The sequence below is a fragment of the Limanda limanda genome, chromosome 8 (genome assembly GCF_963576545.1).
Source record: "Limanda limanda chromosome 8, fLimLim1.1, whole genome shotgun sequence".
Classification (NCBI taxonomy): domain Eukaryota; kingdom Metazoa; phylum Chordata; class Actinopteri; order Pleuronectiformes; family Pleuronectidae; genus Limanda; species Limanda limanda.
This window is the reverse complement of record NC_083643.1, coordinates 25,967,428-26,036,054: the sequence shown is the minus strand read 5'-3', so window position 1 is coordinate 26,036,054 and position 68,627 is coordinate 25,967,428. Positions and strand designations below refer to the sequence as shown.

General features: G+C 39.9%; 2 protein-coding genes across 2 annotated transcripts; one reads left to right on the top strand and one right to left on the bottom strand.

Moving 5' to 3' along the window:
• Positions 1 to 10,570: 10,570 nt before the first annotated feature.
• Positions 10,571 to 29,090, bottom strand: LOC133009749 (4-galactosyl-N-acetylglucosaminide 3-alpha-L-fucosyltransferase 9-like). Its single transcript, XM_061077283.1, has 3 exons — positions 28,980 to 29,090; positions 28,763 to 28,852; positions 10,571 to 11,668 (listed from the first exon to the last, which is right to left on the bottom strand). The coding sequence occupies exons 1-3, from the start codon at positions 29,088 to 29,090 to the stop codon at positions 10,571 to 10,573; spliced, it is 1,299 nt and encodes a 432-aa protein (XP_060933266.1).
• A 4-nt stretch (positions 29,091 to 29,094) lies between these two features.
• LOC133009748 (chemokine-like protein TAFA-5) lies at positions 29,095 to 67,367 on the top strand. Its single transcript, XM_061077282.1, has 4 exons — positions 29,095 to 29,185; positions 56,726 to 56,875; positions 67,110 to 67,237; positions 67,308 to 67,367. Exons 1-4 carry the CDS (start codon positions 29,095 to 29,097, stop codon positions 67,365 to 67,367), a joined length of 429 nt encoding a protein of 142 aa, XP_060933265.1.
• Positions 67,368 to 68,627: the final 1,260 nt, after the last annotated feature.

Sequence of the window (68,627 nt, the reverse complement as noted above, 5' to 3'; positions counted from 1 at the left end):
GCTTGAAATCCCAAAGGTAACAGAGGTGATCAATGATCAATAACGCCTGCGAAGACCGGGCTGCGGGTTCTTAATTAAAGCTCAGGACAAACCTGAGCATTAGCTGAAACCCACAAACACAAAGCACATGTAATGATTGTTTGCAGAGATTCTGCAGTGCATCTCTTTCGGACCCTGAGGGACTCGACTCTAATCCCAGTCTGCTCCTTGTCTAGTGTGTCTCAGCTGACTTTCAAGACTGAAAAAGGGACAGAGCTGGAAGCATGTAATAATATTGATTTATGTTTGAAAAGATTTTGGCAATTAGCCTCCATTTGAGTTAGGTGTCTTCATTAGGTGTTGGCTCAAATGAAGACAGGAGATAGGACAGCTTTACCCAGAGACTAGACTGTGGTGGTGGTGGAGAAAAGCCAGCAGGTGGTAGATGGAAACTCTCAGCTCCTATTGAGACCTGGTATTAACATCCATCCTGAGAGATCTGATCCCAAGTGGTGAGCTCTAGGTTCCTCTAGTCACATCTTACATTAAAATACCTCCTGATATGTCTCTTGTGAACACTTGTCATCTCTCTGCTCTATATCCAAATAATAACGTACATCATTTCTGTTTGCAAAGACCAAATCATGTTATTTTTAGCCAGTGTGACAGTGTGGCCTGTGTGTGTGTGTGTGTGTGTGTGTGTGTGTGTGTGTGTGTGTGTGTGTGTGTGTGTGTGTGTGTGTGTGTGTGTGTGTGTGTGTGTGTGTGTGTGTGTGTGTGTGTATGTGGGAAGGTATAGTAGAGAAAGGGAGAGAGTGGGGCCTGGAGATGCTGAGTGACCCAATGCAAGTAGATTTAAAAGATTTTACTTGTTAGGATAAAAGAAAATCAATGTGTACTTAATGCATCTTGGGTGTGTTCACTCCTGTATATACAGCTGCTCACTCCGGATGGATGTGCATAACAGGTCTGAGCCAGTTTGAACTAGGTCTCAGATGAGTTACTTTAAGTCAATTGTAAATAGTCTCTATTGTACTGATCACCTCTCGAAGAGCTTAATACAGTTTTGCCATCCACACACACATTCACAGTGCATCTATGTGCAGCATCTTCTCTTCCACACATTTATCCCTAACAATTGCGTCTTAAAACCTGTTTTTCCACAGTATGCAGAATAGGGAGACTGGGATCGAAACGCCAACCCTTTGAATAATGGACGACTCTCTCTATCTCCTGAGCCACAGCCACCCTTAAAACACTCCAGCACCTACTTCACCCACCAAATCTCTGAAGCTCAAAATAAATATTCAATATGTTGTCATTAAAAATTGCTTGTGTCCTTAAATGTAATTCTACGCTTCTACAATTCCTCATAAAATGTTTGCCCTCGTCTGCTTCTTGTTTGTTTGTGTGTTAGTTTGATTGTAGGCAAGATTTCACAAAAATAACTTACCGGTGGGATTAGGAGGTAAGTGGAAGAAGATGTGAGAAGTGAGATAAAGCTTTTTTCAGCCTTTTCTTTGACCTCTCACAGAATAGTATATTGATCTTGATAAATAAATATGGCATGTTTAGGGGACTTATATTTATGTGTGTATTTTGATGCTGCTCCAGCTAAAAATCTGGATCTAGTGAATTTAAAAGTCCTTGGTGGAGGTATGTTCTCCACTGTGTTCCATTTTAGTTCTGATTAGGATCTATGAAAATCCGGCTGCTTAGTCACGCCCACAAGCTGACACATGATTGGGTTCTCAGGTTTCTGACATGTTTTTCTTTTTTGTTTTACTGCACTGTTAAGGTGGAAATACTTAGCCATAATGTTCACCACTTATTCCTCTCAAAATATGCTTTTTATGACATAATAGTCATAAGGTAGTCATGTAAAAATGTTTTTACCGCAGGAGGACATTTAAGGCTGATATATGCTTCTCCGTTTTACTGACACGGACAGAAAAGGACAGGGAAACGCCCTCTCCAAGCGCCTCGGAGAGCTTTTCGTGCACCTCTGATTTTTCTAACTATCCGTGGTTATTTCGGAGAGCCTGGGGACAGCCCTTGGTTGTGATTGGTCCGCTAACGACAGCGCACAAACCCGCTGTCACGACTTTAATTCCACTTCTATCATGACAATGTTTCTCAAACACCGTCAGGTTAGAAGCAAACACTGGGCAGTAGTTAGTATCGGGAGTCTCTGCTGACTGTGTGTGGGAGCTGGGGGGAAGCTAGCTGCCTCCGTGTAGCTTCAAGCTGTGGGATTAGCAATGCAGTTCGGAAACAAAACCAGGGAACCGCTGCACTAAGAAACGATAACATCAGCATTTTGACCCGCTGGGTGTCACTTTATTTAGTTCTGTTAGTTGCCATCTTTCAGTGTGTGTGAGGGAATCCGGCAGCAGGAAAATGAACACACGTGGACTTCTTCTCAAACATAGGGGTGGGCTTCTCTAAGCTCGTCTTCCGTTGCGCCACCTACTGTTTGGCGGTGAATTGTTTTCAAACGTACAGTCGTAGGAGAAGCAAAAATCAAAAAGAGTCCCTGGGATCCGTGCGTCCCCCCGCGCGCAACGGACACGGAGAAGCATAATGGAGCCTTTAGGGTAAGATGGTGGTGGTGGGATTCTCAATAGCAGGTTTGAAAGACAGCACAATAACACGGACAGAAAGATAATTGGTCAAGTATAGTTTTCTTGAATTTGTGGGGAGTCAAAGTTTTACTTAAAGCCTCATAAGCTGTGTAGTTAGGTGAAAACAGCTTTCTTATTAAACAAAACATAGGTCTTACAATGGGTGGATGTTGTTTAGATCCATGAATTTATGTTAAACCTAACCCAGCAGATTATCTTGGGTTCAAGTTCTGACTGCATTCCTGATAACTCCAGCTCTATTTGGGGTCTTTGGGCTGGAAAATTGTCAATATTTCACAGTTTTCTTGAGCATAAAGGAATATGGTTTCACACTGTTCCCCAGTGTAAAGTTCTCTGAAGCGTTCAAAGGGCAAAAAAAATGCCATCTGTGCCATCTTCACCTCGTGTGGCTCCTAATTTCTAAACCCCTCTGAGTTCCTCAACTGCTCACAATCCCTGCTTTGTCTTCTTTTCTTCAGTTTTCTAGTTTTTTAGATACTTTTATGCAATATATCAGAACTTTGGTTCCCATGCTTTTTCTCTTAAGTGATATTACCGATATACAATCTATTCTATATTTTATGACTGCTCTTTGCACTTAAATTATGATTATATATATTTATTCTCTTGTTTTTAACTCTCTGAAAAACTTATTTTTCTTGTAATATATATATATATATGTAAATCTACATTAAGAGACCACTGCAACGGATATGACCATTAGGAGTAATTTCACCTCTATAAAGTGATTGTGTGTTTATGAGATTGATTCTATTGGACAGCCATGTACATCAATTTAAACTCCCTCCCCTTCTGAAACAGAAAGGTTTGTCTCTCTTTAATTAAAAGTCAGACTGATTGTTTTTTGTGAGGGTGCTCGACTCCCTCTCTCTCCTGTCAACCTTACATTTTTCAGCAAACTCTTGGCCAGAAGGTGGAAGGAGGTTGGGAAGAGGAATGTTTTGGCGGAAAGCGTTGGGAATCCATTTTCCTTGGCCTGTCGCTGCAGTGGTGGTGAGGGTGGTGGCTGTGCCAGTGACAGACAGCGGTGGGGGGGAGATTAGGAGCCGATATCCTGCCTCCTCACCCGTCGCTGATAACACACAGCAGGATAATGACTCTGCTATTTCTGCTGCTGCTGCTGAAACGATGACCGCTGTTATCTAATTGCTGGAAGCTGCTGTTTAGAGCTCCAGGAGCATGGCAGACCCATCAGTCAGTATCAGTGATGGATTTATGGAGTTCCTGCTGGTAGACATCAGTGTCGGTGCTGTTGGAGTCTGACACATCGTACACAGGAGCGTCTGTCAGTTGTAGAGCTTATTGGTTTATTTGGAACTATGTGAAATTACTGATACTGTCCTCTTTTATGCTAACACAGCCAATTTCAGTCATTTTAAAACAGGCTCATGTTGGATACTAATGGATCCTATCTAAAACATCAGTATCTGTATCTGTCATTTTACCTGTATCTGTTACAGTATCTGTCATTCATCTGAATTTTGAAAGTGCTCTGTGACTCTGCTTGTGTCCGAGGCTACTGAGCATTAAATATGCATTAACTTTCTTTGGGATATAACGAGGCAGCAGAACATCTTTAAACACAACATGTGACATCAACCTCAGTTGCTTACTCATAGATCCAACAGACACAACAACAGAGTCATGTTTATGACCAAGTGATGACCTAGCACAATATTTACTCTGCTTTCAGCTGATCACGGGTTTGTGTTCACAACACATCAACACCTGTGTCGAGTCTTCCCACCAACCTTGTTTTTCTACGACGTTGTGTAATTGACGATGCCACCGGGGTCTCACCATAACAGCCAGAGGCAAGTTGGTTGCTTTTGAGGATCTTTATTTCTTGCACTGCAAACATAAACTCAACAAAACTTAACGTATTAAAGTGTCCGGAAGTTACTGTTGTCGTCCCGGCTTTCCAGCTCAACTCGGCTCTCATTGGTGTCTTACATCAGTTCTCTGCCATTTGTGTCTCACTCCGTGTGTCTCTGTGTCTCCTCTGTGGCAGCTCTGCTGCTGCCTTTTGCACCAGAGGATCAGTTACTTATGGGGCACCCAAGTGCCCCATATTAACAAACAGCCACTGGTATTAAAAGTTAGCGTAAAGAACTTTTTCTCTCTCTCTCTCTCTTAATTATTCAAACACTATGCAAAAACATATTGCATGCAGGAGTTGTTCCGCGACGCAATGGCAGCCAGTGTGGCCCTGACCTGCTAATCCAGACTTTTTATGAGCCTGAAGGAGAAACTCCAGAGAATGACCACAGATATGAACTCAAACATTTGTGTTCTCACCTACAGCCTCTCTGGATAATATCAAGTCTGAAAGCAGCTTTAATCTAACACAATACTACTTGTATTGCTCTTCTTTGCACTCGTGGAGCAGAAATATGCTTGTGAGGATGGTTTTCATACACAAGTTTTTTGACGTTTTAGATAACATATGTATCGTGTTGAATCTCTAAGCATTAATGGTTTGTCCATAAAAAACGCAGATAGAATTACACATGACATCAATCACCACATCAACAGCTGGTTTTCACCTTACACAACATTGCTTCCATGTCCAGTCTTTCCTCCTCCTCATCGTCTCATCTCTGACATAAAATAGGGTCTTTCTGCTCCCTCACTGTTCTGCTAACATGTTGTACCCCGGCGCAGGGTTCACCCTCTGGCTCCTCAGCTGTTCAGGAGTCGGTTCTGCTGGGTCGTAGCAGGCCGTTGGCGCCTTCATGTGACTGTGTTTAGTGGTGCTGGAGTTATTAAAGACCGGAGCTATTTAAGTCTTTAGCAGCAGATGTGCACTCCTCCTAATATCTGCTCATTAAAGTCACTCCATTCTATTTCTGAAAGAAAACATTTTTCATTCTTTTAATATTTCGTCTGTAATCTGAATTACTCAGTTATTAATGGATTAAAAAATAAGTCCGCTCAAATCTTCATTTTACCAATCCTTCCTCTTCCTCTTTTTGTTCTTGGTCTCCTCTACTGTTTTCCTTCCTCCTCCTCCATTGTAATAAAAACATAATTGGTTGTAATGCAGGTTTTTTTACTTAAATTATTTGAATCAAGACAAAAAATAGAGCCAACTGTTAGCTTCAGTAACACCAAACCATCTCATCATGTCTTGATATTGAAAGCTTTGGATCTCCAAATTGATCATGTATCTATTTAGTTTTTTCAGTTTAAACCTTATTTTTAATTCTGTTATAATCATATGACAAAACACATTTAATTGTTTACAATTTAACAAAACATGTTGGTTGCCCCCTTGTGGCTGGCCACAGTTAAGGTCATTGACCTCAACTCCTCTGCGTTAGCAGATGGGACATGGACCAAAAGTCAGGGTATAAAAAGTTTTTTTGTTTTTTCATTTAAAATAGTTCTTATCACTGATATTTGTTTGAGTGCAATTTTTTTTGGCAAGATGTGTTTAATTAGTTAAACAGGGTGAAACAACTTTATTGACACCTGAGACTGATGTGCCAATGGCTCCAAAATGATCAAGATGTCAGTGTTCATTTGAGTTGATATTATTGCTTTGTTGGACACGAGTCGTCCATCGCTATATAAAGTCTATGAATCCATTAAAAAAGCTGGTCGGGACTGTGGATGAAAACAATGTGAGCAGATGTTATTCTCACCTCTGCTACAGATCTCATTATTTTTCTGACCAAGTTTCAGTCTATCTGAGTAACATTGGTTCACCATCTTCCACTGTTTCAGGTTAGCGTCAAATACAATGATTTGATGTATTAGTCCTAACAGACCTTGTCCTGATAGCTCACCTGACACTGTTTCAGCACAGATGTTGGTTAAACTCCAAATTTAATTAATATAATACTAATATTCTTTTCTCTTTAAAATCCACATACACATCAATCTGAAGCTACAGCGACTGTGGTCCACACACAGCTCATATTGATTCTGTAGTCTGACCACAGAGGAGCAGAGAACAGCAGCAGGAAACACAAGGGTTGTGTTCAGGAAATAACTTTCAGTTTGTCTCCCGGCGCCACAGTGTCAGTCTGCTCATGAAATTACTGATGTCAGGAGGAGTGGGACTTCATTTTGGTTTCAACTTCTAAAGAAAATCGGACTAAATTAAACAAGAAATTAGGGAACACATATTAACCAGTACCCAGTAACTTATTAGCATGCATATTATTAGCATATTGGCTCTTTATTAGTCATTATAAAGCACTTATTAATGCCTTATTCTGCATGACCTTATTCTACAACTACTAGGCCATTAACTAACAGTTTTCACCCAATACCACCGAAGAGTAGTGCAGTTTTGCATTTTATGCAATCATGATTACAGTTTTTCAGTGGTGTGATGACAGAGATGAGACACAACAAATTGTTCTGAAGAGTGAAAGTGAATGGAAGGAGTGTGTTAATAGAAATATTCCTCTAACTATCTAAATTAAATAAATCCAACTCCTCTTTACGTAACAATGACAGTTCCAAGACTATACATGTTAGCATCTCTCCAAACTGTCGGGTCTCTCTCATTCTTCTGTGTGAAGCTTGTTCAACACGAGGAGCTTCGATCTGTCATAACTCACTATCCTGACACATAAACACCTCCACAGTTTGTGATCACGTTTTATAACGTTGCTCTGAACATTTAGTTTGATGAGCTTCTTTAAGACATGCACTGAACTCCAGAAAACCTCTGGACTTTATTAGGAGTAGGTGTTTGTGTGAACGCAAGTATCTGAGTGAGAGCCTCAACAGTTTCTGCAGTTTCCGAAAAACTTTCACAGGAGCCGATGTGAGAGCACAGCAGGAGATCCTCCGCAGGATTCACTGCAGGCGGGTGGGTGTGTTGATGATGTTTCTAACATGCTACATATACAAAACTGAAAGACAAACAATAACAAATCAAATATGTCAGAATGAAAAAGCGGTGCCATAAACATAGACGACATCGCCAAGTTTTTGGTGATAATGGGCTGTAAGCAAAAACACAAGATCTGTGCTGCGGAATTAATATGTTACATCCTGCCTCTGCCTGCTGCACCACTCCTCACCTGTACAGATTGTTTCGTACACGTCTGAGATGAGAATTTCCTTATGTGTTGTTCATGTGTGAAAGGTACTATGTTCAGACTATATTCTCTGGAGTTCCTTATGTCTGAAAACAGCTAAGACCGAACATTAATTATGTCTTTAACTAAGAAATCAAGGGGACAGATTATTTTAGCTGTGTCAGTCACCTAACTTTAATACATTCAGTCTGTAAAATGCTTTTGTGTCTTCAAGTGACCACTGACCTTTAAAAGCATAATTAAATCAGTGTCTCCATCAGCTTTCCAATTTGCGGGAGTACTGCAGGATGCAGTAAAAAGTTGGTGTCTCAACTTTGAAATAATAAATAAAGCTCATTTGTAACCTTCCTATGAATTAATTTGTGTAATGAGCCGCTGCTCCGGTTCCTGTGCCGAAGAAATATGAAACTGCAGATGATTAAATTAAAGTGGCGAGTCTCTGATTAACACTGAGCAGGTTCATACTCACACTCAGTTCACTGTTAACACATGATGCTGTGTGTGCACAGAGTCTCTGCTCAGGTCACGAATGCTATGAATCAAATACTGACCTGAGCACTGAATTATTTAGGATCGAACAGAACTTATATCTGTGTCTTTAATTCTCTCTTTTTATTCATCATTTTTTTTCAATAAGTTTCATCAAGCTCTTTTTCTTTTTTTATTCTTGAATCAATAACATCTTGAAATTATTTTTTATAATATTTTATTTTTAAGTTTAAAAAGCAGATCGTGCTCATTCTCGAGTCAGAGCCTTAAACCACTGCAGAAGAAGAGATACAACAACATGATGCAATTAAGCACAGGTCAAACTTTAAACTGTAGACTAATTTTCAAAATTTAACTCAAGCTGCGTTTTATTTTTTTAATCCCTATACAGTGATGTCTTTTTAGTGTGCATGTTCTGATCCATGTGCGATGGCCTGACAGTTAAAACATCATCAGCTTTATCACAGAGGCAGACCGTGGTTCCTCAGATAAATGGGGTTGGGATGGTTTGGTTGGTCAATGGAAAGTAGTTGATAAGAGAATAGGATGAATCAAAGTCTCATGAGAGCAGACGTCTCTTTGCCCCGTTGTTTACTGCTCGTCCCCAGACGAACGAGATGCCGGCGAGCGTCATCATACATCCTGTTGATGAGGTTATCTCCGACGGGAAAATACAGCTGCACAGTGAAGCTATATGTAAACATTTGCACCTGAGAATGACCTCCTGCTGAGAAAGGCACAGTTTACCTGCACCTCAAATTATACGATAGGGAGGGACTTCTCTAATAAACACAGTAACAACTAACCTAGATGTAAATGTGTTTAGACTCTTCATGTAAAAAAAATAACAACTTGCCGTTACTAACAGGCCTGAAACACAAAGGATTGCTCTCCCACATCAAATAATTGCATCTGAAGTTCAAATGAAAGCATCATGAACGATGATGTCATGATAAGAATGGAGAAATGGTTTTCAGCTGTGGAAGGAAAGATCTGATATCAATGAGAGTGTCCCATGGTGCACAACTATAAATCCTATCGTCCTATCAACCCAACTAATCTGGATGTAAATGTTTCAAGACTCGGATGTAAAAACAAATGGAAAAATCCATTATCTATACGCTTATCATTTGAGGGTGAGAGTACAGGAGCTGGAGTGTCTCAATTTAACTAAACCAAAGTAGAAAAAGGGTTTTATGCCTCCGTGCTGGCGACTGTCAGTGGCCGGAGACATTATGTTTTCTGTTTGTGATTTTTTTTTTACTTTTATTTTTAAAAAAACATGACAAATTTCATGACAATACAACAATACATAGGCACAATACAACAAACACTGACTCTTTACCGAAAAGGAGTGTTTAGCCTTAAGTCATCTCCGGCCAGACAACACATTGCATCCTTTTAGCACCATTTTAAAATAAAATCATGCTTAGGTTTTTGACTAAGGAGATAAAAAGGGAGGGGCTTCCTCCCCTGTCCTTCCCTCCACTCTACTCTTTCTGCTGCTGTATATCGACATTTTGGCTTGTCCTACAATCAGGTTGAGCCGCTGCAACTTTGAGGCATTAGCTTTTTTTTTGGCAGACTCCTAAAATGAAGGTAGACTGACACCATGTTTCGCCAAACTGTTTAAAAACAAACGGCATTGCAGTAAAACGACTACAGAGTCTTGTATACTCATAAAAACAGTGAAAAACAGTCTCCACATCCCTACAAAATGGAAACTCATTAGAAACCGAAGGAGTAATAACAGTTTTTGTTTTCGATAGGTCTGATAAAACTCTCCAAACTGGTTTCACTCCACTGTCCACATCCAGTTTCAGTCTCAACACAGTGTCAGCTCGCCTGTTTAGATGGTTTAGTGTTTTTACATATTGTGTATAGATAGTTTTTCCTTTAGCTGTTCCATATAATAAGGGTTCTGAGGCCCCTTGCAGATTTAGAACGAATCCCAGTTCTGGAAATGGATCAGACGCCTCGGGCGTTTCCTCTCCTCTACTATACTTATGCAGCATCTTGACCTCCTCCTCTGTAAGTCTCTCAGCTCACCTGCTCAAGATACTCCTGCTCTGCAGAATGGACTTCAGTCGGGACCAGCTACATCCACCACTTTCCTCAGTGGGGTAGTTCCAGGGGTGTACAGCAGGCCGCTGAGATATCCTGAATATTCCCTCTGGCTTGTGTGGCAAGGGGCAGGAGAGGATAAGAAATGTCTCTGAATGGCAGATGATGACGTGGTTTAGGATTTTAGTTTCAGCGTAACGGTCTGAAGCATCTTTGTCGTCATCTCAACTGGTTCCGCTGGATCCTCGGAACAAATCATAAACAGGCAGCAAGTGAAGACATATTAAACCAGTGTCTGATGGACGAATGAAGCTGGAGTTGTTTTTGTAGTTTTCATAAAAAGTACCACCCATAAAGATCATTGATAACATGGTATTCTTTGTCTTTTGAGATGTGGTCGCAGGCGAGGCAGACAGGTTGAATGAATTCCTTGGATAGTGTCAAAGGATGAGGAGTGACTTTGTAGTACTTTCTCCATTCAAAGTAACTCATGTACGCTTCATGATCCTTGTCCAGGTGCTTCAGAAACTTTGCCAGTCCTTCAGCATCACGGAAATCATTTACGTGAATGAAGGAACCATTGGGAAGGAACTGCTCATAGTTTTCTCTTGGTGGACCCAGAACTACAGGAACCACCCCCGCCAAGAGGGGCCCATTGACCTGCTCTACAAAGTAGTCTTTGTTGCACGAGTTCTCAAATGAGAGATAAAACTTACAAGTCGCAAGGGTTGGGTAATACTTTTCAAATTCTAAAAAGTGCTCTGTAACATCACTACCAAAGACATTGATCCTAATGTGTCGGGACAGCTCTCTGAAATATTTCTCTCTCCAAGCTATTCCAGTAGCTAGGTTTTTGTTACTGATAATCCAACAAACACATTTGTCTTTCTTGGGCAGAACAAATTCCTCCCGTGTGTCTGTTTCCTTGATCGTCACCTCATTCCTCACTGTGATGTCAGCATCTCGTCTGTAGCTCAGTGTTAAGTTAAACAGGTTTTCCAAACCTGGGATCTTTGCCGTATCCACGGGAGATTCCACATTGAACCAAATCCACTTCTGAAAATATGGACGTGGATCCTGAGGCAAGTTCTTCAAATCCCAGGAGATGTCTTTATGGAACAAAATGACTCCCTCTGCTTGGCTGTACAATGACCTGTTATTAGTCAGTATGCAGCTATCAATGTTGAAGTAGGTTTTGCATATTTTAAAATCAAACACTACACCAAAAGGCCAGGTCCACAGCAGGACGATGGGCTTTTCAGATGGCTCTGGGGCTTCAGAAGTTTTTTTCTCAGCCAATGTGTACGTAGGTGGACACGAAGAAGCTGAATGCGAAAAATATAGAAAGAAGACAATAGTAAAGCAGATAAGGCCAAGAACAGCTACCTTTGCCAGGCCCAAAGCTTGAAAGCTAGTGAAATATGCTTTCATCTGTGGAGACAACAAAAGACATTGATATTATCATCCATATCATGATCATTTAATCATACTAGGAACAGACTTCTACCCATATAAACAAAGAACAAATGCCCTGTGTTGCCCTGGTATAACCTACAATAACTCAGCTACTCTAATTTTATTTGTCGTCGTTAATTTGACATGTTAACAGCACAAGAAGCATCTGATATAGCCATCACAAGGTTTTCATTAGCTAATTTACAAAAAATGCAAGCCATTTTTATAATCATGCAACATTTTCAAATAAGCATTTACTCTGATGTTTTAGGAAACAAAAATATGTGGCAAATAAAAAAAATAAGATACATCTTTAAACAGAAAGGCACATGTCCACATTCCCCAGGCATAGATTTATCATTGGATGTGATGACTAGTTATAACTGACCTCATTGTTGGGGATTTTTTGAGCATCCTTACACATTACTGTATATGCCACCTTATATTATGTAAATAATGTATATTGTGTGTTATATCTGTAGAGGAGAATAGTGCCTGACTAATTCCACACATACTCCCTTCTCTCTCTAAGCAGTACCCAAGGTACTTCAACTGCCTATACTGCTACTGCAACTGCTACTACTTCTACTTCTATTTTCTATTCTCCTCTCTGTTTTGAAACAGTCTAACAACACCCTAGATGTATATTGATATCCTTGCTGATGTACCCAGAGTTTATGAGTAACTTAATTTACCATCTTGTCCGATATTTAAATTAATCTCATCAATACCTGATATTCAGACGTGTTAACCGATTTGTAGAAAGTGATCACAAATGAAATCCTATAAAACTCCACATCACAGAACATCAACCAGGCAGGCTATGGCATGTTGTTTTATATTATGGCAGATCCAGTCTTACAATAAATACAATAATGATCATGCTAGGGCTAACAGACTCGGTTGTTTATTTCTGTCCACATCTTCTTCATGGATCATCGCAACAATCATTTAGCATCTAAAGATCTTATACAGAACCACACAATTGAATCACCATCATCTCAGAATAATAATTTTAAAAAGACTGCCGTTCTCACCTTTGTTTAGAGTACCAGGACAGGTGTCCTCTCACTTGAACACTGAACTACAGATGGGACCCACCTCCTTTCCCAACAAGGCAAACCAGTTGTACTTGTTTTGTTCACTGTTTTGCAAGTTTCAGATATGTGCTCACATGTGTGACGGTCTCTGTTTCGCTCTGCTGCTTTCTTTATTCACTTCACTTGAGTCAGGCTTAATAGAAACAGTTGAACTTCATTCTCTGTAACATATAAGGGACAAACAGTCACCCACAGGGAAGGAATCTGCTTCTCTGGTATCACGTGATCGTATAGTGTTAGACTTATTTATACTAAACAACATACCTGTAACATATAAGGGACAAACAGCCACAGTCATCTGCAAAAGAAAGTTGCATATAACTAATCCCTCAGAAGCTCCCGCTGTGGGCCTTCAAAATAAGACACATACATCAAAATAAAAGAAATACATCAAAAACTGTGACTGCAGTTACACGTTGTATTTAACATACAACACATTTACACCGTTACACATGCTTGAAATCCCATATAATGGATGTATTATGATACACAAAACCAAAACCTTAGAACCAAAAAATGAGAGTTTCAGCCTGAACAATAGAATACATACAAAGAACACATCAGCGTGACAATATTTTGTTTCTGTCACAGTGCAGTCTAGTGATGACAGTATTGATTGTACTGAAATGACCGCCCTAGGTAACATTAGGTCAAAAGTCTTAAGTGGTAAAGCAGTGCTGGGATATTGCAATGTACATTTACGTTGTTATTCCACCTAAGTATGATTTCATGCATCTCTAGTCCTACTTTACTACCACTATTCTCGTATCTGGTCAGAACAGTGATGGTAATAGAGGACCATTCTACATCAACATGTTTTCAGCAACCTCCAAAATGTTCTTGTTCAACAGGCTCCAGGGTAGGGGTGAATCAGGGACATTGGGTAATGTGGGACACCTAAGCTTTAGTTTGTTTAATTCCCATTCTAAAAAGATGTTGCCGTAGGTTAGCACGGATATCATGTGACTGAAATCACTTGACTTCATGGGGGTAATGTCACAGAAAGGGGTTGGGCAATGTCAATCAGAAACCCACAATAGGAATTGCATGACCAGGTCAATGACATGGGATTCCGACAAGATCAATGTTAAGGATATAAATCGGTCATGAAAAAAACAATGTTCCTAGTTGTTACTAGAGTCACTCGTTCATTTCAACGGGGGGGGGGGGGGGGCTGCGCAACGGGACTGTTCCATAGGCTCAGTCAAGGAAGCAGAAATGATTCGTTCACTTCCCTACTGGGTCTTCGGGTACGAGTCTTTGGATCATTTATCACGTGACCTGCATTGGCTCAAGGCCGGCGCATGCTTCTGCGTTTTCACGGGAACGGAGACGCAAGAGCCCTTCCGGGCCCCTCACGGCCCTTCCTACGTCCTTACGTGCGTTGGCCAATTTTTCTAACTAGACGGCAAAGCCCCGCAAGCGTCACCCGGCCGCGAGGGCTGTGATTGGTCTGCTGACTACATCATTTCCGGAGTCGCATTTCCGGTTCATGCCCGGAAACCACGGAAGATTTAGAAGAACGAATATGGACCAGATAGAAGAGCACTTGGCAGAAGAGATCCGACACTATGTCCACTAGTATAACCCGTCACTAACCGGCGGATTTTTCCGCCAGAAAAAGGCTCTGCGGAGCCGCCGTGGCGATGTAAATAAATCGCTCTTCTTCGTGCGACACACGACAAGGAAAGACATTAGAAACCAAGAAATAAACACAGTTATTAGTCACAGCTTTACACAATTCAATATAAAGTCTTATACTTTTTGGCTTCACACCAGCATACTCCAAACAGCTGATCTGATTGAAAACTCTTCAAAGCTCAAGCTATTTTCCAAACATGCAGTGCAACATCAAGACCTTTAATGACACATGTTCATGTGGTTCTATATTCAGCTCAACCCAGACACCTTAAACAAGTCATTGAGTTTAAAAGGCTGCTAACACTGATTATACAGTTGCAACAATATTCAAAAAATATTGAAAAAATGACACACCAGCAGTGCTTTGGAACAAAACACCTTACACTGTAGAACAGAGTATTTAGTGGAACTTCCTGTATAACTTAATACAGGAGCCCCATGCTGAGTATCCAGTATAACCCACAGTCTGGTTTGTGTGTGTCTGCTGTGGGAAATGAAACGACAGTTCCGCTGATGTATCACCTCTGTGTTTCCTTTAATTAATGCTCCTCCTGTGCAGTAAAGTGAGTGTAATAATTCCACACAGGCCGCTGTGATCTGCATAATTTGCTGCCCTACCTCTGACTTAAAGCCAGACCATAAATCCAGCTGTGGCCCAAGCTTTAGCGACGCCCGCTGAATAATGTGGCAATTAGAGAGGGCGGGGTCAGGAGGAGAAGGAAGGGGAGAAATGCACCTTAAATCCAATCGTCCCTTCCAAAATCTGTGTGTTACGTTACTCCAGATTTCTAGAGTAAAATGAGGGTCATAAATATTGTGTCGTATTGTACGCCCGCCTCACTGGTGACATTTGTTGGGAATGTACGTAACCTTGAAAAAAAACCTTCAGATACTAAGGCTCAGAAGAAAGTTATTTTGAGATTACAAATTAATTTACATAATATCAAATGCTCTTTCCACAGATTTGATGGGCTCTTTTCTGACCCATACCACATCCTTCCACCAGATTCTGTGGTAATCCATGCATAATCTTGCTAACTAACAAACAAACAACAAACGGAAACATAACCTCCTTGGCGAAGGTAACTATCAGGAAGTATTCGGAAACAAGTTTCGGAGTTTACACATATGTGCCACCGCACTTCTAAAACCTAACTTAAGCTCTTGAGACCTTATCTTCTGATCAAAAATATCCCCAGGGATCATCTGTATGGTTTTGTATTTATAAAAGCTTCATTAAGAGGTACATTTTGTGTGATACATCGTGAGGTGACATCAGTTTAAACATCAAATGTATTTACGTTAGAGAAACAGTGTCTCTAGAGGCTTCAGGAATTATGACAGGAGCAATAGATGTGTAATTCAAGGTCGGCATAAGGAGCAGGTTGGGATGGATTGTTGTAATCATGCCCATGATCTGTCCAATAACCTAACCTTGACAATACACTGTCCTGAACCCAAACCACAATTTCTCCCTGCAACTAACCAAGTTGTTTCTGTGGCTAAACACGCACAAAGCTTTACGAAAACATTTTCATATAAAAACAAGTTTTATTTATTTACAGGGATTTTAACAGCTTTATCTGCTGCTGCTATAAATTGGGGTTAAAGGTAAATGTAAAACTGGGCCACAGGTAACAAATTCATGGGCCTTTTCTTTCCATAAACTGAACAAAAATAACTTGAATGTGATTTGAATTTCTCAGAACAGTGATCAAAAAAACAGTTTCTGCAAAACCTGTGGAGGATGAGGTAGTACTTTAGGGAACTGGCTTCCAGATTGTCAGAGAATTTACTGAAAAACTCACATGTTGGTTTAGCAAATGGTTTGCGGCCAAAATATTTCTGCTTAGCCGTTCAGACCAGTTGTCCTGGAACAGGTTTGCTCACAGCATCTAGACTAAACCTGAAGAAGCAGATCTGGCCTTTTATTCTTCAAATATCTGGAAAAACTCGTAGAGCAGGCCTGACCCAAACATAGCTTAAGACTTTGTCTTTAACTGCATTTTAATGAATTCAATTCATCAATATCATGCACTACACGGTGGCTGTATTGTATTTTGTTCATTTTTGTCTTCTACTTTGTGTTGCCAATTTGTTTATTCTATTGTAATGTCTATTTTTATTCCATGTGTTTGTCTTTGTATCTACTTAATGCATTTTATGATAAAATAATTTAAAGCACTATGTATTACCTACTCTTTTGAAAGGTGCTGTGCAAATACACTTGCCTTGAGGGAAATAATACTTTTTAATTGAATCAAACCCTAAAGATTCATACCTAATTTCTGTATGAATTTTTGTCAGACTTCTGCCAACAATCAAAGCGTGAGAGATAAATAAGAACGAGAAAGAGCTTAAGTTCAGTTCACTCAGATATTCTATACTTTGCCTTTGAGAAACTCTGTGGCTCTGCATAACAATGACAAGACACAGAATGTAAATTTCGGATTGAATTTTGAGGAAATGTGCTCAGTGCTGACCTGAGGCCAGTCTCATTCACTGCATCCCCTCTTTTTATAGCAAAATTAAATTCATCTCTCTCTCTCTGAGCCAGTCGAAGAGCTTGTGCTCACACAGACACTGTTTAAGACCCGGTGTTGTTTTACAGCTGTAATATTTGGTCGTTGAATTCTCTGCTTGTTTTTAAGACGCTTTGTTATAAAAAAAATCTATCACTCATCTTTTCTTCAGGGAAAAGTGGAAATTAATCGTTTTACGCACCATTAAATACTCAGCAAACACGAAACTGTGTAGAAAAGTCAGAAGAATAAAAAGTTTCATTTTAAAGGCTGTTATATTAGTTATAAAGCCATCCATACACACAGGGAATGATTGAATGAATGTGTATTAGGTGTGTAAGTGAACAAACAGAGAGAAGTAAAGAGAGAGAAAAAAAATCACAAATGTGGGGCAACATCCACGTTGAGCTCTGTCAGTTTAGAGTCTCTGCATAGTCTTTTTGTTTGAAATCATATTTCAACTGCACCATGAATTCTAACACCATTTCCAGAAAAATTTGCAAAATAATTAGGGCTGGGCAAGTTAACTAGTTAATTACGAGTGAATAACTCAAGTGATGAGTTAACTCGATTAATTATTTTATCTGGCATTAACTCAGGTTTGATTATTTATTGTTTTATTGTGAAAGTCAGGCTTTTATTTTGTGAAAGTCTGTTGCTGACTGCTGCGGAACCGGAAAAAAGAAAATAATTGGCGGATAAACAACCATGGATAAGGCTACAGAGCTTTTACATGGCCATTTTCATTTTAAAGTTCTTTCAGACGGCGGAGTCGACAGAACCAAAGTTATTTGTAGCCACTGCCGAGGTGAATTTTCTTATCACCGGAGCACTTCCAGTCTAAAATATCACCTAAATGCAAAACACACAGTTGATATCAGCAAATCACTCAACGAAACAGCGAGCGGAGCGAGGCTTTGGCAGACTACGTTAGACGCAGGGAGGAGTATACATTTTTCATAACGAAGAGGATAACATTAATGCCCTGGCAGTGGCATTGAGCTTTAACTTTGTATTTGCTTTGATAACATTGTTAAGTTGAGATTTACACTGAATATTTTATTTAACTGCTACTGTATTAAATGCTGATGTTAAAAGTGTTTGCACAACAAATGTTATGGCACTTTCGTTCATATGGCAGAACATTGAAAATAAAATTGCGCTATACACTACTTTTTAATTCATTATTGGATTTTGCGTATACAAATGCGATTAATCGTGATTAATCAGGGAAATCATGCGATTAATCCGATTAAAACTTTTAATCGTTGCCCAGCCCTAAAAATAATATGCCACTGCTGTTATGTGAATATTAGGAGTTGGTGCATTGAGATAAACAGCTGGTGAAGAAGAAGAGGGCACATTTTCCAATCACACATGTCTAGTAACCTTCCACTAAACTACACAGTTTAAACACTGCTGTTATATCTGTTACTAAGTTTCACAATTTGACCCTGGAACACACAAGGGAGCTTGCTGGGGGTGACTGTGCAGAGCAGGTAACCTTGGGATCCTGGGGGAAGACGATGAGACTCGGTAAGTGAAGAGCAAGCATACAAAAATCAGAAAAAAGTTTTCTGAACAGGACTGGTAAAGTTCAGCTGAATACCAAAAAGGAAGGTGAGGTTAATGCAAGGAGGTGGTGATCAGACTGGAGGCTAAAATAACCTGGAAGTATTTCAATGGCCGCCATAATAAGAGCAGCTTGAATTCTCTGAATAATTAGGAAAGGAGCTTCTTTGCTTTCATAACTTATCTCCTTTATCAGGAAACACTGGACAATTTTTTGTGAAAGGAAAGGAGGAAATGCTTTCCCACAATTCATTGCAGCAGCCACTTTTAGAGTTACAACCGCGTAGCTGCACCTAGACCCAGCCATGCCAATCTAAAAATCAAAGCAGTTTTATCTCGTCACACTGTCTAGAACTGATGTGAATCCTCACATTTGTCTGAGCTCCTGTCTGTCACATTTGACCAGTGAACAACAAGCTGATTGCACTTATAGTTCACAAGATCATCATCAGAACTTAATATAAATATAAAAGTAATTTCATTCACCCAGTAGTGGAATGGAAACAATCATTTTTTCTCCAAGTATATTCCTCCCATTTTTACTGTTTTACGCGGTGGGCCCCTGTCCCGTGGCTCTGACCCTCCAACCGCTCTCAATGACCCTGAACAGTTTGTCTCCTACAATAGAGTTAAGGTGTTTTCCATAACTACACAGTTCAACACAACAACAAGACTAATTTCTTTAGTTTTTACAAAGACGAAAAGTAAATCTGTCCCAGCCTGTCTGTGCTCAGCTACTCTCTCTGCGTTAGCTTTGCCTGATGTCAAATTAGTGAACCATTTCCATAAGAACTTTATCACTTACCTAAATAACGATTAAGCAAGCTAAAGCAAATAATAGACCTATTTAGATTATAGAAATAATACTAAATTATGATCTAAAAAGGACCAAATGTTTTTATATGAAAGACTTCATTTTTCATGTAACCAAGCATTCTGTAAGAAATATAAACATCTTCAAATTTCGTAATATAAAGCAAACGGCTTAAAAATCAGCTGAAAATTCACTTAGTAAATATTTTGATCATGACCTCAGCATCTGGGGTCCCAAATTATACATTATATGTATATTTGGTTGTTTCGTGTCTGTATGGACTATAAAATGCACTTTGCATTTTTAAGTTTGGTTGCTTGTACTTTTACTTTTGAAGTAAAAGTACAAGAACCAAATACTTTCAATACTTTAGTACATTTAATATGAACTACTTTAAGACTTTTACTCAAGTCATTTTTCTACGTATGACTTTTACTTTTACCAGAGTCACTTTCAGGTAAGATATCTGTACTTCTACTCAAGTATGGCTTTCATATACACCACTGGTTTTTAAAAGTCTTATCATTGTGTGTTTGTCAGTGTCAGAAGGAGAGCAGAGAGCAGGAGAGACCAAAGCCTGGATGGACTGAATAAATCAATCATTTTATTATAAAAACAGATTTTTCTTGTTTAAAAAAGTTCAAAATCACCATGTTGTGGTCCTTGTTAGTCTTGTGGCAGTGCCCACAATGTTTCTGTTACATGTCTGCTGTGGAGCATTCCTTGAATAAAGTAGATCTATACTCAACTAAATGCCGGGACTCTGTGCTTTGAAGCTGTGCGTCTTCTGGTCCTGCTATAACAATAAAACCTAGTTAAGACAAATGGATTCAATCCAGAGATACAGATTTTACTTTGAAATTAAGAGGTGTTGCAATTATTTATGTTTGTGACATATTCAACAGATACAGACATTGAATCTGTGCTAAAAGATCAAAGACGTTGCCTCATTATGAATGTAGGACAAAACATTAGAAATAAACATGTGACTGAGCTGCAGTTTACAGGCGTAAGTTTCATGTTTCTTTGTGGGTGAAATCAGCAGAGGTTGAAATAGTTGATCTGCAGTTGATCATTTCCTCTGAGAGTCACTTTTCACTCTGCTGTGATTCACTAACCCAGATGGTAATAAAATGTCATGCTCTGCCATCATGTTTAATCACTGATACTTAAGCTTTATTGCTGCTGTGTGTAATCAGACTGTTGCTGTCAGAGAGTCATATTTCACTATACCACTCACCAGTATACTCACATTGTTGTGAAGAAATGCTGCTTAAAGGAATAAATGAAAATACACTCATTATCTTCTTACCACTATGCTGATGGAGGGGTGGGTGAAGTGTTTGAGTCCACACAACTCTTTTGGAGTCTCAGGGGTAAACTTTATTGTTTATTAATCCTTCTTCAGACTTACACAAGACCAGAGCTAACATAACAGAAATAAACACAACATGCCTCCATACTGGTGTCATCCAAGCACTATCGGCATAGTGGTGAGTAGACAATGAGTGGATTTTTATTTTTCAGTGAACTATCCCTTTAAATACAGGATATCAACTGAAAACCAAGCTAAAAGTGTTGGTCTGTTGCTTGGTCCAGAAGCTCATGTTTCCAGACTGATTTAATTATCTTATGATCTTTCCTTAAGCACCTAAAATTTAAATTGCTTGATAGGTGTATCCATCTGTCACTAACTGACCTGCCCGACACGTAACAGTGCAGCAGCCATATGTCCTGATTCCGTGACAGGCAAACAGGCAACGCAAGTAAAGAAAGATTAAAGTTAAAAAGGCTATAGGACCAAATAGCGGTCATGTGTTTTGGGGGCATAGCTTTGATGAGAGGGCAGAAAAGAGTGGGTGAATTCATATTGTCAACGTGACAATAACAAGACGCAACATCGAACAATCTGATACTCTACATGAGAAGAGGCGCTAGATGCTGCTGTGCTCAGAATGGCAAGATATACGCCGGAGGCTGATGAATAACAGGATGTAGATGTCTGCTTTAATAGTTTTAAATGAGACACATGCACTGTAGACCACAGAAGACCCTTGTGAGTGTGAGTCTTTTTGTTTTCCTGTGGACTGGTAAAACGAGGTCTCTCATTAGTCTTGGGTGCGATCCCACATTCCACATATTCTCTGCTCATCACCGAATAAACAGCATTTGTCAGAGTAAATCTGCCTCTGCTGCTGAGTTCATTTGGCTCCGGGGGAAGCAAAATAAAAGCCAGACACCAAATAAACAAACAGATACGGTGTCAAATAAGATTCTCCTGCAGAGGAATCAGCAGAAACACTCCTCGATTTAAAACCAGCTGTGTCGTTGCTGTTGATTGTGTGCAGATTTTCTGTGGTGAATTTGCATTTGTCTCATGCTGAGTAAAGAGTTTCCTCTGCTTCTTTCATGCCGGCTGAAAATCATTGTTTACTATCAGTCTGGAGGAGTTTTGATGGTGAAGCACACATCGAGCTGATTTCCATGAAATAAACACAAAAAACCCCAGAGGGTTTCTAATGTGGCTTCCACTTGATTATTCATCAGAAACAGTCAACGCACTTGTCTGCATGCACGTCTGCAGCATGTTTGGAAAGAAAAAAAAATAGGTGGAGAACTCATTATCAGTTTGTCCTCAGCAACAACAAGGAAACACTTAATGGTGTTGACTTTATGGAGGTTCCACTTAGTTCACCATTCACACACAGTTTGAATCAAATTTACATCTTGCGTCAGTGACATTGGTTAAGCTGCGGTGGTTTTGCTGTCACTTTTCATTAGAAATGTATAATATAATATAATAGAAAACATCTTTGGTTGTTCATTCACTGCTGTAGTATTGCACTGATGAACCGTGCACAAGAAATCCGACAATAAGAAAACTCCAAAACTGAAATTCTATACAGAACTTATTAATAGTCGATAAAACAGTTTCCTTTTACATCGACTGGGTGTTGATGGTGAAGCTAAATTAAACACTTTCTCCTCCCACACTTTGTTTGATGTCTAAGATGTCTCTTTTTCCATGCAATAAATTTGCATGTTATTTACATGTAAAAAGAAAAGTCAAAATATTGCTCAACGAAATTCTGTCGCTGATGTGAAAGCTGGCATTAGCTAGATATTTTCGAAATTAACACATCAAACAAATTAGAATGTGTGCTGTTTGTGATAGCTGCACATTCACGGTTCTGCAAACTGTCAACTGACATCCTGAAATACTCCTTGAAGTAGCAGCAGTACCAGGCAGTGACAGTTCTCCTCTCTGCATCAATATTGGGTGTACCCCTAGTTTTCAAGTGAAAGATGTAACAGATCCTCATGACTTGATGTTGAGTCCATCTTTCTTTTCCAAATCTGTCATTTATACTCATAATTTCCTTGCTAAATCGTGTCACTCTCAAGGTTATAAACCTAGCAGATTTAACATAATTTGTCAATTTTTGTGTATCAAGGGTCTCATCCATGTTCATCAAATAAGGAAATGGTTAGTCTGTGTTCTGAAGTTCTATCAAAAACAACAGAAAAAAAACACAACATGCCTCCATTCTGCTCGTGTAGTGTCCGCAAGCCGTGATATTCATATTCACCTTGAAACAAGGACATTTATACCACGTTTTAGCCTAAAAGGATGCTGATATCTCCGACGAGATGCATTCAAAGACTGTCGGGCGTAATAACGTCTGCTAGCTTAGCCACTTCTGGTGGACACTTGTGTAAATGACGCCGTTTCAAGTCGAATATGAATGTCAGGGCTTGCGGAAACTTGGATGATACCACACAAGCAGTAAGGAGGCATGTTATGTTTTTTCTGTTGTTTTTTTACGTCTGAAGAATAGCTCAACATTGACTTGTATTGTAATTTGCTGGAACAAAGTTTACCCCTGACACCCTTAAGTGTATTGTGGACTCAAACACTTCATCCACCCCTCCCTCGACATAGTGGTGAGTAGATGATGAGTGAATTTTCATTCCTCGGTGAACTATCCTTTTAAGAAAGATGAAGTGATATCTAGATTCAACTTCCTCCAAGTGGGCTGTGAGTTTGAGAGAGTTTGTGGTCACAGTTATTTGTCAGGTGATGATTTGAGGCCTAGACGGTCTTGATCTCCTCTTGACTGTCCATCCCGTCAGACGGACAGTTTTCATTTCCTTTGCTGCTATAGACACCAAATGAGTCCTGACAGTGTTTGTGTTGATCTCTTTCTCCAGACTTGTCTATGCGATACCGCCGGTCGTTGAGTGAAGGCTCAGTGGAAATCTAATCGATTGCAGAAAACATCAGCAATAATCACCACCGGTGCATGCCCAGAGACCGCGACCTGATGGAGAGGGGTCAAGATCTGAGCCGAAGGGCGGCTGTGATGGAGTCTGTGTGTCACATGCAGAGCTGCTGAGAGCTTTGATAAGAGCTTGAGCGTAACCTGGAGCCTCTGAGGCTGATCAATCAATCAGCTGGATTCTTTCATTCAGACAGAAGAGCAGGGAACTGCAGAGCTGTTGTCATCATCACCACACGTCTCCATCAACAGACAACCAGCCATCATTCAACATGGAGGACACATATTTGTGCTGGAACATCTGCGGAAAAGACAGTGTAATCAACAACTGTCTCCAGACAGATCATCACCTTAATGTACAGAACATCCCATTATGGGCTTAACAGGTATGAAATCAGTTTCATCATATATTACAAGCACTAACAATCTAATAAAGAATGAAAATGTTGGACTTTACCTCAAATCCATTCAGTAAAAGTGTTTGATATTCAGTATGTAGGTAGTCAGATAGTTCCTGAACACAGGCATATCAGTCTCTCTATGAACTTACTGAGCAAAGTGTTTTTACAGTACCTTAAAATATCCTGAAATGATCTATTTTCTACAGTGAAAATCCTGAAATGATCTATTCCACACTGAAAATGTTGGACTTTACTTTGAAAAATCCCCAAATCCATACAGTAAAAATGTTTGATATTCAATATGTAGGTAGTCATAGAGTTCCTGAACACAGGCAAATCAGTCTCTCTCTGAACTTATTGAGCAAAGTGTTTTTTAGGTACCTTGAAATATCCTGAAATGATCTATCTTCTACAGTGACAATCCTGAAATGATCTATTTCACAGTGAAAATGTTGGACTTTACTATGAAAAATGTAAATATCACATCATCACCACAGCACCTGCAGATACAAAGCAACAGCTGAATAGCACCAAGGATTTTATTAATTCAGAGCCTTTTCCACCCCGTGGATTTAATCGGGTTTTCAAAAATATATAAAAAAAAACAAAGAGGTAATATTCAATGTCTGAATGATGATGAGAATTTAAATAAATGAAAGATCAAAGCAAAAGTATCTGTCATATGGATTTCGATTATAACCAGCATTACCACAGTCCAAGCAAACAATCCATCTACAATGGCCATTGCACCGGTAAAGCAAATAATAGATTACTATACTTAAATATAATTTCTGAAATATCTAGGACTGCAAAGCAGCACTGGGTTGGCCCGAGCACATGCATTTTGAAGCGTTGCATGCATTTTGCCTGAAAAAAATAAATAATTACTGAGGAAGTATTGACACATAGAGCTGTTCAGGCTTGGACTCTGATCATGAGACAGAAGTTTGGTAGTGATAGGACAATAAACAGTAGAGTTACGACAACATCGTCTCCTTTGGCCAAGAATGAACCTTCCCCGTACCTTAATGTTTACATGGTTTGAGGAAATGTCCCAATTCTGAGAACGTCACCTTTGCAAGACATAAAGATTCCTCTGATATTTGACCACTGACACTGCAGGAGTGGAGTTGTTTGTTTTCAGGCTCAGCATCAAAGGATTCATCGTCCATGTATGTCCACATTACAGAACATCGTGTATTATTGGCATGTAATCAAACTTTGACGCCACGCCCCGGTCACACCGTGTCGAAAAATCGATATTTTCATAACTTTGTATCTCCATCTTGTTGTGATGACACTCATCTCAATTTGAAGTTGATCTGATGTAAGCCCTGGTACAAGTACCTCAAAGTAAAAATGTGGAATATGGCCAAAATGGCCACTAAATGCAAAATAGCAGGCTTCATTTTGCGTTTTTCCCATTGCACCTCAAGACGTCTTTGTTTGTCTGGTCATGATACACCTGTGTATCGATTTTTGTGAAGATCGGTCAATGTGAACACGTTCCGGGGGTCTCGGGGGGCACCATTGAGCCATTTTGCGACGCCCATTGAAAATTCCTCCAGAATACGTAAATTTTCACCACTTTCTAATTTTCTGCAAATTTTGGTAAGAATTTGAGCATGTTAAATCCCTCAAAAAGCCAATTCATTTTTCTGAATAATAATAATAATCCTAACAATTTCAATAGGGCCTCACCTGTCAGTGCCTGTCAGTGGTCGGGCCCTGATAAGAAAATGGAAAGGTTTTATTTTTCAAATTCATTATCATTATTAATACAACTATTATTATATATTTTTCTATTACAACCAAGGATTTCTAGCACATATGAATATCTATTTGAACATGTAAAATTGGCTTAACAAAATAATAGAAATGCTTCTCTTCATGATGCTGTACACTTCATTAACACAGTTAAATTATCTAATACTATTAAAGCAAAATGCCTAGAAATGTTCCACACTAGTGGTTACGGAGGTGCAATACTTGGGACACTTCTAGACACTTATAGTAGCAAAATGCCTAGAAATGTCCCGACCAATCAGAATGAGCCGGACACTTGTAGGCACTTCACATTGAGGCAAAATGCCTTGAATTGTCCTACACTTGTGGTTAGGGATGTCCAATACTTGGGACACTTGTAGGCACTTTACATTAAAGCAAAAATACCTAGAAATGTCCCACACTCGTGGTTACGGACGTGCAATACTTGGGACACTTGTAGGAACTCATCATTACAGCAAAATGCCTAGAAATATCTCACACTTGTGGTTAGGGATGTACAATACGTGGGACACTTGTAGGCACTTAACATTATAGCAAAAAAGCCTTGAAATGTCCCGACCAATCAGAATGAGCTGGACACTTCTAGGAACTTATCATTGAGGCAAAATGCCTAGAATGTGTCCCACTCTTGGTGTTAGGGAAGTACAATACTTGGGACACTTGTAGGGACTTATCATTATGGCAAAATGCCTAGAAATGTCCCGACCAATCAAAATGAGCCGGACACGTCTAGTCACTTATCATTGAGGGAAAATGCCTAGAAATGTCCCACTCTTGGTGTTAGGGAAGTACAATAAGTGGGACACTTGTAGGCACTTTACATTAAAGCAAAAGATTGGATGCCATTATAGTCCACAGTCATTCTCCACTGCCGCCAATTAGGATCCATTATCAGCTGCCACCTCGGTCGTGGTCCAACACCATTATCAGATGCCAACGATAAAGGATCCGCCATTATTATTACGATCAGCCAGGACGATACAGAATACACCAAAACTGGATCCACCATTACGATCTCTGATACGCAATCCACAGACCGAAATCCATGATGTGCTGGATCTGCGGGCGATAAGGCAAAGGGACTCCGGGGAAGGGATCAAGTAAGAAACATGTATTGATGAGATTTGAATAACTTTGATGTGATAATGATTTGAGAAGAGGAAAGGGAACCTGGAAAGAGAAGCTCTGTGTGTCATAAATTCCCTTTGCACCTTAGCGTCGCCAGTTGTGTTTGCCATGTAATCAATGATACAGGCCGAGCTTGAGGGTACACTGAGGCTCAAGGTAAATCTGACTGGCTACTGGTTTGTATGACAGTACTATGAAAGCCATGTGGCCCACTCAGTAGAACAGACATCAAGACCTCTATGCCTTTTTAAACTAAACGCTTCCCAATTTTAGAACATAGCACAATTTACGTTCTGCCGTACTAAATAATGCATAACACCAGGTGATGTAATCGACCTTCTAGACCTATAGCAGCATAACTAAGAGCAGGTCTAAGACGATAAATATTTAATATATATATTTATACATAGAGAAATAAAGGGATTTCTAAATTTTATTTAACCAAATGGAACATATAAGATTTTATTTGTATCATTATGTGTGTACAATACCATTTCAGTTTCTATAGAAACTCTGAATAATATATTTCTTTATGGTAAACAACACATAATTAGAGCAGAAAGTAAAGAACACAACATATTGGATCACAATATCGTGTGAGTTCAGGGAAAACATAAAAATAGTAATTGGCCGGTGGATGACTGAAATAATTCATGCTCTCAGTGCTACCTCCAACAACTGGAAGATCTACATTTTCCTCCAACAACAGCAGCACACTGTTTGCAGCAACATTCCTATAGAATAGGAAGAGACAAAACATGAACAGGTTTAAATTCAGACATGTTCAGATTACATCTGAGGCTGGCTGGATTCACACAAGTTACTAACAGTGACGTAAAGCTGCTGGTTTCTTGGATTTATTCGAAGCACTTGACTTCACAAGGATATTGTTTCATTTCTTAGTGCCAATAGAGACTTATTTTTTCACGTTCATGTTACCATTACTGCAGGTTACGAGCCAATAAAAACTTGTTTCAGTTGTGTTGTGTTTTTCCATTTAGTGGATGTTTAAACTTGTATTTGGAAAAAAGCCTTGCTACAAATGATTACCCACGTAATGTTAAGATATAACTAATTATTTCAAATAACTAATAATTTTTTCATGATTCATACAAACTGGGTAAGTGGCTTGACTATACTCCCATACAACTTTCTTTTATTAATCAGATTTATTAATACATCTTATAAACGTTTTATAAAGGGTGTCTTATTACAGAGTGGCATACAACCTGAATTATAAACTGCATACACAAAGACCAGGGTTCCCCTCGCAGTGCCCCTCACATTTCAACCTTAAAGTTGTCGCTCCTGTTGCACCGTGCGGGTCCCGGTGTATCTCCCTGGATTTGCCCCAAGACACACGGAACCAGTGACGTCAGAGAGAGAGAGAGAGAGAGAGAGAGAGAGAGAGAGAGAGAGAGAGAGAGAGAGAGAGAGAGAGAGAGAGAGAGAGAGAGAGAGATGCTGTGGAAGCAGCAGGTCGCAGAGGATCCTCAGACCTTTAGTGGCAGCAGCTGCATCTCCTCCTCCTCCTCTTCTTCCTCCTCCTCCTCCTCCTCCTCCACTCCATCACCACCGGGCAGCGGGTCCGCCAGACGACCTGCCCAGTGTGTCGGGGGGAAACGTGCAACATGCCCGCTGAACACTTCCAGTCGGCCCCGGCGTCGCTTCTTCAAACTCTGTTGGGATTTACGCGGACAAGCGGACGGAGACTCTCGGTGGATCCGAGGCGCAGGGAGCTGTAAGTTGGGCGGTAAAGTGGGAAACTTCCCGTCTGGAGCAGGTTTGATGATTTGATGGACGTGCTGCGGTGGAGAGGCTCACCTCGGGCATCATCACCCGCTGCTGCTGCTGCTCCCGGTCGCCGCTGCGCACCGTGACGCGCCGGGTTGCGCGGCGAGGACCCGCCGGCTGCTTCACCCGGAGAGTCCGGGGACAGAAACAAAAACCCCTCAGTGCTTCTTAAATCTCCTCAACTCTGGATTTATCAATTCAGGCTCGTGCGTGGTTTCGTATCCCGGAGATGCCACCTGTGTCTCGCCTCCGTCCTCCTGTGGATGGGATCGAGTTGGATGTGGCGCCGTGAGGAGGCACCAGCTCCCGGATAATCCCAGCTCGGACTTTGTGGCTGCCGGTAAGGCTCTCGGCTCATCCTCATGCAGCTCCTCCGGCCGGCCTGGGCTTTGACTGCCGCTGCGGTCTGCATCCTGCTGCTGCTGCTGCTCCACAACCAAATCCTCAGAGAAGGTAGCTCACCCACTTTGGGATGGTGTGTGTGTGTGTGTGTGTGTGTGTGTGCGTGTGTCTGTGTGTGTGTGTGTGTGTGTGTGTGTGTGTGTGTGTGTGTGTGTGTGTGTGTGTCTGTGTGTGAGTGTCTGTGTGTGTGTGTGTGTCTGTGTGTGTGTGTGTGTCTGTGTGTGTGTCTGTGTGTGTGTGTGTCTGTGTGTGTGAGTGTGTGTTTGTGTGGAAGGTCAAACTCAGGGCCTCAACAGGTCTCTGAAACATTTGCCGATGTTAAAGTAGAGACCGACATGGTGTTTTGTTTTGATTAAGAAAATAAAAAAATGTACAGTGTTGCGCATCCAGGCACGTACAGCAGTGGACGACACGGTGATACAGGGGATGAAGGGCGGGAGATGGAGAACAGTTCATGGAACAGAGGCAGTGGATATAGACTGTTTTTTATTGGAAGGATTCCGAAAGATAAGAGACAATGGTAGAGAGAGGAAACACTGAGACTCTGCCCCCCTCTCTCTTTCTTTCTCTCTCCCTCACACTCACACTCACACACACACACACACACACACACACACACACACACACACACACACACACACACACACACACGCACACACACACGCACACACAGACACACACACAGACAGAATTCAGTTAATTGTCGCTTAGATTTTAACTATGGTTGTGAAATGATGCATTTCGGTCCTCCAACCATTTCAAAACTATCAAATCCATCATTGATTAATAGGCTTATTGTTTTTTTTGTGAACTCATTTTTTTAGTCTGTAAATTCCAAGGGGACATAGGTGATAAAGTCAATTATCAACCAAGTGACATTCCCGGTGTCTAAGTGCTGATAGGAACATTAATTAGTGGGAGAGATAAGTTTTAAACATCACAATCCATGCAGTTAGATTTTAAAATGTGGCACAGACCCACACACTAAACGCCTGATCGACCGCGTATGAGTTCTGAAAAGGTTCAACTTTTCCCTCTAGAGTTCTAAATACCAAAATGACCAACAGATAAGAAAAAAACTGGGTTAAATTTTACATATTTTAACCATTATAGGGATTTCGTATCATGTGACTGCTTCTGGTCATAACTCTTCAATATTCAACAATGGATAATTATTTAACCATAATGAAACAAACTAAATAGTAGCAAGAGGTCCGCTCACTCATTCCTTTTTTGTTCATATGGACAGTTCAAGGCGAGGGACAAAATGACCTGGCGCTCCCGATGGGGCTGTCTGCCTCTGACTGAACCTTAGAAAGTGATGTTATGTGCATATAAACTGTTAAGTTGAACTAACAACTTTTCATTCATGCTGAAAATCACCACAGATAGATTACTTTAGTTTTTCAGTTTTGTCTGAGTGTCTGATGGAGAACTTGAAAAATAAATTAATAATTTAAATCCTTGTAAGGTTTTCGTTTTCTCAAATATGTCTCTGAAGATATCAGAGGATTTTTGCAGTGTCCAGCTGCTAAAATCCAGAGTAGACAAGAAACGAGCCTTCAATTAATTCCACTCCTGTCAGGTTTTACAAGTAGCAGTGTCGGCAGAGCCTCTCCCGTGGATTTTGCCTCTCAGGCTCAGGTCTGACCTTCTGACCCTTCGACTGGACGTTGCACCGACATGCACAACTCAGGCCTTCAAAAATACTGCAAACTCTTTTAGTTTTTTTTTTGGCAAGAAAATAATAACATTAAGAACTAGAGCTAATAGAGACCCTAGACCCTAGACCACATGTGTCAAACACAAGGGCCACATGTGGCCCGCGAATGAATTATATGTGGCCCGCATGATAAAATCTATTTACTATTAGAGCTGGCCCGCCGGCAGTGTTTTGCAAGTTCTCAATACAAAATAAGTACTGAGAATTCCTGAGGGTCAGTGAACACATCGGGATGGGGCACGTGACAGTTCTAGACCAATGGCAGGCTCTCATTGGCTGACGAGTGGGCGGGTCAATGGTGAATGACAGATCCCACAATGCACTGCCCGTGTGACGGCATGTCAATCACGGTCCCGCGAACGCGCGCCTCACAGTCTGTATCACATATCACTTGTGACAACTTTCAACTATCCCGCTCCCAAACATGGCTAAACGAAAGGTGGCATTTGAATACAGGCGCTTTCAAGACAGGTAGGAGGCAGAGTATAGGTTCCCGGATGTAAAGGGTGGATCCGAGAAAAGATGAAGGAGGAAAAAAGTGAGGAAAAAGTGAGTTGACAGCTTATCACTGCATCATACACCAGGAGTTGTTGTGTGGCAAAGCCTTGAAAATGAACATGTGATGAGCATCATAACATTAGCGGTTAACTTTATCAGAGCCAAAGGTTTAAATCACCGCCATTTCAAGTCTTTTCTGAAAGCAAAGGGAAAGGCACAACAGAACTGCGAAGTAAAACGTTTCTGTGTGACATCACGAGCCACCCGAATGCGCTCAACCTGCAGCTTCGGGGGGGGGGGGGGGGGGGGGGGGGGGGGGGGCGTGTCATCACTACAGTGAGGGCTCTTAAAACCAAGCTGCGCCTGTGGGAGACGCAGATGCTGCAGGAAAACTGTTTTTTCTCTTGCTACTACAGGACATTTGATTTTTCTTTGAAGTCAATTATTTTTGTCTGTAGAAAATGTTTTCACTGGAAATTACTCTGGAAATACTGCAGATAAAGCCAGAAAGCAATTAATGAAACTGATTTTATTACTTTTATATTTATTTATTTATTATTTGTATTTCATTTATTTCATAATTAATGTTGTTTTATCGGCAATACTCTATAGGCCTTGTTAGTTCCAGGTTCAATATGTGCACTAAGGTTCTTTCAATAAGTTTTCAATAAACGTTGAACCCATGTGGCCCTCGACTTGAAGCAATTTTTTGATTTCGGCCCTCTGTGTATTTGAGTTTGACACCCCTGCCCTAGACCCTGCCAAGGCCCAACAGTCCTAACCCTAAAACAACACATTTAAATTAACTACATTTACATATTTATATCGAATTACACACATACATAAATATCTGTCAAAACAAGCTGGATTTAAAAACTCTTACAATATTAAAGAAAGCTCCAACATGATGACTTGTATAGACCCCCTGATCTGGATTCACACCAAAATTTAAGAGGGTCTTCCTTGGGTAATACCCCGCTCCACCACCAGATTTGATGTTAATTGTTTGAGCTTTTTTTGCCTAATCTCTAACAAACAAATAAACAAACAAACAAACACAGAGGAACACATAAGCTCATTGGTGGAGTTAATACAAATATGTAATGAATGAACATGTATAATGCCAGTTAATAGGATAAAATAAGACAAGATAATCCTTTATTAGTCCCACAATGGGGACATTTGAAATGTTACAACAGCGAGAGTGAAAATAGGCGTCAGTAAGTAATAAGTAACACTCTTCTTTAATTTTAGCTATTCATTTAAAAAGTCTGATAGCCAATTACATTCTGATATCTTATTTGATAAAATGAAATTAACATCCAGTCTTTTTGATGATGATCTCTGCGTCGCCCCAGTTCCCAAACCAAGCCTACACCGTTGGTCATTGCTAAGTATTTATTTATCAGTTTCATTTTGGATGACTCTATCACCGATCAGTAGAAATTGTGTAACTATCTCAAGTGCAGATATAAGTGCCTTTGTTTGTATGATCCTCATCTCAACACAGACTGTATAACATGAAGCCTTGCTTTTTTTTTTTTAGTTCAGAGTTTCTTCTCCCTCTGTTGAATCAAGCAAAGGTTCATTTGAGCTTTGACCTGTGCTAACAGAATGGATGTAAAAACAGTTTTCAGCTTTAAAAGAGACCAGATATGAAATAAACATCACAGAATGTCTACTTAGCTCCTCAGCAGCAGTACTGATCCTGTGTGATCATTATCAGAGCATTCTCTAAAGTGCAGAGTGTCTCCCAGTGAGATGCTCTGCAGGAACAGCAGCAGCCTGCATAACCTTGAAAATTGTAAATGTAAAGTGAGCAGAACAGTTTGGAGCAGAAACAGTGAAATTAACACACAAGCTTAGTTATGGTTTCACAGTGTCTGCACCGCTTCTTTAATTTTATATTTATAGTCCCCTAAAGCTGCAACGATTGGTCGTTTAATCAATTAGTTGACGACAGAAAACTAATTAAACATTAAACATTTTCTGGCTCCCAGCTTTTATCCTTTTCTCTTTCACTCTTATAATTGTAAGCTGAAAATCTTTGGACTTTTGCTTGGACAAAACAATGCATTGGAGGACGTCCACTTGGATTGTGGGAACTTATAGCAGGGGGTTTTCACTTTCTGATATTCTATAGACAAAACAATGAATCGAGAAAACAGTCAGCAGATTAATCAAGAAGGAAAACAATGTGCATTGCAATACTGCTGTATATTCTAGTATGAATATGAAATTCTCAGGCAATGAGGTGTTTATAGGTAATTAAGGCAAACTAGTTTCTGCTGCACCTTTTCTTCTTTCTATTTTAAGGTTTCTGGAAATGACAGTGAATCAGTGGAGTACAGTGGCAGCTCTAGGATTCTCCTAAATCAGGGGCTATAAAGGGTCCACAATTTACACAGAGGGGCCAATTATATGTTCAACATCCATGCACAATTCCTGATTCAGTAAGGTGCACATTTAAGGCAATCCTTGTTTAATGTTAGCCGGCACACATTATTGAAAAGATTTAGAAAATGTTTCCTTTCCATTGTGTACTTTAGTAAATACAAATTCTGAACTCAGTCATATTTTTTGTTAGTATTATTCGTAGGAGACTAGTTTATTTTGGGCCCCTTTGGCCTTGTCCACGTCTGTGAACATTCACATATCATGTGTGAAAGCAACTTCTTCATGCATTGCAAAGCCTCCATCTGGGTAACAAACTGCTGCTCCACCTCTCTGACTCTCACTCAATAGAGAAACTAAAGGCCGGCGCATGCTTCTGCAACGGCGTCTGCGGCTTTTTACGCAGCTGTTTGACGGACTCGTTTTAATTTATGGTTCCCCAAGGGTTGCACTTGATGCAAAGCAATTCACCGCCAGACCACTAGGCGGAGTAATGTTTTTTGTCAAAGTCGGCTCTTCTTCGTGTGTGGCAGTCGTCGTCGACTGTTTATTTACATCGCCACGGCGGCTCCTCAGAGCCTTTTTCTGGCGGCAAATCCGCCAGTCAGTGATGGGTTATACTAGGGGTCATAGTTTTGGATCTCTTCTGCCAAACGCTCTTCTATTTGGTCCATATTCGTTCTTCTAAATCTTCCGTGGTTTCCGCCGGTATTATGGTGCATGAAACTGGAAGTGCGACTCCTGAAAGGATGTAGTTAGCAGACCAATCACAGCCTTGTGGGCTCGTGAGGCTTGCGGAGATTTGCCGTCTAGTTAGAAAAATTGGGCGACGCACGTAAGCACGTAAGAAAGGATACGTAAGTAGGTAAGGGGCCCGGAAGGGCTCTTACGCTTCCGGGCCTGTGAAAACGCAGAAGCATGCACCGGCCTTTAGGGCCTGATCTAAGATCCCAAATAAAGAGTGCTAAATTGCGTGTGCATTATAACAGATTGCATGTTTGGTTGATGGGCGTTTTGCAGGTGAACTACTAAAAATAATTGTGTAAATGATAACAGGTGCATACATGGTAGAGGCAGTAGTGTATAAATGAGTGTTTTGCATGTGTTACTGGTTTCTGCCATATAGCGTTAGGGAGAGCTGAGTGACCGCAAGCGTAAAGCAAAATGTAATGCCATGGAATTGGAGGTGTTAGAGGAAGAGGCAAACAAAGATGTTGTTGAGCTACAGCAAAGAAATACTAATAGGCTATAACTCAAAGAAACGCGAGATGGGAGATCTTCTGTGAGAACGTAAATGCTGTGTCCAAAACAAATAGAACAACCGATGAAGTTAAGAGAAGATGGCAGGACAGAAGAGAGAGAACAAAAGAAGAAATAGCTCATAATATAACCTCGGCAAATAAAACAGGTGGGGGGCCGGTGGCAGAGATGCCTCCTACCATTATTAAGAAGCAGGTGCAGTTCACTTTCTGAAAAAAACGCTCTCTCTTCCTGCCGTCTCCTCCTCACCACAGTAACTGCAGCCATCTGTGCGTTACGCTTCAAATGTACTTAATATAGACACAGTCACAATCCTCACAATTTTTTTCAGGCTTTGTAAATCAGAATGCGTTTGCTAAATGAAAGTATTTGCATCTACTTCTCCTAATATTTTGCGCACTAGGGTTGAAATGCCCGATAATGCATATTCATTAAGGCAAGTGTACTAAATGGACAGTGCGTGTTATTTTGCACGCAATCCTCAGTGCGCACCGTTAGTCGATCAGCTTGCATTTTTTTGTAAGGCGGTGAAATTAAGTTTGCACATGTTTTTACATGTATAACGAGCTTTCAAAACGGCGCTAGCGGGCTAGGCTAGCGGGCTAGCAACCATGCTAACTGCGGTGGTAACAGTGCAAAAACCCGCTGTCACGACTTTAATTCCACTTCTATCATGACACTGTTTCTATAATACCGTCAGGTTAGAAGCAAACACTGGGTACTAGTTAGTGTCGGGAGGCCCTGCTGACTGTATGTGGAAGCTGGGGGGTAGCTAGCTGGGGGGAAGCTAGCTAGCTCCGTGTAGCTGCATTAGCTTCGGAACAGTTCGGAAACAAGACCGGGGAACCGCTGCGCTAAGAAACGATTACATCAGCATTTTGACCTGCTGGTTGCCACTTTATTTTATTTAGTCGCCATCGTAGCCTACACTGTGTGTGAGGAAAGTGGGGAGTAAGTAAATAAACAGCGTGGACTTCTGATTACTCCTGAGGTAGGCTTCTCCAAGCTTGTCTTCCGTTGCGCCACCTACTGTTCTGGCGGTGAATTGTTTTCAACACGGAGAGGTATAAATGAAAAAGTGTCCGTCCGATCTGTCCGTTCGTCCGTCCGTAACTGATTCGTGCATAATGGAGCCTTTAGAGGCGAGCCTCTCTCTTGCAGGGAATCCTCTCAAAGTTTTGTTGCTACAATGTTGTTTAAACGCTAGGTGTTACAGATACAGCGTTGCAACTGTATGCCTCCACCAACCAGTACAGTTTCAGTCCAAATACTATTTTTCCCCAGACTCATATGAGGACACCATGAACTTTGACCCCTGCAACCTGATCAGTTCATCTTTGAGGATGTTTCTGCCAAATTTGCAACGACAACAACAATGACCTTCATGTCCAACTTTTATGGTTATCTATGAGTCCAAGTGAATGTTAATGCTAGTTGTAATGAAATTCCCTATGGGGCGTTTCTATCATGTTCACAAAAACATGAGGTCACTTGAGCTAACACAAATTTAGCGCAGCTTATATTAACTGCAGCAGATACAAGTCGGGTTGGTAAAGCCTTCCGTTCTGGTTGGACTCGGCCCCCTTTTTGGGGAAGAAGAGTTTCCAACCCTCCTCTCCCTGTCATACAGATGTTGAAAGATCAGTATGTCAACTTGTCCTCTCTTTATCAAACAACAAAAGTGGTTCATCATCTTTCTGCTCATGTGAACATCTTTAATGGGAAAAAGTTAAAATCCCAGATGTGAAATTTGAAGGAAAACTTTAAAAGAAAAGTAGAGTGAGTGAATTTCAGGAGGTGTTGTCTCAGTGTGAAACACTTTAATGAACACAAACTGCAGACTGAAACTTCATCTCCATCTGTTTACTGAGAGACTCCTTTCTTCTTTCTGCTCGCTCATGAAGCTCGTTTAGATACTGGAAACAGGCCTATTATGCAGACATACTGTTGTGCCTGCAGTGTAGAATGCTTATCTAAGGAGCCTTCAAAATCCAAATTAATTCTCAATGCTTCATTAAGTAGAGCATATATTCATGGGCGTTATGAACAAACTGCATCGGAATGAAAGAGAAAAAAAGAAAACCAAAGGAAAAAAATAACAAACAGAAATTAACGTGGCAAAAGGCTGCAGAGGGTGTAATTGGATTTGAATAAATTCATCAGGAGGTGGAACAACAGCGAGCGGTGAGCAGCCCTGAGTGGCGCCGATTATGCTTATTGTTTAAACTTCTCTCTCTTAAAAAAAGTAAAAGAATGAAATCCGTCACATGTGGGACAGCAACAAAGACAAAATCCCCTGCTGGGTGATGGAAAAATCAACCCTGACACTCACAAACTTCAAGACACAAAAAAAGCCCCAAAAATCCTCAGTTGTTAAAAGCTACAAAGCCCTCTCACGGTTGGAATGATGAGTCGTGGCCATCTGGAGCAGAGTCGTTATGGAGCCTTAAATCCGCAGAGGAACACAATATCTGACATTGTCCCACAGGAAAGTTGCTTCTTTTCCTTTTTCCCACACACAGTCGTTGTTTTCTTTTAACCAAAAAAAAATTTTTAAGCCAAACCATGATCTTTGAAAATATAAAATGTAACAATTCTTCATCAAATGTCTAATACCAATGAGACCTATGTTACATAATTTGCTGACTTGGGCACTTTCCAATGAGTAATCCCCAGTTTTACTATAGGCAACTGGACCTTTCATTTTGGTCTCCTTTTAATGGCTTTCTATCTGCTTTACCCCTGGCTTTTTCCTTCTCTGCTATCAAAACTCAGTCATGGGCAAATGGCAAACTGCTAGCCTGGCAGCCTGTCGGTTGTTTGTTCCTTCTATTGTTTGTATTGGTCACGTGTAATGGAGCACGATTATTCATTGGTGTTTACAGCGTAACGTGAATAAAACTTTAATATTTTACCTCATCCATGAACATGATTTTCACACCATCAGCAATGGTGGTGAAGACACCAACTCCCATGATCCCACACTGCTTCACGGAGTCATCAAACTATGTCTTTTGTTATATAGAGACCCCTAGCGGCCGAAGTTACACATAGTACATTTAACAGATCACTAAACTTATTTATTCAACAGCAGCCATATAACTTTGTATCAGATGTAGACATAAATCATATCATTCAAATTTTCGTACACAACTTATTCGGCTGCCAACAAAAGATCTGATCTTGCAGCACAATGTACTTGTAGTGACTGCAGAAGTATGATGATGTTTAGACTCACTGCATTGGTTAAGGTAAGGGATTTTAGACGAAAGACAAGCTAATTTCAATTGAATCTAAACTATGTACACGGGATCTAACCTTATCCAAAGTTCTTCTGTTGTCTTAACCACACAGGCCTGTGCTCACACTTGCCATTCACCTCAACCAACTAGCTCTGCGCAGTGATTGGCTCACTCACATCAGTGTTTCCATGTAGCATTTAAACTTACGTATACTTGAGCTTCCACAACACCTGCCTCTTTGTTTGCTCAAGATTTGTCACTCAGCTCATAAATCTGATGGCATGTAATGATTCGTATTGGTACTTTACTGTTGACTGTTGATAGGCTGCTGGCGTATATGGCACTTCTAAACAGTATCAATCAATCAATCAATCAATCAAGTTTTATTTGTATAGCCCACATTCACAAATAACAATTCGTCTCATGGGGCTTTAACATTGTGTGACATCCTCTGTCCTTAACCCTCAACAAGAGTAAGGAAAAACTACTAAAAACCCTTTTCACAGGTAAAAATATGTAGAAACCTCAGAGAGAGCCACATGTGAGGGATCCCTCTCCCAGGACGGACAGAAGTGCAATAGATGTCAGGTGTAAGAAAACATCATCAGGATTTTTAGCAGCATCCATTAGGCTAAACATTTTTCAATACTATGTGTCAGGCAGTCCCGCTGCAATCACAGTCTCTGGCCAGCAGCCAGCAAGACCACGATCCAGCATCAGGATGGGATCCACTATAATCCACAGTCATTGTCCACCGCCGCCAGTTAGAATCCATTATCAGCTGCCGCCTCGGTCGTGGTCCCTCATCATCCGATGCCAACGCGACAAAGGATCCTCCATTACAACGACGATCAGCTGGCACGATACAGAATCCACCGAACTGGATCCACCATTGTGACCTCCGACACGCGATCCACAATCATAATCCATGGTGCGGCCACAGCTGTGGCCCTGCATCCGCGGGCGCTAAGGCACAGAAACTCCGGGAAAAGGGGTCAAGTTAGTAACATGTTCTGATCAGATAAGAATTATCTTGATGTGATAAATATGGAGAAAAGGAAGGAGAAGCAGGAAAGAGAAGCTCTGTGTGTCTTGTGTCATAAATTCCCTGTGCGTCTTAGCATCATCAGGGGTTTTTGCCATTTAATCAAATTTGGAACATCGCACAAATTAGCTCTAACTATAAGCTTTATAAAAAAGGAAGGTTTTGAGTCTACTTTTAAACGAACAGAGCGTGTCTGCCTCCCTAACTGAAAGTGAGAGATTATTCCACAGCAGTGGGGCTTGATGGCTAAAAGCTCTGGCTCCTACTCTACTTTTAGAGACTTTAGGGACAACAAGTAAACCTGAGTTCTGGGATCGGAGTGCTCTAGTAGGTTGATATGGAACTAACATCTCTTTAAGGTAAAGAGGTGCCATATCATTAAGGGCCTTGAAGGTGAGGAGGAGAATTTTAAATTCTATTCTAGATTTAACAGGAAGCCAGTGTAGCGATGCTAATACTGGAGAAATGTGCTCTCTTTTCTTAGTTCTCGTCAGGACACGTGCTGCGGCATTTTGGACCAGCTGCAGAGTCTTTAACGACTTGCTGCTGGAGCCTGATAATAATGAATTACAATAGTCCAGTCTCGATGTAACAAAGGCGTGGACTAGTTTTTCTGCATCTTTTTGCGAAAGGACATGTCTGATTTTTGAGATATTACGCAAGTGGAAAAACGCGGTCCTAGAAATTACTTTTAATTAATACATCATACACATGCCCGTTCTCAAATGCAAGTACAGATGTCTCATTGACACTGCTGCTAAAGTAATGCAGTAATTAGCTTTTATTTTAAGTTACATCACGAAGATGAACATTTAAATATATTGTTCTGTTTGCGTCTTAAGACACTCAGGGCATGATCTACTAAGATCCCAAATAAAGAGGGATACATTGCTTGTGCATTATAACAGATTGCACGTTTGGTTGGTGGGCGTTTTCCGGCTGATCTTCTAAAAATAATTGGGTACATGATAACAGGTGCATACTTGGTAGAGGCAGTAGTAATTGAATGAGTGTTTTGCATGTGTTACTGGTTTCTGCCATGGAGCATTCGGAGAGCAAAGTGACCGCAAGTGCAAAGCAAAATTTAATTCCATGGAATTGGAGGTTTTAGTGGAGGAGGCAAACAAACATGTTGTTGAGCTACAGCAAAGAAATACTAATATAACTCAAAGAAACGCGAGATGGGAGAGTTTCTGTGAGAAAGTTAATGCTGTGTCTGAAACAAGAAGAACAACCGATAAAATTAAGAGAAGATGGCAGGACATGAGAAGAAGAACAAAAGAAAAAATTGCTCATTATAAAACATCAGCAAATAGAACAGGTGGGAGGCCGGTGTAAGAGATGCTTTTGACCAATATTGAGCAGCAGGTGCAGTTCACTTTCTGAAAAAAAACGTTCTCCGCCGTCTGCTCCTCACCACAATAACTGCAGCCATCTGTGTGTAACGCTGTGCCGATTAGAACCTACCTTTCAAGCGTATTAAATATAGACACAGTCACAATCCTTGTAAATCACATTTGCATTTGCTTAATTAAAGTATTTGCATCTACTCTAACTTTGCCGGTTGGGTAGAAATACCCGATAATGCATAATAATTAAGGCAAACGTACTAAATGAACAGTGGGTGCTATTTTGCACGCAATCCTCAGTCGCACCGTTGGTAGATCAGCTTGCATGTTTGTATGGGGGAAATTAAGTTTGCACACGTTTTTAAACGCACAAACTTAGTCCTTATTCTGACTGTAAGTTTGGACCTGTTGTCCCACTGGAGAATAAATCTATAAATATGAATTTTTTCTACTTTCATTATTATCAATACACCAACTTTTCCACCTCTGCCGAGCATTAAATTCAACTCTAAATTTGTAAAACAAAATGCACCTAAAAATAGAAGGTAAAACACAGAAACATACTAACCGACCTTCCCAACATCTTTCCATTTCTGTTCTCTTTTATTATTGCCTGCCTTACAGCTGCTCTCAGTCATCATGTTAGACTTTCCAACTGAAACAGCCTTGACTGGCATTAAAACATCTCCAAACAGTTTCCGACCTCGTGTTGGATTCATAATTTATCTCCTGCTGCACAATAACAAACTCATTAACTGTCATCGGATGATCAGCGGACAGCCGCTGAGTCCCGTCAAAACCTATTTCAGACTCATCACTATTCCCGTGTCTTTACTCTGAGGATAAACACGGGGACTCCACTTGTCAGTGAGCAGGGGATTGAAAAAAGATTGTTGATTATAAATGCTCATATCAACCAAGACGTCAGTTTATCTTTTTTTCACCATCCTCTCCCTCATGAATAGACGACACTGGAGCTGTGACTGCACAGAAAAAAAAGAAATCAGCAACACAGGCAGAGAAAGCTAGATGTGTTTTAATTTCATCGTTCTGCTGTGATGGGAGCAGTATGTTTGGAGCCTTAATGCTGATGTCACTGCATTCAGGACAAAATGTTGCTTTTGTGATTCATTCAGACAAATAACAAAGTAAAATAAACGCCCAAGAGTTCTGCTGCAGAGATCAGCTGGAGGAGATTGATCCCCGCAGGCAAGATGTCAATACACCAACATTACCAATCTATTGTAGAAGAATGGAATCACTATGGTAATAATAATAAAAGTTCAACAAATATATATGAAAATTTGCACTTTTCTTTGCAGACTTTTCTTTATGAAGATAATATATACTTTCCTGAAAAAATCCACTGCATTACAGTTCTCTGTACATCTTTTCAAACCAAATCTGACTGTTGGCAGGAAAGGGACACACTAAACTAACACTAACACTAAATCTTCTTTCAGACATGCATCGAAGTCTGGATAATCTCCTGAAATTATCCAGAGGGGCTGTATGTGACAACAGAAATGTCAGAGCCAATGGTCATAGGCTGGGTTTTTTCCGCTTAATATCACAACTTTATGTCTTTACTCTTGAAATGTTAGAATTTCTTTATTCTCAAATATTGCCATAACATATTTTGTTAATGTAGCATTATCTAAAATACATTTTTTAACACTGATTCCACTCTCCTGAATAATAGTTACATAATTGGGCAACTTTTCTGTCACTCAAATGTGGCACCACTGCACTAACGGTTTGATTTGTTCTTCAGAGCACATCTACATCGAGAGTAGGGATGTCACGAGAACCGATACCTACGATACCTTTCGATACTAACATAACAAAACGATGCCGATGCCCAAGTTTTTGAAGTACCGTAGGCACCGTCAGCTTCGATGCCAGCAGCTGTTAGCAACTTAGCATTAGCATGGTGCTGCGCCAGTCGACGTTTACATTCTGAAAACCAAGACGGCAACTGCGGCTGCAACGTTCGCCCCACCTCGACTTGTTTATTAAAAAGGCACAAAGAGTCGTGTATGGAAGTATTTTGCGTTTGACGCTGGGTTTACACCGGACACGGAAGCAACGCCGCCGCTCCGCGCTAATCCTTAGCGCGCCGGCACATGGTTGTTTACACCGGAAGCTGAAGCGGCGCATGGGAGTGGATGGGAGCCAGCTGTTATTTAAGGCTTCGTGCTGCGCTTACGAGTCGCTTTGGCGTCGCTTCAGTGTCCGGTGTAAACCCGGCGTGAGGCAGATGTATCATTTAATGCATAACGTGTCTCACAACAAAGCGTCACTCACATGCGACCGCAACTACCGTATAACCCTCAGTATATGCGCAGCGCAAGCACATTGAATTACCGTATATGACATTAACAACATCCAAATAATGCACTTTTTTTTTACCGTGGTATCGAAATTGGCATCGAGAATCGTGTTATTTTACTGGTATTGGCACCGACTACTGAATTTTTGGTATCGTGACACCCCTAATCGAGAGTCATGCTCAGTGAACATTGAGCTCTATGATCATAATGAGAGGTTCTAAATGCAAAATATTTATTTGTGTCGTCTGCATGATACATTTATTTTTAATATGTAGCACAGCTCACAGACAGTTAAATGCACCACATTACTGTACATTCTGTGTCCTCCTCAGCCCCTTAGACTTTAGGAAGTTCTCGATATTGCTCTGAAGGGAGTTTTTTTTAAATTATTGCACTTCTTGTTGTATGGTCTGAATGACAATAAAGTTCTCTTTGACTTTGACTAGATACAAAAACAAGGGCCTATCATCACATCAACATCTAGTGGAAAATATAATTTACTCACTTTTGATCTTAACTTCTTATTTTAATCAGATGCCTGCCAGTTGTTAGAAATTATTCATATTCTTGAACCACCTCTTTTTACAAGATTTATAAGGTACAACAGTTCAGAAAACTGCCTTAAATCAATATGCTTTCTCTTTTAAAGTAGTGGGGATGAATAATTACTTTACCTGCAGACATTAGAGACTCAGGAAGCTTTGCAGTACTTATAACCAGCCTTAAGCTCTGGCTAAAATCAACAACTCTGTATTTACTGGACTTTTATGTATTGTAGTGCCTCATGTAATAACAATAATAATAATCACTATTATTATTATTATTATCTTCTTTTAACTGCCCATGTGACAACAGTTGCAAATTAGTTGCTAGATAACTCTTTCTTTTGATCATACATTGTCCTTGTGAAAATAAAAATTCATAAATTAAATAAAAAAATACAAATACTCTATATGATTCTAACATCAGCAGCCAGTCAACCTGCCACCTGTATTTTCTATGGTAAAAATGTAGTGCAGTTAAATGTTAAAAACTGTGTTTTGCTGCTTCAGGATCTGCGTTGTGTCTCACTTAATAAAAAGTACATGCTCCCTCTTTGACTCTGCAAATAAAAGAAATTCATATTCCACTTCTCTGCTCTCCGTGGTTGAAGTTTATCACATGCAGCTACAGAACAGACCTGCTGCACAGTGGATTTTTTACTTCAGTCATGTTTACAGCTCAAGTACTGCACGGCCGTCTTCTCCCAGCATGCTCTGCTCAGACTTACACCAACGAGAGATAGGGGCTTTTCCATCCTACTATGCTGTTGCAGATGGAGAATTACACAGGGCCGGCAAAGCTGCAGCTAACAAGCAAACAGAAACCTGCCGTCGCCCTCTGTGGTTACCATGGGATACCTGGTAGCGAGTTGCTTCTCTTGTATCCTCTACATGCAGGCTGGATCCTGATTCCTGCAGAAAGCTCCGGGGCTATTCCTGCAGCAACAGCTCTCATCTCAGCGGCTCAGAGACTTCAGGATCACTGACGTCGAAAAGTGGGCCTGTGATGTTTAAAAAAAAAAGAAAGACAGCTGTTTCACCGCTGCTCTGAGACCTTATGTTGAGTTGAGCTTTAATCTACCTTTACACTGACATCAGTATGAAGGCCACCAGAAAGTGACACGCCAAAACTAATCTACACATTATTTGGTCTGGACGGAGAGGAACCCTAACCCTATTCCATTTAAAGTTGTTGTTACCAAGGCCTAAAGCTATCTTAGCATGTTTTAATGACCTAGCAATAATGAAAAAGTTGGTGAAATGTAAAGAATGTCAGATAAAAATATATTTAGATATATGCTATAATTAGCTAGCATGACAGACTAAGCATGTGACTTCCCAACTCCTGATATTCGAAGAGCAGGAGTGAATATATTCTTTTGAATTGAAAGCTCACTATCTGGACATTCAGCCAATGACTTTATTTTTTCTTGTAATATAATTCAACCCTGTAAAGACAGTCTCACTCCCCTGTGGTTCTGTATGTGTGTGTGTGTGTGTGTGTGTGTGTGTGTGTGTGTGCACAGCTTCCATCCCCTGACTTTGTGTCAGATAGTACAACCCTCCAAGGGACGCGGGTTCAAATGTCCTCCCCTCTGTATGTCGCTGGCTGTCCAGGCTTCAGCGCCTTCCTCTGTGACCTTTGACCCTTTAGATATGAAGTGGACTGCTACTTCCACAGAGCTCACAGACACAAAGAGGAAGAGCAGGAGGTGATTAGCCTCATCACAGCAGTGCAATGACAGAGATGAGATAGATTATTATTCACTTTTATGTAGCTGTAAGGCTAATGGGGTGGGTTTCCAAGGGATCAGAAAGAATGCAGCAGTCTTGTTAATGCAGCCTGTCACATGCAATTATGAGCTTCTTCCAAACTGCAACGCTAAGATCTGAGCTGCGTTTTTAGAAAAAAACTTCAATCTTTTAAATCGAGATTAAAATAGTCACTACTTGGGTTTTCTTTTTGAGTGAATCATTTTTCTTAAAGCTCTTCAAGCCATTTTTAAGTATTTACAATTAGGAACTATCCGTCTGTATAGTAAAGACAAGTAAATTTTATTCACTTAGTTCAACATCACAGCAGGTTACAAATTTTCCTCAGGGGGTTTACTGTCCTTAAAGCACTTGACACCTCTGTGCCGAGACGTTTATATTCAGATAACAAAAAAAGGGATAAAAACTGAAAAATTCTCAGAAAGAGCAGCAGAGGCCCTGTTCGGAATTTGCATTAACATCCGTACTGAGTGATCTGATCACTCGTGGTCAGCAGTAACGTCAGGTTTCAACACACCCAAATGCAGCCTGATTGCAGTCTAAGCTCTGATCACTCAGACCACATCCAGAGGTGGTCTGGGACGCATGTGCCCACATTCTTTTTGCTGTGTAGATGTGAGTCCATCCAGGGTCACATATGAAGGACCGCCTACTCAGCTACATTGATTTGTTTTTTATCACCGCCACAATATTACCACTGATCAACACATACTCCCGCCAACAGATACAAAGTCAGACTGAGTAAAAACAGCATCTTTTTTCTTCACAAACACTAACAGTCACATTATTTGCATATAAATTGTGATCGGATCTCCTAGGAAGTAATACCAGGTCTGTAAGAGGTCGGAGGAGGAATCCCTGTTCCAGGATGGACAGTAGGTGTTGTGTGTACAGAATAAAACAAAACAGTGTCAGGATGACAACATTAGATAAACATTAATGCAGAATAAGTTTTATTCCCGATTAGCTGCTTTTTTTTGTGAAAAAGACACCCAATAAGACAAGGTCATAATCAGATAATTTAGGGAGAAATAAAACAAAGTGAACTGCAGACTACAGACGGCACAACCTCCAACGTCTTTATCAAAAAGGTGAGATTGTTCCACACCAGCTGCTGGTGAAATTTGACACATTTAAAACTAAACACTGTCCAAACAGTAAAGACAGGTGTCATCAAACAAGACTCAAATCTTAAGGATTATAATTTGTTAATCTGATTTACTGCATTCACTGACCCATAAACCTCAGATAAGTGAAATAGTTTTGCCTGACTGACCTATTATGATGCCTGTGTCTGATAAATTACAGGTGAGCTGTTGTGATTGGCCAGTGACAGCCTACCTGGTTGCTGGTCAGTGATTGGTCACTTGTAACTTTGGTTCGGGTGTAAGGCCTAAAGGAGGTATAAGCTCTCTGAGCAGCATTCTAGTTTGTTTTCATACTGATAGTCTTTATAGAACCCTACAACAGAATCTTTCACTATAACGTTTGCAGCTATATGGTTCAAATATAATGTTATTATGTTGGTGGATTTTGAGAGCATCTTTCTGTGAAGATTCTCAGTCAAAGTTTATTAAACTGCCTGAGTTTCACCTCTCGTGCAAAATACTTCTTCAGTTCTAACTAACTGGGATTTAACGGCCTGTGGGTTTGCTGACACCTTCGTATGGCACTTGGAAATTAGTAAACAACTAAACTTGTGTTTATGGGAAAGCAAATGGCACCTGAAATAAAAGAAAATGGGAAATAAACAAATGCAGCTCATATCCTTGCATATCACTTAATCTGTCTCCATATTAGGGGTGCAACGATTAGTCGATGTCGTCGACAAAAATCGATGACCAAAATAGTCGCCGACGAATTTACTCGTCGTTGATTCGTTGGTGACGTCATAGCGCGTGTTTCTCGTGCCGCGCAGCGGAACTTAACGTCGTTTTACCGGAGGTGCTGATGGAAGTAACTGAGGAGTGAGCCATCTCGCTCCCTTCCTATCTCTGAAAGTCGCGCATGTGCAATAGCGACGAAACATGGACCAATGTCAGCGTCCGCTGCCGCGCGCAGTCGCGCACCAGGAAGTAAAAAGTTCTGGAGAACTTCACTCTTAACATGGCCCGAGAAAATCTACCTGCAGTATCTGTACAGAGGACCTGCTCTCCATTGAAGCAGGACACGTGCATGTGAGGAGGAGGAGGCACGTGTGACATCGTAACGTAGACGATGCGGACTCGCCTCTGTCAGATGTTATATATACACGTATAGACCTGCGCGCAGGATTCTAGCATCCATTACAAAAATATGGTTTAAACTTTTTTTTAACGAGTTTAAAAGCGAAATGTTATCCTATTGCCTGACAAACGTCTTGTTTTAATCAAAATGATTTAGTCCGAAGAAGACTGTAGTTTCGTTTGTTGATGTTTTTATTATTGTTATTTTCCCTGTCCTTTTTTGTTAACACGAAAAATGGATACTTGATTTTTTATTTATTTTTAGTACCAGCATTTGGCCTGTTCTTGGTTCACAGTAAAAAGGGAAACTTAATTTAAATTAATTTTTTTTATTAGCACTTTGCCTGTCCTTGGTTTTAAATGGACAAAAACTTGATTTTTCTTTGCTTTTGTGTCAACAGTACCCTTATATGCAGCAAAGTTTATTAAAATACATTTTTTATAATGAAGTATCTATCTTTATTGTCTTTATTTTCAGTCATCACATGCCTTGAACAACCTCAAGCTAAATTTAAAAGCTGCTTGCTAAATAATAGCTATTGAGAATTTGTGTCATTCATAATCCGATTAGTCGATTAATCGTTTCAATAATCGGTGACTAATCGACTATCAGAATAGTCGTTAGTTGCAGCCCTACTCCATATGCTACTAAAGTTGCAGACTTTTGATGTAGCTCCATGAAGGCCGTGAAATGTGAACTAAAGCTCTTAAAGAGCACACATGGGTTCATAGTTTTGACTTGTTATCCTGTTGAGGTGTAAGAAAGAGAAAAATACTCCTCATCCCACAGACATGAATCCTCCTGAGTGATAACTCACCAGACAGAGAGCGGGGATGACTCGGAGACGATAGAAACAATAACACTGCGTCTTCATTCGATGTTTCACAAAGAGCCTGCTAACAGCGAACGCCGCTCGCCACATCAAAACCCTCTCAGCTGCTGAGTGCTGCTGCCGCTGTGTCACGTTTCGGTCTGATAGCTGAGGCTTTTCACCCCGACAGTCAGGACTTCAAATAGCTACAGCTGCAGAAATGACAGAATGGATTTAAAAGGAAACAGCTGAAGGACAGCGTGGCCTTTCAGACAAGCTGAGAAACTGTAAAGGAACAAATTACATTGAACAGGAAAACTTTGCTCAAAAAATCCTCTTACAGAGCCAAGTTGACCAAGTTTCTCTCTATAGCTTGAGATAAAAAAAAATTCTCTTTTCCAGCAAGATTTCAAATAACTGTTTCTCAAAAGGCTTTTAGGGACACCCAGTTAGAGGTGCATTACAGCAAGCTAATAGTAACGATTAAACTATTAAACTAACATTCAAGACTACATTTCAAAAATTTAAACATAGTTCAGTTTTGAACTGGATGTTCACAGGTTTCAAACACACAATAAATATCTGGTGTGTTTCAGGAATATGTGAACCATGACATGCTGAGCCTACTTAATGTAAAAAAGGTATCGTTATAATAGAGTGAAACACGTCAAAATGGACAATTTTGACAATACTAATGAAGAAAAGCAAAAGTTCCGTCAGGACGATGCTTCTTGCGCCTGTCTCTAAATCACATGCAGCATTCCTGCTATAGGCACCATCAGTATCACCATCAATGAGTGACCCTTCTCAACCATCCAATTAAGAGCTCTTAATCAGAAATCCCATCTCCCAGTCCTCATCAGCACCTCCTGTGTCCAGGCTCCGGGGGAAGACCCTTTTTATTCTAAGCACTTCATTCCTAGGACAGCTTCTATGGCATCTCCTTCCGACTGGGTTCTAAGTGCCAAAAATAATTTCATCTGTTCAAACTAAATTTTATCTCGTTCTAATTTACACACTTTCATTTGTATCTCTATAAGCCTCTCATGATTCACTCACGTTTATTTTACATGCATACATTTCATGTTATTCAGGTTTATTTTATTATTGTATGAATCACTTTATTTATGGTTGACTGAAATGTACTTTTTGTTGTTCATCAGCTGGTTGCTCCTGTTAGACTACCAGATTATTATTGATATTTTACTAGAGTTAAACTTAGCCTTGGACATATTACCCCCAGTAGATTTATGAGAAATTATGTCCAATTTTGATATCACTTACTTTTTTGTTTTGGGTCCAAATATTTTTGTTAGATCGTTGGATTTGGCTCATGGGCAGTTATTAGCCTGCGGCTCTATAGGGCCCAGAGGGCAGTTGCCTGCAGACTTCTGCTGCCAGCTTTAGTTCAAACTTGGCACACATGGTATATACAAAACAGAATTTACCTTAACAGCTAATCTTAGATTCGGAACCAATTGTTTCTGTAATTGTGCTTCGCATGCGCAACAAAAATGGCTTTGTATATGAAACTTTAATTTGGTCTAAAATAAGTGTTTATATTTATTCCATCATCTTGGGTGGTATCTATCTGCTTTAAACAAAAACGTGTGATCTCCACAGTGGAATCAATACATCCTGCCCCTGCCTGCTGCACTAGCCCTCACCTGAATCCTCTGGGGGATTTGTTGTAAACATACCTGGGGGGAGACTCTCCCGCTGCCATTTTCATGTGAGAAAATAAACCTCTGGAGAAAGTCCTGACCCAATTCTTCACAGAAGGTTATTTCTAAAAACGGCTAAAGTTAGGTAGATGGAGAGCAGAGGCTCACATTTACACGTGTTGGAGGTGGTTGACCAATAACAAAAGAATGGGCCAACTGGCCAAGTGGCCTGCATCAGGGCATGGCTCTTAAAGGTTCAGTGTGTAGAATCTAGAAGTGAAGAGTGACATGTTGCAGCTGAACCCCTCAACTCACCATACCCTTCTAGACATGTCAAAATGTGTTTAGTTTGTCCAGTCTAGGCTACTGTAAAAAATATGGCAGCCTCCATGAGATGACCACCTCCTGATGTAAATATAAAGTGTTTAAATATAAATGGCCCATTCTAGGGTAAAGAAAACAATTTCTACAAGTTGGATGAAACACACTAGTGAAAACAACTAGGATTATTGTATATTCAATTGCCAATAGATCCCTTTCACTTCACAAGAATTAGGGGATACAACCAAACCCTTTGTAGACAGAGACAGTGAAGAGGAGCTGCAGCAATTGAAAGTATTAGGAAAGTGATGTTTTCTAAACATTAGAGCTCATAAACGTTTTCAAGTAATAACCCAACTTAAAATTATTGACCTGGAAATTACTGCATGCAGTGCTTTTATACATTAAAAAATAGTATGGGAGTAGGCAATTATCTAAGTTAGTTACTCCACACATTCTTCAGTGGTTTTGAGTGAGCAAGGAATACAAATATTTTAAGATGAAAAAGAGCAGCCATTCACTTTGAAGACGCTGACAATGATTTCGACTTGGAAAGACTTCAAGATTAGAGAGTTTTGATGATAAATTCTGATATGTGCTGTATAGATAAACATGTGGTATCTGCAGCAAAATGTATACGTCATGTCCTGTCTCCTGCTGCTCCACACTGAGCCTGCTGTGGTGTACAGAAATTTTCCAAAGTTTGTCTAAAAATGGCTTTTGTCTCCTTTAAAGACAAGTTGTGCAGTGTAGTTGCACTAGATACACATTATGGCCTCCTGTGAGAGTCTGCTTGGATACCTGTGTTGCAGCTTAGGAACTCTGGAGTTGGTGTGTGTGCAGGAGAGTCAGTGTGTTGCTGAAACCCTGCTGTCAGCCCTACAAATCATGCTAAGCTGCGACTACAGCAGAGTTATTGATGGGGTCCTGTCGTGTGTTTACCACCACTGCATAGAAATAAATGTCCACATGTAAACCTTTTTTCCTGGATTTTATCTGACTTGTCAGTGTAAGTGCAGTGAGGGTAGCAACTTGTTTCACAGACAGGGATTGTCAATGTGTAAAATAACCTCAGTTTTGCTTATTACATAAAGGTTATAGAGAGGAAACTGTGTTAGACATTAACATTCAAATAGAAACTAGTTATGTTTGAAAGGGAAAGGCTGTTTTTTCACGTACTATGAATTTTGCTGGGAAAAGAATGGCCTGTCTCGACATCATATTCCAACAAACTAGGGATGGGCATAATTAATCGACGATCGATTAATTGATCATTAAGAATTTCGACAAGGAAATAATTTTTTCATCGATAAATTCGGTAATTACACATTTGACCACGGGTGGCAGTGTTTGAAAAAAACGCCACAGACCTAATCAGTTACCTGCGAGTTACCGTGTTACCATTTCCAAAGTAAACACGAAGAAGTCACGGCGAAGTTTAGCTTGGGACCATTTAGAATTAAAAAGTGACTTGGTTCACTGCAAACCCTGCGAAGCTGTGTTTAAGTTCAACTCGGCCACGACTCAAATGATGTACCACTTGAAGAACGCACATCCGACCCTGGTTAATGGCGGCGCATCCTGCTCTCGGTCTCACTCTCAACTTAGCATCAACTCGGTGTTAGCATGGAGGAGCTGCGATGCACAACGAGCAGAGACAATGACTCAACAGGTGGAAAGTGAATGGAATAAGGTTCCCCAGGCTAGCCAAGTTAGCACGGAGCTACCTGTGTATCACGGCGACGTCAGTCCTCTCAGAGCGAGTTGTTTCAGCAGCTGGACTGACGGTCACCAGGCTGCGTTCGTGTCTGTCCCCAGAGCATGTTTACATGTCATCTTTCTCAACACAAATCAGTAGGCTGGTGCTGAAGTTGTATGTGAGTTACTAGTTATTTTTATGAAGCTTTCTCGACTCGGTGCCTTGTTTGATAGTTTTGAGTTACATGTGGCAAAACCTGTCAGACCTAAGTATTATATATTTGTGGTTAAGTTATTGTTTAACATGATTGTTTTTTATATTATTAGTAGGGCTGGGAAACGATTAAAAGTTTCAATCGCGATTAATCGCATGATTTCCCTGATTAATCACGATAAATCGCATTTGTATACGCAAAATCCAATAATGAATTAAAAAGTAGTGTATAGCGCAATTTTATTTTCAATGTTCTGCCATATGAACCAAAGTGCCATAACATTTGTTGTGCAAACACTTTTAACATCAGCATTTAATACAGTAGCAGTTAAATAAAATATTCAGTGTAAATCTCAACTTAACAATGTTATCAAAGCAAATACAAAGTTAAAGCTCAATGCCACTGCCAGGGCATTAATGTTATCCTCTTCGTTATGAAAAATGTATACTCCTCCCTGCGTCTAACATAGTCTGCCGAAGCCTCGCTCCGCTCGCTGTTTCGTTGAGTGATTTGCTGATATCAACTGTGTGTTTTGCATTCAGGTGATATTTTAGACTGGAAGTGCTCCGGTGATAAGAAAATTCACCTTGGCAGTGGCTACAAATAACTTTGGTTCTGTCGACTCCGCTGTCTGGAAGAACTTTAAAATGAAAATGGCCATGTAAAAGCTCCGTAGCCTTATCCATGGTTGTTTATCCGCCAATTATTTTCTTTTTTCCGGTTCCGCAGCAGTCAGCAACAGACTTTCACAAAATAAAAGCCTGACTTTCACAATAAAACAATAAATAATCAAACCTGAGTTAATGCGAGATAAAATAATTAGTTGAGTTAAATAAGTGATGAGTTAACTCGTAATTAACTAGTTAACTTGCACAGCCCTAATTATTAGTGTTTAGTAGCACCGGCTTCTGGCTGTCGGCTCCGCTGCTTGAGATTACGGCAGCGCATATTTTGTTCATCTAGTAATAAAGATCTGAATGAGGAAACACGCTTTGTTTTTTTTATTTTCACTGCATTTTAATATAGCCTATAAATAGTGCATTTTTGAAAATAAAAATATTAATGATTAATCGAAAATTCGTCATTAATTCTCCCGAAGATCGATTAAGACAATTTAATCGAATGCCCATCCCTACAACAAACCTCTATGTGATTGTATGTATACTCTCAAAAGGCGAAGTAGCCCACCACTTTTATCTTGCCAGTCATATCACACCTTGACGTGCTCTATTCGCATCAATCTCCTTTTTGTTAAGATCTTGTTGGACAAGACAAACTTCCCTTACAGGTAATTGCCTGCTGGAAAAGGGTTCACTTTATGACCAAAACAACCAACTACCCAATCAGAGGCTGATGTTGAACTGTTAGTGTGTGCTTCTTAGAAAAGACTCGTCTTTAAACACCCGCTGTTGTTGTTGTTGATGAGGATTTCTCTGACCCTGCTGACCCCCGTCTCACAGAACTGATCCCTCTCTTTTCTCTTCTCTGAGGTTCTGGTTGTTGTCGGCCCAGTCATCTGTGGAGAGGGAACAGTCCATGGCTCTATTGATGACAGTTAATTAGTATGCAGGGGGGGCTTTTGCAGTCACTACAGCAATCAGATACCCCGCCCCCCCCTCCAAAGACACATATACTAAAACCAGAGGCTTTGATTTGTCCCCTCTGATTCACCCAAATTGTATCCCCCCCACCAGTCTCTGGCTTGGCTGAATTTAGTGAAGATTTTAATAATTTATTGTCAAAATTTCACAAATACAGCCACAAATACAACTTCCACTATTTAAACTGTTTTATCTGAATTATTAGCCATGAAGCTTAACTCTACTGCATGTTTTTCATAAATGATTTAACTCAATTCTAATATTTATATTTGTACTGGACTATACAGCAAAGTTGTTATCCAACAATGATAATTCTACTCTTAGAGACTCTAGGAACTAAAGCCTGCATTTAAAGGTTAGAGTGATCTATTGGGATAATAGGGTGCTATGAGCTCTTTAATATATGATGAAGATCTCTCTGTAATTTATTGTGAGTTTACAGGGAGCCAATGCAGATAAGCTAAGATAGGAGTACTTGTACTGAGTACTTGTGCTGCAGTATTTTGTATTAACTGGAGGTTTTTCACTGACTTAGTGGGACATCCTGGTAATAAAGAATTACAGAAATCTAATCTGGGTTAGCTATTGCACAGTTGGAAGAAGGCCAGTCACCTATTTTATGCGTCTCAAATGACAAGACCTGGTCGAACGTAAATGTAAGGTTTCTCACAGTAGAACATTCCTGAAGTTTAACTAAGTGAGAAAAGAAAAAAAGAAGGTAAAGGAGGGGGAGGAAGACGATGACTGAAAACAACAATTAAATGGTAAATCGTTTTGTATTTATATAGTGCTTTTCTAGTCTTGATGACCACTCAAAGCGCTTTACAGTACAGTTTTTTACATTCACCCATTCACATACACATTCATACAGTGCATCTATTCGCAGCACTTTGTTATTCTATGAGGGGCCATTCAGGGTTCAGCATCTTGCCCAAGGACACTTCAGCATGCAGATGGGTCAGACTGGGGATCGAACTGCCGACCTTCAGGTTGGAGGATGACCGCTCTACCCCTCAGCCAAAAAAAAATTAAGTCCATGTTTGTGTATATATGCCCAAGAGAGACAAAAGCTCCCTCTAAAACCACAGATGACAACCAACCAGTGCATTGTTCTCCACCTACCACAATTACAATTTAACCTCCAAAGAGAAGAATTTACAACATTCTTAACAAAGTTCTTTCATTTACTGATGTTATTCAACTGTAAACAAAAGTTTTTTTGACGACCCCCAAAATGTCAAAAATTGGCTCACGGTTCAGACATACAATAGAATGGTTGCCAAGCAAACAAATGAGAATTTAACAAAGCAAAGAATTACAAAATGAAACCCAAGATGCTAATTAAGTCAGTGAAATTCAGTAATGTAATGCAGTGCATGAATGAGTGGAAGATATAACCTGTTGAATCAACATAACACACAAAAGCCAGGAGCACATGTGGGAGCTGAGAGAGAGTGAAGGAGATTGAGCCTGCCAGTTAAAGAGGTTTGAGATCAGCAGCCCAGGTGAACTTCATCTTCCTGACGACCTCCCCTCTGCTGCCACTTCCTGAAAGGGAAAGAGCACAACCAAGCCAAACAGAATAGGAGCAGGGGGAATGGTAAATGGTAAATGGATTTGTATTTATATAGCGCTTTTCTAGTCTGATGAAGACCACTCAAAGCGCTTTACAGTACAGTTTCACATTCACCCATTCACACACACATTCATACAGTGCATCTACTTACAGCACTTTTTATTCTATGGGGGGACACTTCGGCATGCAGATGGTTCAGACTGGGGATCGAACCGCCGACCTTCAGGTTGGAGGACGACCACTCTACCCCTCAGCCACAGCCGAGAAAAGTATTTCATTGTCATGACAAAGAAATGTTGTGATTGTGATGATTCATTTTCTAGCTGCCTGGGTCCTTGACATTGTTACAAAAATCCCCAGGAAGGTTTAATTGTGATTTGAAAATGTTTTTACAATTTTATAGTTTAAAGGGTCATTGAAGAGGATTCAGATGTTCTCAATTTCGGTTGTAGAGATTCCAAAGGGTTTTAGAGTCGACATGGTTGATGATTACGTTGGTGCTTGGATTCATACGTCATCATAGGGCTGGGCAATTAACCTGAAAATGTATCGAAACTAAAATGTATAACCTCTCACCGACTTAATTTTGCTAATGTTGGTTAATTTGGTTTAGTCTCTCCCCAATGCATGCATTCATGAACTGTCAGGTTTCTGCTACGTTCCGTTCCATATCACCCTGCCCTATGTCCTCCCTCCTCACTCCCCCTCTGACCTGTGCTCACTTTACACGTCAACAAAAATCACTAATCAGATGTTATTAGGGCAGGTACAGTACTTGAAGTTTACTTTGTGTTTGTTTGATTCACTCTAGAGTTTATAAAACACGTATTTCCACAGATTGAAAAAAAGTCCAACATTTTGCCAGCAGACACGCACACAAAAACATACGAAAAATGTAATTGTTCATTAATCGTAATTGAGGTAAAAGTTTGGAATAATCGTGATATTGACTTGAAGTCATGTGGCCCAGCCCTACTACATCAGCAGGATAGTACCCTCGATTAGGAGGGACAATGACTTGCTGTCAAAGCATTTAAAAGAAGATCACCTGTGAGATACACCTCCATTCTTGTATTTATCTTCTTACCACTCAGTGGTTTCATACAGTCACACAAAGCATCTCAACTTGCATCAGCTTATGAGCAAGACCCTTAAACAACGAACAAGTGCACAATCAGAAATTCTGTCGCTATTTGTTAACTTTCAAACCGAAGGTATTAAAAGTGAAGTAAACAGTAACAGCAATGTAAATTGAAACATTGTGTCTGTGTGTCATGGAATGTATTACATTTACATGATTAACCTTCTTGCGTCCCTCAGGTCAGCTGGCGGCGGGGACCTGTGAGATTGTTACTCTGGACAGGGACAGCAGCCAACCAAGGAGGACCATTGCACGACAGACGGCCCGCTGCGCCTGCAGGAAGGGGCAGATCGCCGGGACGACACGAGCCAGACCGGCCTGTGTCGAGGGTAAGACGCTCAACGCCCTCTAACGGCTATAACTGATTTTTAACTTGACGCAGATGTAAAATATCCGGCAAGGGAATGGCAACCGTAAAGTATACAAGGGCAGGCAGAAAGTTACCTAAAGGAAATGAAAAGTGCGAGAGTGTCATAGTAAAACAGGAAGTGACATATAACATGAAACAGGAAGTACTGTGTGTGTGTTTGTGTGTGTGCGTGTGACAATTTTATTGATTAGGTTTCAGTGTCAAGGTGTTTTTTGCCTTTTGAATGTGATAGACCTCTTGAAGGAATTTCTTCAACTTTTGATCAGTTGTCACTTGGACTCAAAGATAAAGCGATTATTTTTAGTTGTCAAAGTTAAATGTTATAGTGACCTTTATATGAATCTGGAACAAAAGTATGTAGAAAGGCATACAACTGCAGTTATTCTAGTTATTCCTGCCCCTGTCTTGCTATATATATATCTTGCTATATATACATATATATATATATACAGCATACAAGTGCTTGTTCCACAGTTTCTGATTCTTTACATGTTTACAAAGACCAGCTGGATTGTTTCTCCACCAGGGGTTAACTATGAGGTGCACAAGGAGAGTAAAGGGAGCAGTTGTGGGGGAGATTTGAGGTGTAACTGCAGAAATAACTGAAGCTAGTTAGTTCCTTTGTCCCACATATTAACACAGAATGCACCAAAGTTGGTACCCAGTTCACTTGACTCCTGAGAGTCAGACACACAAGCAGCCAAAACACACTACAGATCTTACCAGAGAATTCCCACATTTTGAAGTTATTCTTTGTGTTGGAGTTTTATATGTGTGTAAAATTCAAACAACAACTACAAATAGCTAATACTGTATGGGTATTATTCTGTTTCAAAACTGACAGAATGAGTACCTACTTAATGAACGTTGAGCAAGGAAAAGGAAATGCTCTATAACATACATTAACAGGAACTGTTTCGTGGCAGTGCATATAGTTTTTTGAAGGTGTTCAGAGTACCAGTCAGTAGCTTTTTTCTTCAAATAAGTTAGAACAAGAATGTATGCGCATTCTTTTCCGAGGCTAAAGGTCATCTCACAGCTTAGGGCAAACTTTATTTTTGTGAAGGAAATAAACATCTCCTCCATATCTCTTTATCTGGACCTTGAGGTTCAGAAAGCCACAGCCCAGATGGGAACAGCCCAATGTTTCATTGCATTTCATCACCAGCTGTCTCTCACTTTCCCCTTCTTATTCTGTCTCTGTTTCTGCCATCTGGAGAAGATGTAAACAGCTGGAGGGACTGGGTCTACTCTGCAGGGATTTACAGGCACTCCTGGTGATCTTCAGAGACTGTCAACAGTTGTTTGGCTGAGTTCAAGATCCTCTGGAGTCCACCCTCCTGCTGTCTCTTCAATAAAGCTTCACTTGAGAGATTTGGGCTGAGTGAGATTTGACCAAGATATTTTCAAATAATCAGCATCAAAACTGTATCTTGTTTATTGGAGAGCTTTGAGCTCCAGCGTAACACTGATGGATTGGTGTCTGGCTTGTTTTATAACAACATATTGCACATCAATACAAATGTGGTGGAATTTTGATTTGAAATTTTGATTTGGTGTTATGATTTTTTTTTTAGAGCTTTTGTCTTAGAATTGCAAAACTTGGGGCTTGTAAGATTTATTTCCAAGACAAATCTTTAAAAAAGTTCTTCAATACAGCCCTAGGAATACGTCTGTTTATAATTTTTGATTTCCATGTAAGATTGCACAAAACTTGTGCAATAGGAAAAATGTTTCCTAACTATTTCCTCTCTAGCTTACAAATGGTTTGGTCTTAAAACATAATGCAACCATCAAAAAACCCACTATGAATAAGATAGGTGCGGAAAATTATAATGAGCTTGCTAGCCTATGTCAGCATAAAAAAACATTTTTTAGTCTTGATGGCACATTTCCAGTTTTGCTGTAAACCCATTGACACACACATACATGCAATGCATCTATATGCAAGACTTTATCTATCCCACTTCAGTCCCACACTGCAGTTATGGGAAATACGGGGGTCAGTATCTTTCCCAATGACACTTCAGCATGCAGAATGGGGAGCCTGGTAATTCGGTAATCGCTGATTTCTGTAGATGAACTGCTCTATCTTCAGAGCAACAACAACATACAGGTTAAATATTGTTTTGTTAAATTGAATCAGTTGAAGTTGTAGTGTGGTTGGATCCGAACAGATTAAAAGTTGTGGTTGGATCCGAACAGGTTAAAGCTGTTGGATTTGAACAGGTTCAAGTTTGTGTGGTTGGATATGAACAGGTTAAAAGTTGTGTTTTTTGAGCATTCAGAACAGTTTGAATACTCTCTGCTGCTTTAGGATGATATTTTCTACAGCATACTTAGCTGGAAAACATGGCTAATTACGATGACCTGTTTTCTGAGCTAAGAGACTCAACAGCAGCATCCTGTTTTATATTTCCCTACAGTCTAAAACCTTCTTAAACTCTAGGTGACCTATAGTTTAGATTATAGAAAGCTGTTTGGTTTGTCTTCTTGGTTGAAAGAAATTACATTTTCTTTGGATCCGTCTTCCAGCTCCACGAGTGCTGATGGAATCTAAATTCCATCAGCAGCTTCTGGTCAACCACTGCGTTGCAATGATGAAACGTTAAGGTACACCGTACAACTAAAAACATGTGGACACCTGAACATTCCAGCCATGCAGGATAGTTGGCACTTGTATTTAAAATATAGTGAAACTTACATCAGAGTGGATGGAATATGTACTTTCTAGGGTATTTGGAGCAAACTTTGGCTTTCATCTGTGTCTCAGTGTGACCTTTACAGAGCTGCATGTTGGTATGAATGTCAGTTTGGGTTAGCTGTTACAATCTGCTGGAACACAAACTCTAAAGTCCGTGGAAGGTTTCAGGGTGGAACACAAAACTATAGTGTCACAAGGCCAAAATTAACAAAACAACTTCATGCACCCACATCACATGAACTGTACACAGAGGTGAAAAAACTTGTCAAATTATTTATTTGTATCGTAAAAAAGCTTATTTCACAGAAATTACCTGGATTATTTTACTTTTGGTATATTTTTTTCAAATTAAATATTAATGCAATAAAAAATACATTAAACAACTTCAAAAAACAACAAAATAAAGGTTTTAATTAATATAACTAGAACTTTTTTTTAAAGGATTATTCAATCACTCAATCACATTGAATTCTACGTAAAAACAGAACACAAAAACACATTCTTACATTGCTGAACATTATTATAAGGTTTTAAAGTTAGTTTGGCAATTGTTGCTGTCAGACATTTTTTCCAGAATTTTACGGTTTGTTTCATAGTACATGTAATAGTACAAATAAAAGCTGTGCAGTTTTTAGTGAGAAAACATGGTTAAAAAGTTAAACCACTCATTATGCTGAATGGCAACTGTTACAATATTATACTTTTGGAAAAATTATAAAGACATGTGGCTTGCATGTTACACATAAATCTGCAGTTTTTTTTTCTATTCCCAGTAATTCTATAAATAGTAAAGAAAAATGCACATCAACATCTGGAAACCGAGGGTAGAATTGTTTTGTTTGGTCCGACCAACAGCCAGGTAACAATCAGCAATGCTCTGAATGTTTTGCTTGAAAATGAGTACAACATATGATCGGTTTTCAATGTAACTAATAGATAATTTGACTGATCAGTGAACTCTACAATTATTTTAGCAAAATGGAAGAAGTTGGTGGAGATGATTCTAAATTTATCTGCTTTAAATATTGTCAGCTAGTTTAATTAATATAAATGTATATTTTACAGTCATTAGTCAAAATTACATTTCCATTATTACATATTAATGCATGTCACCTCCTGTCACTTAAATATATACATATATTTATGTGTTTGTGTCCTTTTCTTTTTTTGGCGAGTCAAGTTTTATTTTACTTAAAAAATATTAAAATTAAAGTGTGCAGTCGGTGCAAAGCTACAGTCACAGTTTAGAAATGATGAAATGAAACTAAGATTTCAGCAGCAGATATAGTGAGTCTGGATCTTAATGACCTTTCCTTCGTTTCTGAGCGCTGCATGTTGGTATTTATGTCAGTTTGTATCGGAGGAGCTCGCTAGCTTTGTATTATGCGGCTCTGCTTCCTGAAACCCACCAGCAGAGCTCTGACTGCCAAACTCAGTTGTGCGCTCACTTTCAGGCTGGAATACCTTACGACAGTCTGAGTGTTTGCTCCTGTGCACAGGTCCCGCTCTGTATAGGGTTAATCCCAGCATGCATCACAGGGAGGCTGCATCGTCCAGAGGAACCATTTAAAACTAGCATGTTAGCAGATGTTTCTTATACACATCTTCTGCTCCTGACACAGCTGTGGAGTAAAAAAAGACAGTTATAACCTGCTGCTGTTTTACTCCGGACATTAATATTATCAGACTGAAAGCATTGAATCAAAAAGGCCACAAGGCTGTGAGGCAGTGTGGGGAAACAAACAGATGAGACTATGTCGACTGTTGAGAATGACTTCTGACATCAGAAGAGAGGGGACAAAAAAACTGTTCAAGGATAAAAAGTTTGTATGATGAATTTAAAGCGCGTACATTTGAGAAGGCGCGGACATCATAATCATAATAATTCAGAGATTACATTATAGATCATATAATTAAGACCATCTAATTTGTAGGTTGATTGTTTAATCAAGTGATCTGTCTTTGCACATTTTTTGACAATTTATGATTATGAGATATGTAAAAAAAAGACTTATAACTTTGGCTATATTTATAGCCAACTGTGAAACAGATCTGTATATACTTAAGATTCTATGAAGGCTATTTGTGAGTTAAAACAATAATTATATTTAAATCATAGTCTTTCTTTGTACCTCTGAGAAAATGTAGAAAACAAAGTGAAATAAAGGTGAATGTAAAAAAAACCTGATAAGGACAAAAAAAAGAGGGAAAAAATGAATGAAGGAAAGATTTAAAAGTTAATCAAATGAGATGATTCTCTTTTCCCCTCGGAGGCGTACAAAACATGTTGAGTATTAATGGGTTCTGTGTCCACTTCTTGTTCAGACTGTAGGACTATTTTTATTTTTTCCCTTTCTTCCATCTGTATTTTCTTTGCCTCATTTCTTTTCATTCCTCTCCTTCCTCTCTGTTCATCTGGTCCTCTGGGGACAAAACAGCGTCCCTCCTTCTGGACGCTGTCTTTGATGAATGAAGCGATTACAAAATGGCCTCCTCTCTTTTTGGATAAATGAACTGTGCTGAGCGGCGGCGGACGGATCTAAGTTTTGGTCGTTCATTAATCAGCGTGGTGATGCAGCACTCGCAGGTGTTCAGGTGTTCACTGGTACCTGAGATTAATCCACTGCGTCTCCATTACACACTGTTTGCTAATGTGAAAGCCTCTTTTCTGTTTCTGACTGTTTTCTATAATTAACACCTCAAAACACCTTCATCCATCCTGTGATCTTATTGGCCAGAAGACCTGCATGTTAGGGGCAGTTAAGAATAACTATATGCTATATTTCTTAGATAAAAAACAACTAAATTCTAGAATTACAAAACAACCTCTTCAAACAGACTGTTGGCCCCTGTTGGGTGGATTTATGAATCATGACTGCTCTTATTGCCAAAAACATTATCTTAATAATGTATATATATATATATATATGTTTGTCTGTTTATCCTGTTCATCAGGGGTACACCTGTATTTTGGAGATTGTGTCCATTAATCACATTAGATAATACTGCTGGACCAGAAAAAAATAATCTTATGTATCAAAACTGATTGTGACCTTGGATTTTGGGCTGCTCAGTTATATCAGTGTGATTTTTTTCCAGGCCCTAGTTGGCTACTTTTATCAGATCCACTCTGTGTTTTGTTTTTCTCTCTGAGTTACTGTGTTAAGTCTTCATGATGATTTAAGGAAACAGCCGCATTTACAGCCTCGCTGTGAGGCGTCTGATAAAACACTGAGATACTGCTGAGGTAATGGAGTTGTTATGGAGGGAAGCGCCAGGTTTGGCCACTCAATCCTGTGATGCACTGGGATAATGACAGAGAAAGATAAATCAACAAATGATGCGGCTGCTGTCGGCTTCCATCCTCGCCTCAGGTGATTACATGTTGTCCCCTCAATAAACAGGGCAGTGCTGTTTCTCACCACCCAGTTCTTTGAAAACTCCAACATGTCTCAGGGGGAACTTGAGGAGGTACAGTGCTGTGCTGCGGAGTCACAGGAAGAAAGGTGGTGAAATGTTTGCGTAAACCACCTTTAAAAACCGAACCTGACAATTACAAGAACATGAAACACATACAGGAACATTATTCCAACTAGTCCTGTGCCCCTTCTAAACCTGCCTGCTTGTATTTTTCTGTGTACAGGGCAACTTCAGAATATTTCCCCGTCAGTTATATACTTAACATACTGTCACTTTTTATTGTTTGTGTGCTGGATGTTGTGTGCAGCGCTTTTTTATAAAGAGACTATGGTGCAGAGTGAAGTTATACAACTTTGTGTTCACCCTTCCTGGTTTGTTTGTAATGAGGATTTTATAATCAATGTTTCCAAAGAATATTCAACTGAATTTGCTTAATTATTGTTCACCAATGTGGCAATTGTATATACATATATGTAATTCAGCTTAATTGATAAAGCACTGCAGCAACAAAACATGTTGTGCCTTGACTTTGAAAACAAATTGGTAAAGAGGAAGTGATGCTACGAATGTTGCTGCTATGATGGAGATCAGACACCCATGAATGTAGGTGTCAGTCTTCTATGGTGAAATAGAAGAACTGTCATTTGTTTGACATAGTTGCCGACCACTGCTGTCTTTTTAGCAAGGACATAGGAGAAGACACATTCAACTCGGTCAGCAGACTGAAGCCCAACTGTTTGGCCTGTACTGACTGCTACAGAGCACTAGTCTCTCTCATCTCCCAAAACTCGCCATCGTGGCTGAACCAGGACAGGTCCAGAATAGATGCTGTATCAGTGGGCAGTTCAACCATAAACAAGTTTGTACCAGCCCGCTTTGCTTTCCTGTTGTTCAGGGGTGTGTGTTCCAGGACTGGGATTATCAAGCTCAATTCCCCACTGAGGCAGAGCAGTGCATTCCACTCTGTTACACCTATGTTTCAGTTTCTGTCTTCACCTACCTTGCCCAATGCAATACCATAGTTTTCTTTTGCAAGGTTGAGTTTCCACATTTACTCCAGTTGTTCCATCTTCCACCATTTCCCTTACATAGCAAGCAATTAAGTTAGCAACATGACCTCCAGGTCCGGTTAACATTATCATGTTCAACAGGGGATCGTGGTTGTTGAGTGTGTGTGCAAAGCTAGCATTAATATATTTCCTAGACATATATCTGAACTTCACACACATACATAATGCTGATATCCATCTCATTACTACTCCTTTTGCACAACATTTATGTCATTTAATTTTAACTGTTAAACTAAATTCTAAAAATAACTCTGAATTAATTAAGGAGCAGCAGAAGGGTTTTCTTGTTCCAGAGCATTTCTTTTTCTCCATCTCAGTAAAGGTGTGAGGCAGTTGGAGAATTTAATTAAGTGTCATGGCTGAGAGGAGCTCCTGTTGTTCAATAGGAAATTGGTTTGATAATTGGGGGCTAAAAGGCTATCACAATCATACTAGTGTCGGCTGCTCCAAAGGGAGAACTGATTACCTGGTTATGTATCAGAGGCCCGAGCAGACTTTAATTTTCTTCATTCTTCCCCAGGCTGAGCTCGTAGAGTGTAATTCAGTGCAGGGAATGAGGGCAATGTTGGTTTGATGGCAGTGACTGGGTCAGGAAAGTATCGAACAGCAGGGAACCCTCTTCTATCTGACTGAGTGTGTGTGTGAGTCTGTGGTGAACTTCTTCAGAGGATACCTGCTGTTCTCACCATTTTATTCATAAGGTTGTCATGTCATTTCATTTTATATTGCAGTACATTATATTTATATATTACTATGGTATTTGATAACTGTGTTGCATTGTTTCACATCATGTTACATTATGTCACATTACTATGTGATACAAAATGTCATGCTACATGGTGTGTGGGTTACTAATGTTAATGTACCTTAAGACAAGATAATGCCATGTTTTGACATGATGTTGCATGACATGACTTTAACCTGATGTTACATTACTTTGCGTTAGTCTACCTTGCATTGTGTTACGTTGCGTTGTATTACTTTTTATCACATTACCTCAAGTAGTCACGTTGGCTGGTGACCTGTCAAACTCCCTAGACTACGGCTTAGCTTTGATGCAGAAGCATGAATTGGTCTGTATACTGTATTACTATGCACTACGTCACATTACATTACCTTATGTCGCACGTTTCATTGCATCTTGTTTTGTCATGGTATGTTTTTCATGCTTTATATGTAAAGGCTAACATTCACTTTTAAATCAAACTTGAAAAACCAGATCATTTAAAAACCCAAGGCATATATCTCCTCCTGCAGTGTTTATACAAAAAACAAATTTGAATGGCATGCACATTGTTTATACATTGTGAGTTATACAATGCATTAGACCTTAAACGCATGTTTAGTATTTTTGAGCTAATTCTGTACAGTGAGGGCAACGAGTTTTCACTTGAGAATAGTGTATACAGAAGAATCCTAACAGCCAGCACACTGATGACATACATTCTGTATATATTCTACTCAGGGAATGTGTCTTTAATTTTTTAGCCTAGTTTGATATTTCCTCCTCTCATCTCTCCTCTCATTAATCAGGTTCATCTCCATCTGATCTCCCTCATATGTTTTTCCCTCTGGGCACAGAGGCCGTATTTGATTAGATGCACACACTGTTGACTGCTGACAGATATTTGTTTGATATTCTTCTGCTGAGGCATTGACAGTTTTTTTGCTTTGTAGTGTTGTACAATAATGATCCAGAGGGACAGTGACGTGTGCTTGATCATTGTGACATTTGACCCTTCTTCAGTGCTGTTTGTTTTTTTATGTTAATCATCTGGGGAAGAATTCTTGAAAGGGAAAATCCACAAATGTTCTATATTTACAAATGGTCACAATGAGAAATGGAGAGCATGACTTACACACTGCAGGTGTGAACATAGAGAGGTGTTGTCAGTAAAGGAGGGTCTCCACCATCAGGGGTCTACGTCATCGAGCTGTATGGTGGGACATGCGTAGACTGTTTTGGGAGTTTGACTAATAACAGGGATGGAAAATTGGGATATCCGAGAACATCCTCAGATTCTTTTCATTTATTTTCATCGTCTTATACACACTCATCCTCCTCTTCATCCTCGCCTGCTCTCCCTCTGTGGGCCAATTGGGGAGCCACAATATGCAAATGTAGTTGTGAGAATGTCCTATTTATTTATAAATAGCTGAGCTTTTGATGAGGAGGAGGTGTGTACAGTAAACAGGATCATGCCTCTGCTGTTGGACTGAGTTTGGTTTTAAGAATGTTTTTAAGTTTATTTAAAATAATTTAGTTTGAAAATTGACATTATTAAAAATATGTAGTATAAGCTGTAACATAAAAGGAAAACAGTTTTCCTCCAAGTTTAATTTGAAGAAAAAAGTACATATTTCTACAATAACGTTTTTAAATGACAACATATTTAAGTAAAAAGATAATTGATCTGTTAGAATACAATTCTAATTTAAAGACAAACACATATCACGGTGAGAGTTAAGTTGTTATCTGAAAATAAAATGTAATAATATAAATTAAATTGGCAATTTTACAACAAAAATTTTTACAAGACAGAAGTTAAGAAAACAAGAATCAGGTTAAACATTTTTAGGGTAAATTCATTTTTCTATCTCATGATAATTATTGTGAATGTGTCTGTATGTAGGTGTATACATTTACTATTATGCACAAACCATATTGGATGTTAAGGTGGGATAACAATGTGTACACAGGAATAAAGCTGTTAATGTAAGGAAAACAATATGAGATATAATGTTTACAGCACAAGAGAAGAACTGGCTAATTTCTTGTTCAAACTCTTCAACTCTCTTATTCACTCTCTATGTCATTTACCCGCTGTTGCCTGATTAAAGTGTAAAAACAGTCACATTGAAGACAAAACCATCAAATAGTTTGTGATAAAGTCTGAGGACAGTCAGGGCCACATTGACAGGTTTGTAAAAATGAAAACGAAAATAGAAAAGAAGATAATTAAAATGTTCTCGTCTGTCTTTCTCCCACTCCTCTTCAGTTCGTATTGTCAGGAGCAGACAGTGGTGTGAGATGAGTCCTTGTTTGGACGATGAAGGTTGTGATCTACTGGTCAATCAGTCGGGCTGGACCTGCACACAACCAGGAGGCCGAGTCAAGACCACCACGGTGAGAAGTGAACTGAACTTAACCTGATCCAGACTTATGCACTTGTGTCTTTCGTGTGACTGATGTTCAGCTGGTATATACCTTAGATTGGGTCCTGCCGTGTCCCAAAACTGGTGTGGGGTCATTGTGAAGAAGGCAGGTGTGAAGAGACTCATTTTTATCATCCACATTAAAGCCACAGATGCATATGTTTTCCTTCTTGTGTAATAAGACTATCAAGTCTCACACACGGTTTATAAAGGCTCTGTCGGACTGGGGCTGTCAAGCTGTCATAACATCCGATTTTCGCTGCATGATTATGATAATTCCTCACGGTAACAATATTTATAAATAATTTACATAAAACTACCAGTCAAATGTATCTTTAAAGTGACACTGCACACTGTTTTTTATATATAAACAATATATACAAATCTGAACATGGCTCATATCACCGCCCAGCATTTCTAAACTTCTTGGATCTTTCAGGGCCAATGCTAACGCAGAGTCAACCATTTGGGATATCACTGTTTCCTAACATTTATATTTTAGAAAAGTTAAATAAACCCTCAAATAAACAGGGGAGCCACCCCCATCCCCACCAAACTCAGTCATATTCAAATCTAAAATAAACCACCAAATCATCAACCATTCAGAGACATGCCTTATCCTCTCCTGCCCCTTCACTGTCTATCTCACACACGCACCATTTGAACCATCGGCTGAGACAGTTGTCTGGGCCAGTGGTTTGTGCGCTGCTGCACCACCGCACTCTTCAGACACGGTTAGCACCGGCTGTCTGAGCACCAGCTGCCTGTACCAGTGGTTCAAACAGCTCAGGACGACCATCAGGAAACTTAGGAGGGGAGAAGCCTCTACCTCATATGACATTTCTGTCCAAACGTGTGTGAGCTGCAACTGAAGTCGTGGCGCATAGGTAGACAGATAACTTAGCATTAGCAAACTATATTGCGAATGTGTGTGTGTGTGTGATTGTGGGTGTGTGGGTGAGTTCTCTAGGCATTTTTTGAATTTCTACGGCGAAACACTTTACACAAAACTTAGGGATGAAGTTATAATTGAACTTGATTTATTATATTTCATCTCGTTAAGCCAATGAATTAAACCTAACATTTTACAAAATGTTAACAAGCACTTTTTTGAACCATGTAGTTAGTTCATTCCAAAATTACAAATTATTTAAGAAGCACTTAATTATTTAAAGGATATTATCATAAGAGTATTATTAACATTTTTAGAAATATATATATATTTTTAAAATCACAAGTTTATCGCACCCGTAGTTGACACACAGTCATGATACTGTACATACAGGATGGCAAATGGTCCAAAAACAGGCGAAACTAGAGTTCGGAGCCCTTCATTCTTTATTTTTCTTCTGTCCTTAACT

What these genes read in the sequence shown, in the direction of transcription:
- LOC133009748 (XM_061077282.1), top strand. Translation starts at nt 29,095, where the DNA reads ATGCAGCTCCTCCGGCCGGCCTGGGCTTTGACTGCCGCTGCGGTCTGC. An exon ending in CAGACCGGCCTGTGTCGAGG is followed by an intron (nt 56,876 to 67,109) that starts GTAAGACGCTCA and finishes ACTCCTCTTCAG; the next exon opens with TTCGTATTGTCAGGAGCAGA. An exon ending in GCCGAGTCAAGACCACCACG is followed by an intron (nt 67,238 to 67,307) that starts GTGAGAAGTGAA and finishes ACTGATGTTCAG; the next exon opens with CTGGTATATACCTTAGATTG.
- LOC133009749 (XM_061077283.1), bottom strand. Translation starts at nt 29,090, where the DNA reads ATGAGCCGAGAGCCTTACCGGCAGCCACAAAGTCCGAGCTGGGATTAT. An exon ending in CCATCCACAGGAGGACGGAG is followed by an intron (nt 28,853 to 28,979) that starts GCGAGACACAGG and finishes CTCCGGGTGAAG; the next exon opens with CAGCCGGCGGGTCCTCGCCG. An exon ending in AGCGGGTGATGATGCCCGAG is followed by an intron (nt 11,669 to 28,762) that starts GTGAGCCTCTCC and finishes TTGTCTCCACAG; the next exon opens with ATGAAAGCATATTTCACTAG.